Source organism: Lytechinus pictus, chromosome 3 (assembly GCF_037042905.1).
Source record: "Lytechinus pictus isolate F3 Inbred chromosome 3, Lp3.0, whole genome shotgun sequence".
Classification (NCBI taxonomy): Eukaryota; Metazoa; Echinodermata; class Echinoidea; order Temnopleuroida; family Toxopneustidae; genus Lytechinus; species Lytechinus pictus.
Genome location: NC_087247.1, coordinates 56,347,793 through 56,419,881, shown reverse-complemented (window position 1 = coordinate 56,419,881; position 72,089 = coordinate 56,347,793). Strand labels below are relative to the sequence as shown.

At 35.4% G+C, this 72,089-nt stretch overlaps 4 protein-coding genes across 6 annotated transcripts in view; 3 read left to right on the top strand and 1 right to left on the bottom strand.

Moving 5' to 3' along the window:
• LOC129256947 (uncharacterized) overlaps nucleotides 1-6,811 on the top strand; it is an 11,065-nt gene extending 4,254 nt beyond the window's left edge. The window contains exons 2-4 of one of the 2 annotated variants that reach the window (XM_064097405.1): nucleotides 1,126-1,169; nucleotides 2,904-3,072; nucleotides 4,250-6,811. In XM_064097405.1, coding sequence (XP_063953475.1) covers nucleotides 2,950-3,072; nucleotides 4,250-5,515 — 1,389 coding nt within the window. In that variant the 5' untranslated portion in view covers nucleotides 1,126-1,169; nucleotides 2,904-2,949 and the 3' untranslated portion in view covers nucleotides 5,516-6,811. The remainder of the gene's footprint in view (nucleotides 1-1,125; nucleotides 1,170-2,903; nucleotides 3,073-4,249) is intronic. The other variant, XM_064097406.1, reaches the window with a different exon arrangement.
• An 11,020-nt stretch (nucleotides 6,812-17,831) lies between these two features.
• LOC129256939 (gamma-interferon-inducible lysosomal thiol reductase-like) lies at nucleotides 17,832-37,154 on the top strand. Its single transcript, XM_064097404.1, has 5 exons — nucleotides 17,832-18,392; nucleotides 25,851-26,039; nucleotides 26,671-26,835; nucleotides 31,840-31,992; nucleotides 33,209-37,154. The coding sequence occupies exons 1-5, from the start codon at nucleotides 18,273-18,275 to the stop codon at nucleotides 33,341-33,343; spliced, it is 762 nt and encodes a 253-aa protein (XP_063953474.1). The 5' UTR covers nucleotides 17,832-18,272; the 3' UTR covers nucleotides 33,344-37,154.
• An 11,295-nt stretch (nucleotides 37,155-48,449) lies between these two features.
• Nucleotides 48,450-64,254, top strand: LOC129255474 (ribitol-5-phosphate xylosyltransferase 1-like). 2 transcript variants are annotated; one of them, XM_064097403.1, is made up of 6 exons: nucleotides 48,450-48,712; nucleotides 58,525-58,698; nucleotides 59,808-59,907; nucleotides 60,368-60,673; nucleotides 61,683-61,853; nucleotides 62,371-64,254. In XM_064097403.1, the coding sequence occupies exons 1-6, from the start codon at nucleotides 48,628-48,630 to the stop codon at nucleotides 62,768-62,770; spliced, it is 1,236 nt and encodes a 411-aa protein (XP_063953473.1). In that variant the 5' UTR covers nucleotides 48,450-48,627; the 3' UTR covers nucleotides 62,771-64,254. The 2 variants fall into 2 exon arrangements, with proteins under 2 accessions (XP_063953473.1, XP_063953472.1); XM_064097402.1 differs by having other exon boundaries at nucleotides 48,455-48,712; nucleotides 58,522-58,698.
• Nucleotides 64,255-69,750: 5,496 nt separating this feature from the next.
• The window catches only part of LOC129256949 (protein FAM72A-like), a 10,008-nt gene continuing 7,669 nt past the window's right edge, over nucleotides 69,751-72,089 (bottom strand). Inside the window, exon 4 of the mRNA XM_054895177.2 lies at nucleotides 69,751-72,089. This exon is cut by the window's right edge and continues 2,073 nt beyond it. The gene's annotated coding sequence lies outside the window, so the exon portion shown is untranslated.

Here is a 72,089-nt window from a genome sequence, read left to right as displayed (position 1 = left end):
ACCGCCAGTAATAAATCAGGATTAAGGCAAGTTACAGCAAGTTTTGATGATGATGATGATGATGATGAATGCCGCTATTATTTTCCTCGTTTGCGAACTTCGTTTTTTTTTTTCAGGGAGATAAGATACACTCTTTAAAGGTCGAGTCCACCCCAGAAAAAAAGGTGATTTAAATAAATAGAGAAAAATCAAACATGAATAACGCTGAAAACTTCATCAAAATCGGATGTAAAATAAGAAAGTTATGACATTTTTAAAGTTTCGCTTATTTTTCACAAAACAGTTCTATACGCTCAACTCAGTGATATGCAAATGAGAGAGTCGATGAGAGTCACTCACTCACTATTTCTTTTGTTTTTTATTGTTTGAATTATACAATATTTCAATTTTCACGAATTTGACAATTAGGACCCCCTTGCTCGACCCACAAAATGTAAAAATAATGGAATTCCACGTGTTCAGGGAGGAATGAAACTTTGTTCACATGACAATGACGAGAAAATCAAAATATTTCATATTTCATATAATAAAATACAAAAGAAATAGTGAATGGGTGATGTCATCGGTCCCCTCATTTGCATACCGAACAGGATGTGCATATAACTGTTTTGAGAAAATAGGCAAAACTTTAAAATGTTATAACTTTCTTATTTTACATCCGATTTTGATGAAATATTCAGTGTTATGCTTTAATTGTTTGATTTTTCTCTTTCTATTCAAATCAGCTTTTTGTTGGGGTGGACTTGTCCTTTAAAGAGGAATGGTAAAAATTTATCACTAATTGGAGTATAATCTTGTGTCTGACAAAAACAATAATTATTGATCAGTGTACTGGTTGTCTGTTTTGTTTGTTTGTGAGGTTTTGGGGGGCGGGAGGGGATGGGGTTTCGGATATTTATTCACCAAGATATTTCACCAAGATATTAGCTATTTAGACCAATAATTTTTAAGAATGTGAATATTCATGAAATATATACTGTATGGTATACATATAGGCTTTCTTACGATCACCAAGCAACTATTATCTCCTGGTCGTTTACCATATTTTCGAAAGAGTTTATTGTGATGAACTGTCGTTGCTAGAGGATTCTAAAACCTACTTCTACTGTTCTGCTCTTTCCACAGCTGTGAACATTGCTGAATCAGCACCTACTGGATAGAGACAAACGGTACAGACCCATTTAGTTGCCACTAGTTTTCATTGATTCCAAGAATGCAATCAATAAAGAATTGAAAATCGGACAGTCCGTTTCCAAGTAGTTTCTGATTAATCTATCACATGATAACAAAATGCAGACCTGTATATACATACCATACGATCTAATCTTGAATTTTGAAGTGTCCGTAATCAATTCTAAGAGGTCGCTGATCCGATACAGTAAACTAATTGATTATTGGTGTTTTCCAATCTTTTTTACGTCATCACAGAATTAAGATTGGTAGGCGAACAGCGTCCAGCCACAGGCGCGTTTTTTTTTTTTGTTTTTTTTTTGGGGGGGGGGGGTTGGGGACTGCAGCACCCCCCCCAAAAAAAAAATCGCTCAACCTCCCAAAAAAATTTAGACCACAAAGAAAGAATGACAAAAATATATCTCTAAACCTGTCCGTGTTTTGTCAAAAGCGCTCCGAATTTTCGTCATTCTTTGGGATATATATATGTATAGTTTGATGGTTTTATAGTGCTTTCAGACGTTTTTTGAAACACATTTTTGCAATGGATTCACCATTTTTTTCATTTTGGCAAAATTATTGGGCAGGGCAAATCGATATGTTTGCCGCATCCCAAATATTTTCATGGCGATCGCTCCCTGATAGAAGCAACATGTCGAATGATTTGACTCTATTCCCTTCGCTACTCTATTGTGTAGACTTTTGTGTTATGCAGGCTAGGGTAGTGATCATTGAATAGTATTCTTTGCAGCAAATATGTATGTTGAGTATCCCATAATCCCAATGTAACGATGTTGCATATTGATGTACATTTATTTGGAAGTTCATAAAGTGCCCTAATGCAAGTTTTCACTTCAAAAACCCATCAGGCCCCGATGTATATTGTAGATTAATAAATCTCAAGCATTTTGAAAATGTGATTTTTTTTCGCTAGGTCCCTACGCTCCCTCGCATGATATTATAATTTGTTATAGGGGGTAGCTGCATGGTAGGCTACCTACAATCATTTTCATTGTATTGAATAAACCATGGACCTATAATAGGTCCATGAATAAACCAACATCGAAAATTTATCAAGCCCCCAGAAGACCCCCCCCCCCCCAAAAAAAAAAAAGTCTACAACCGCGCCTGCCAGCCAGCTGGCCGGGGCTCGAATGTTTTCCTCGATTTAGTGCATGTTTGTGCCCCTGGGCATATTGACATGTTCAGATATATCGATTAAGCTATTTCCTGCAGGCAGTCGCTGAATATGTTTTTTTGTTCACATATATAGTTTCCTTTCAAAATCCAATATTCTTTTCTTTCATTTGTCCATGCAAATATACTCATTTTACATGTTTCTATTGTGTTTCTTTTTCGATAACCAACCCCCTCCCCCTTTCTCTCTCTCTCTCCCTCTCTCTCTGTCCAAGTATTGACAAGAATCAAGAGAATCGTTAGCTCAGTTAAGTCATTGTTCTTATTTTAGTATCATTTTTAAAGACCTATAGCTACTGCTTTTAGATAATTACGCCTTCTTTTGTAAAGAAATACAATATTATTTATATTCTTTTATGAAAAATAATTCTGTATGTTTTATTTTGAAAATGGAAGGAAATAAATGTTTATTTGGATGAACTGATTTTTTTGTATTCTTTTACGCAAATTGACAATAAGATATAGACCCAAAGGCTCGCATTGGTATAATTGTACAATCCCATGCTTTCTGTTATTTTTCTTACATGGAACTCTAGATTTTGTGATGGGTGAGGATGACAGTAGTGAGCCATACTAGGTCTAATGGCTACCTCATCATCATCACGGATAAGAAATAGACCTGTGAATCTAACAGAGGTCCGCCATGAACAAAGGCGTGTAGCAGCATTACTCAATGCATCAGGACAAATCAAGGTAACATATCCGGTAAGTTATAACAAGAACAAGAAGGAAGGAAGGAAAGAAAGAAAGAAAGAAGGAAGGAAGGAAGGAAGGAAGGAAGGAAGGAAGGAAGGAAGGAAGGAAGGAAGGAAGGAAGGAAGGAAGGAAGGAAGGAAGGAAGGAAGGAAGGAAGGAAGGAAGGAAGGAAGGAAGGAAGGAAGGAAGGAAGGAAGGAAGGAAGGAAGAAAGAAAGAAAGAAAGAAAGAAAGAAAGAAAGAAAGAAAGAAAGAAAGAAAGAAAGAAAGAAAGAAAGAAAGAAAGAAAGAAAGAAAGAAAGAAAGAAAGAAAGAAAGAAAGAAAAAAAAAAGAAAGAAAGAAGAACGAATTAAAGAAAAAAAAAGCAATAAAAAGAAATAATTAAAGAACGAAAGAAAAAAGAAGGGTCAGTTATGTGAATAACAGAGTATCATTTAACATTTTAGCATGTATTGATATCATAAGATATATCTTAGACATTTTTGTTTGCTGTTAATTTTTTTTCATCCGTTAATTCTTCGTGAAAATGGGAATTCGATTTTTGTATTATATCTCAGTACAGTCAGAACATTATCCAATCAAACACATTTTAATATGATATCCTCCAAATTATAACTAGGCCTATTTAGGGCACGTGTAATCGTAGATCGGAATAGTGGCAATGAATTGGGGAACTTACCAAACCTTGAAATAAGCTTTAGCCACAACTATAGAACTTGATTCTTTATCTCATCAAATATGCAAAGTGGGTGAATTATAACTGTAGACTTTGATATTTAATTTGATAAGTCTATGGTTAGGAGTCCTCTTTATGATATCGAATTATGTATACTGCATGCATACTGTTACACAAGGTATGACTGTATAGTGGTCTTGATTGATTCGGGGAATTATGTGAATAATAAATTCTCGTATTATGGTGAGTTTCGGTCATAGATTCGGTTGCAAAATGAATGAATAAATAACTTTTGATTCATGAGTTTGATTATATAGGCTTAATGGATTTTGTTGCAATGGCATATGCTGCCGTTGAAAAATAGTGGAATATAGCTTGTACTTTGTAATTCGTATGAAGCCGAAATGGTTATATTTAGAGTAGGCTTTGGTATAAACATTATCAAGACATATTGCTAATGTACCTGATCCCATTCTTGCTCATAATCTTTATTTTTTTTCAATATTACAGCCTCATGATAGTATACCTGTCCAGGACCTCTACAAAAGTCGATTTTATAGAGAGCTCCAGGCAGCCAGGTCCCTACCAAACCGGATTCCACCGCTGGGTCACCCACTTGTTCGTTTACCTGATTGGAAACAGACTGATCAAGACAATGCTCTAGTTTCAAATCAATATAGGCATTTCGGAAAGGGTGACAATTATAGCTCCGTTGCTGCATTGGCACCTTCGTTTCAAGATCCAGGTGACAATCAGAACACCTCTGGTCATGAAACCAGTCCTGGACGAGCTGTCGCCCTAAGGAGAACTTTGTCAAAGAGTGTGCCAAGTTCTTTGGGAGTAGATGCTTCAAAGAAGTCAACAAATGTTGGAAAGAAATCTCTTTCCCGATATGAATCTCTTCCTGATATAGGTCAATCCGCAAGGCAGGGGAATGACGATGGTGACGGCTCATCCAAAGTTGAATTTCGCCTTCCAAGATGGCGACGAGGACCAGGAAGATCGTTGGACATCGTTACAGAGGGTTCAACAGGACCGCCGCATCTTCAGTATAATCATGGCATTGTAGATCTTGGAAAGGTTGATTCTCGTTCTATCTCTCAGATATTCTCACCAACAGGGTGGCTAAGGGGAGATACTGATACTGACATTGAAACAATGCAAAAGCATAATCAGACTCGGCATCGTAAACGGAAACATCAAAGTTTGGCTAATCCGTTGAAACAGGGTTATGAACACGAGCGAGTACCTTTTAACAGTCCGGAATCATCGACGTCGTCAACGTGTGTTAAAACATCGTCAAGAGAAAGTGTCACTACTTCTTCATCTACCATAGATTGTGATATTGATGGTGATCATTTCATGGAGGATGACTCCAATGAACTTGACAAACCTATTGCCGATAAACAAAATATTGATATAGAACCTTCTTGCGGTCCCCAATATACTCCGGGTGATGATATACACCAACCTAAACCTAAAGGTTCTGGCTTCAATGGTAGTTTGAATCCAAATGATGATCCTTATGGAACGGCATATGTGAAGGCTCTCTCTGTATCAAGATCAAAGGCATTACAGAAGGACCCATTTTATCTGAGTCATCGTTTGACACGACCGTTTACATTCTCTTACTTTTGCCATAATGAGATATGCACCTGTGGTAAATGCCCTAAGATGAAGCGAAAGAAAGGGAAACTTGGATTCAAGTCCATACTGGGTGATGTCAACATGTATGATTATTTCAAATGGTCCAAAGATGGAACACAAGGACAATGATAGAAAATTTGAAAATAGCGAACATAGTCATTGCGGTAAGCGGACATATTAATTCGACGTATAGGTAATATTACTCTACAATATTATTTATGATAAAGACAATCAACATTTATTGACAATCAGTATATCAGTGATGATAGGTTTGCATAATGACAATCACAATAATTGTGATCTATAGTTAATACCATAATTCCTTAATTAAATCAGAGCAGTTAAATCAATTAAAAAACTATTTATTTTATAGCAAGGGTATGATTTCTTAATTATTACCCGGAAAACTGATATTATGCAATAGTAATGATAATGATATGCAAGCGCTTAATACAATGTTAAGAACACTGCAATTACCCCGTCTTTAGCACGGCTACCCCTAATTGAACGCTCGAGCCTTCAAGGAATTTCCTCCTACTGGGTAGCCATTCACTACACAGTGGAGAGTGGCAAATGTATATAGATAAACGCCATGCCAATAGACGCGAGTTCTGTGATGGGATTCGAACCCCAGACCTTGTGGTTCAAAGTCACTAGACATATTCACTGAGCAACAAGAGCTCTAGATTGTGTACTCTGCAGGAAAAATTGATTTTCACGTCCATTGTTGATTGGATCATTGGCACGACGCTATATACTATTATGTTTAAAAAGTTAGATTAATTATGGTAAACTTTATTTGGGAACCATGCATTCTTATAACAAAGTAACAATATCCCCAAACGATTTTGTAGGCAAGCAGCGCTTCTACGTGATTATATTGTTATAGATTTAGAAACAATTCCTACCGTTTGAATTATTCAAAGAATAGAAGATGATATTGGTAAGGAAAGAGAAAGAGTGGGTGGGATGGAGAGAGGCGAGTGAGTGAATTAAAGCATGGACCAATAGGTCCATGGCGAAAGGGGTAGAGAGAGAGAGAGAGAATTAGCCAGTGAGTGTGACAGAAATATATAGAGAGAAAGGGGGTAGGGGAAGAGAGAGAGGGGGGATGGAGAGGGGTGGGGAATATGTAAAATATTTTGAAAATAAATGGTTTTCTTATTACAATGGTCATCGATCAATAACTATGTTATAGTTTACATACCTAAATGTTTTAGTCGTCGTCCATGATCTTGATATGGTAATATGCACTGGAATAATATACCTACTTCAATTTTAATGCCGTTGCTATATCACTCATGGTAGTATTAAAAGGCTTTCATTTACTGTCATTATCTCCATTTCCCTGCTTATCATATCGAATGAAAATAAATGTTTTGATAAAATTGTAAGTTTGTGCAATAAAATACAATGAAAGAATAATTATGCAGTTTTGTAAGTTTGTCGTTTTCTCTTTGATTAAGACCAGAATACTTTACTCATAAGGTCTACTACACCTCACTAACTTGCCTCTCTAAAAGAAATGATCCATTTATGACGTCCACTTTTTCTGGACAAGTAGCATTTTATAACGGCAAGAACGCTATTCTTATCGAATGCTTATTGGGCTATCTTGGGCTAGATGTTTTTCTTTGAGGATTGCTACCTATTTCACAGAGACATAACATGTTTAACAGCATTAAAGCACGCGCCAAAACAGGGCCCTGCAGGGAACGATTTTTAAAGTCCCTTCTTCATCACCCAATCACCCCCCCCCCCACATTTTCTCCTATGACAAATTAAAGGGGTGTACGTGTGAGGCTACTACCAGAGGCGGTAGTAGATATGAATGCATGAGCAGTTCCAACGCAGACTCAGATCCCGCTCACCGTTGAATATTTGAATCATTGTGTCTGGGGGGGGGGGGGGGGGGGCTATTTGGGATTGAAGCCCTACCCCAAAAAATATCGTTCATATGCAACCGCTACCCCCCCCCCCCCCCCATTAGGAATTGGGAGTAGAGCTAAAGTATGTAAAAATTCAACTTAGGGGCGTCGATCCATTTTTCAGATTGGGGGGGGGGGGGCAAAATCATGAATCAACGTTCCAAAGGCGCTTGATCACACAAAACAAACAAACTCACCCTCACACACACACACACAAATAGGCCTATATATATATATATTACTCACATGAGAAAGAGACACATATCTCACCAACAAATTAATGCGAGGGCGAAGCGCGAGCTGAAATTTTTTAGTATACTGACCTGAAAACAGGAAAATGTACCTGTTTAGGACTGTTTGTAGTAACTCACGAGGAGGATATACATGCGAGTGCCGAGAGCGAGCTGAAATTTCTTAATATTCTGACATGAAAGCTTGATATTCTAAGCATTTTTGGTACCAATGATTAAGATGGGTATCTAAAAGGACAATATATGCGAGAGCGAAGCGCGAGCTGAAAATTTTGATATTCCGATTTGAAAAAAATTGACAGTTTAATGGAGGTTTTTAATAAAGAACACCAACAAAAGATTATTGCAAATCGAAGCGGGAGTTCCTTTAAGGTTTAGAACTGAAAACGGGACATTCTATTCACCTGAAAATTATGGGTTTTTGTTACAGAAATGATGCGAGCGCGAAGCGCGAGCTGAAAATTTTTATATTCCAATCTGAAAAGCGGACATTTTGAGCATGATTTTAAATAATATACGAGTTGTGTATCTCAATCTTGCTTGCTGATTTCTATGTAACATTACAATCTTATTTTATTTTTGCACATGCGGAATTATTGGGGGGGGGGCAAAACGATATGTTTGCCCCCCAATGTTTTCATTGGTGGGGCGATCGCCCCCCTGCCCCCCAGGATCGACGCCTCTGCTAACACTCATTATACTGAAGCTCCACGAATTTAGATTGTTACAACCAGGGACGGCGGAACCGGGGGGAGGAGGGGGGGGCCCTTGCCCCGTAAATTCCCCTTAGGAACAAAAATTTCCTTTTCAAAATGGAAAATGCCTTTTTTTCAAAATGAGATGTGCCCTTCTTCAAAATGGAATACCCTTTTTACGGTAAGCATAATACATTTTAGGTTAGAAAATGCCCCCTTTTTTGGCTCGCGCTTCGTACTCGTATGAATTATTGTTTAGTAAGGTACTCATCTTGTTCCTGGTTACAAAAAAAATACTTGGAATGTCCTGTTTTCAGGTTGCAATATCACAATTTTTTAGCTCGCGATTCGCGCTCGCCCCGATTGGTGCGATATGTGTCCTATTCATGAGTCACTAAATGCAGCCCTTAACATGTTCCTTTTTGTGGTCAATATATCAGAAATTTCAGCTCGCGCTCCGCGCTTGCGTTAATTATTTAGCAAGATATACATGTACCACTTTTTCATGATTGCAAAAACTGCTCGATCAGAATGTTCAATTTTCATGTCTTATAACATGAAATGTCCATAAGTTTGAGCGCTCGCAACATCTCCCAAGGATGCCCTTTCAACAGTAATTAGCACCATAATTGACCAGAAAGCGATTAAAAAAATCTATAGTTAAAAAATCTATAGCTAAATGTAATGCTGTTTGGGCAAACACTTACAAATCTAAGTTGAAGTCCCCTTTTTATTACAAAAGAAAGCTATTAGAATATGTTCTTTGAATTCATATCTGTTCAAATCACTCAAAATTCTTGACATTTATCAGTTGAATAGATATTGCATCTTGATTTTATATTTCAAACATAAAATTGGGTTTTTACCTTGTTTACTTAATAATATGCTTTCATTAAATATGTCAGTACATAACTATAATACAAGGAATAAAAATAAATGTCATTTATGGGCAGTCGAAAAATCCTATCTGTTATTTTCATTCAGTCACAAAGCACCAACAGTTTGGAATGACCTGCCAAGTAATATAACATCAATAAAGAATTATAATGCATTTAAAATAAGTATAAAGGAGCATTTAATCAATCTTCAACTTGTGTAGATTTATTTTCCACCTTTTACCTTTGTGTAGGGTTTGTTTAGTTTGTTTTTGTTTTTTGTTTGTTCCCCCTTTATTGTTTGATCTTGTGTTTTATTGTGGGCAAATAAGTTTCTTATATCTTACTTTGTTAATTATACATGTATTTTGTTTAATTCCTTTAGGGGAGATTATCTAGACAAACTCTATTTTGGGGTTTTTATAATATCCCTATTTCCTCTGTTGTTTAAAATGTTAACTTATTGTATACATATATATTTTATGTGGAAGACTTTTGTAATACATGTACATGAATATGGTTTACATTTGCTCAATTATGTATTTTTATGAATTTTTATATTGTGATTTTTAATTGGAAATAAATAGTCCGGCAGCCCGGGAGGTTTATTCAACCGAAAGCCGGACAAGCAAATGACCCCATAGCTGGATGGCATGGACCCTGAAGTTTACAAAAATGCATTGCTGCCGGGTTTTATCCGTGGTCTTCCTACCGAAATGACGTCACTACAAAATGGCCCTATTTCACAATTTTTTTGACATTCTACACATAGCATGAAGTCAAGGGAGAATATCTCAGCCAAAACATGCTTGTTTTGTATGAAACTTTCAAAATATATTGTTCAAGTAGTGCAAAAGCGACATGCAAAATTTCACGAACAGAAATTATTGTTTACATATGCAAATAACGTCATGAAATTTGCATATCATTAGTTTGGGAGATTTCTTGCTTCAAAAATTGTCGAAAATCAATTTAGAAAATTATTTTCTTTTTTAGTGTACTTTCTTTGATATATTTCCTGTCAAGCATAATATCGTTCTCTTCATCTGTATCTCTACTTTTAGAAAATATATGTCAGTAATTGAAAATAACATTATAGACTGTGAATTCAGCCCCCTTTTCAATATGGTGCGTACATAGAAATCGTGCGTTTTTTGGCCCATTTCACCATATTGCTGAGGTATGCGAACGATACGCCTACTTTATTGATGTTTCCTGCATTTTACATGATATTAAATCTTCCAAACAGCATATTTTCATCTTCATTATGTCTCTGCTAATAAATAAATGATTTCAGCAAAGATTGATTGCCCACCGGGCAGTCTATAGGCTACGTTTTCAGCCTTGTATTCAACAACGAACCTATATCATGTATGACTGCATTATTGTAGTCGAGTCGGTAATGGGGGTTCCTGTGCACCATGAAAATATATTTTTAATCAACGTTTTTGTATTTCCTGAAGTGTTTAGTTAATGAATCTTGATGTTTCCTTTCCAAAATCGTGTCCCTCGGGGTTCAAAATTGATATCTTTGGCGGCCCTCTTGGATTTTTTGCACCGAGTCTGATAATTGTTCAATCTTAAATGAATAAGCATTTCACTATGATTTAAATATTAGAAATCGGTTGAAATCGTTTTCTGGATAGTCCGGTTAATATATTTTGAAAAAATAAGAATTCATCCAAAAAATTTGGTCCAAATGACATCTATCTGTTTTATCTTGCATCGCCTTTGTTGATGTGCCTAACACGCAGAAATGCATGTAACGTGCGTAGCGATTGAAAGGCATATATTACTTGTATGAGGGTAAAATGCGTTTTCTACACAAAGCAAAGCCTCTTGAAAAAGTTAGAGGATCGAGGCATTGCTCTGCATTTTTATTTTGCATGCAATTACTTTCGGGCACCTTAAAGCATAGTCCCACAAGAGCCTGTAGAAGGTACCCCTCCCTTATCCGTAGCTTGACTATTAAGATATAGTGCTTTTCGGAGCCCCAAATGTGGCAAAAGGTTGTTTTGGGTATGTATTTTTTTCCTTTAAATCACTTAGAGACAAAAGAGTAGGCTTTTCTCTATCAGCTACATATAAATAAGTTAGGGCATAGCAAAGCATACCCCCTCAGGGGGCTGCCAAAGTCATCCAATCCCTTTTTCGTATTTTACCAATTTCTCGGAAAATTCGCCATTTTGGAAAACCATTGAGGCAAAAGGTGTTTCTGCTTTGCAGTAAAGCCACTTTTATTGTTTTGTAACCACATGGATATGACAAAATAGGATCTTCTTTCCCAGCTTCATATAAAGATGTGCTGGCATGCACACCGAAGCCTTCCCCCGTCAGGGGCTGCCGAACTCTCCCCACCTTGTTTACCTATGTTCCCTCTTTATTGAAAAAAAATGCAGTGTTTGAGCCCCCATTCAGGCAAAAGGGCATTGCTGCTATATAGTAAAGCTAGTTTTGATTTTGGAAACCACTTGCAAATGAAAGAATAGGCTTTTTTTAATATCAGCTACATGTAAAAAAAGTGCTGGCACATCGACTTCTACCCTCTTCAGAGGCTCCAAAATTGGCAGATTTTCCCATATATTGGAAAAATACGGAAAGGGGTGGGTGACTTTGGGAAGCAGGAGATAAAGGAAAGTCTACTCCTTTGTCTCCACGTAGTTTCAAACAACATTAAAACTGGCTTTACTACATAGCAGAAACACTTTTTGCCTCAATGGGGGCTCCAAAATTGCATATTTTCCCATAAATAGGTAAAATATGGAAAAGGGGTGGGTGATTTCGGCGACCCCCTAAGGGGGTATGCTTCAATATGCCACCACTTCTTTATATGTAGCAGATAGAAGAAAGTCTACTATTTCGTCTCCATGTAGTTTAAAACAATAAAAGTGGCCTTACTATATAGCAGAAACGCTGTTTTACTCAATAGGGGCTCCAAAATGGCACATTTTCCCATAAATAGCTAAAATACGTAAAAGGGGTGGGTAGCTTCGGCAGTCACCAGAGGGAGTAGGCTTTGCTGTACCATAGCGCTTCTTTATATGTAGCAGATAGAAGAAAGTCTACTCTTTTGTCTCCATGTAGTTTGAAAAGAACAAAAGTGACTTTACTATACTTAGCAGACACACTTTTTGCCTCAATGGGGCTCCAAAATGGCATATTTTCCCATAAATGGGTAAAATACTTAAAGGGGTGGGTAACTTCGGAAGTCCCCAGATGGGATAGGCTTTTCTGTATCAGCACCTCTTTATATGTAGCAGATAGAGGAAACTCTACTCTTTTGTATCCATATAGTTTCAAAAGAATAAAAGTGGCTTTACTACATAGCAAAAACGCTTTTTGCCTCGATGGGGGCTCCAAAATGGCATATTTTCCCATAAATGGGTAAAATAAGTAAAAAAGGAGGGTAACTTCGGCAGTATTCAGAGGGGTTAGGCTTTGGTGTATTAGCGTTACTTTATATGTAGCAGATAGAGGAAAATCTACTCTTTTGTCTCCATATAGTTTCAAAACAATAATAGTTGCTTGTCTACATAGCAGAAACGTTTTTTTACTCATTGGAGGCTCCAAAATGGCATACTTTCCCATAAAAAGGTAAAATACAAAAAAGGGTGAGTGACTTCGGCAGCACCCTGAGGGTTTAGGCTTCACTATGCCAGCACTTCCCTATAATATGTAGCAGATGGAGGAAAGTCTGCTCTTCTATCTCCAAGTGGTTAAAAACAATAAAAGTGATTTGACCGCAAGGCAGAAACAACTTTTCCTTTCAACGGGGCTCCAAAAATGGCGAATTTTCCCAAAATATATTAGCCGGACTGTCCAGAAAACGATTTCAACCGATTTCTACTATCCGAATCATAGTGAAATGCGTATCCATTTATGATTGTCCCATTGTCACACTCTGTGCAAAAAATATGAAATTAATGAATTTTCATTTAAAAAATCCAAGAGGGCCGCCAAAGATATCAATTTTGAACCCCGTGGGACACGATTTTGCAAAGGGAACATCAAGATCCATTAACTAGACACTTCAGGCAATACAAAAACGTTGATTAAAAATATAGTATGATGGTGCACAGGAACTCCCATTTCCGACTCGACTACAATAATGCAGGCATGCATTATATGGTACAGGTTCGTTGTTGAAAACTAGGCTGAAAACGTAGCCTATAGACTGCCCAGTGGGCAATCAATCTTTGCTGAAATCATTTATTTATCAGCAGAGACATAATGAGGATGAAAATATGTTGTTTGGAAGATTTAATATCATGCAAAATGCAGGAAACATCCATAAAGTAGGCATATCGTTCGCATACCTCAGCTGTAAGGTGAAAATAGGCCCAAAACGCACGATTTCTATGTATATACGCACCATATTGAAAAGGGGGCTGAATTCACAGTCTATAATGTCATTCCAATTACTAACATATATTTTCTAAAAGTAGAGATATAGATGAAGAGAACGATATTATGCTTGACAGGAAATATATCAAAGAAAGTACACTAAAAAAGAAATTAAATTTCTGAATCGATTTTCGACATTTTTTGAAGCAAGAAATCTCCCAAACTAATGATATGCAAATTTCATGACGTAATTTGCATATGTAAACAATAATTTCTGTTCGTGAAATTTTGCATGTCTCTTTTGCATTACTTGAACAATATATTTTGAAAGTTTCATACAAAACAAGCATGGTTTGGCTGAAATATTTTCCCTTGACTTCATGCTATGTGTAGAATGTCTAATTTTGTAGTGACGTCATATATTACGTCATTTTGGCGGGAAGACCACTGATAAAACCAGGCAGCAATGCATTTTTGTAAACTTCAGGGCACTGGCGTAAATCCCGGGGGGGGGGGGTGGGGGGATATATCCCCCCCACTTTTCGAGGAGGGGGGGATGGCCTGTACAAACATCCCCCCCACTTTTTACGAAAGAAATGAAAAAAAAATCACAAGAGATAATTGTTTTATTGGTGAAAATTCTTCCTGAAATACCGCTTAACAAATAAAACAATATTATTGAATCATAAAATGCAAATAAAGAGCCAGTTCACCATTTCCAAACGAAATACGTATGTCCTTATTATAACATTAAAGAGAAACTCCCGTTTCTTCCAATTCAACAATGTTGGGGTCTTTGGGAAGGGATTAAGATGGAATGTCAATTCTTTTTTAATGTAATCTCTAATAAAACCATTAAACCATCATGGGGTAACAAAGATAATAATATTGGAGGGATATTTGCCATATGGACATACAGTGGCGTAACTACGGGGGGCATGGGGGGCACGTGCCCCCCCCCCCCCCCCCCCCCCATCGGCTGACAAAAAAACCCGGGGAAAATGGGAAAAGGAGAAAGGAGGGAGAAAGGAAGAGAAGCGTAATAATAATAAACAGTTCTTGTATAGCGCATATCACATTATGAATAATGTCTCTATGCGCTTCCAAAGGACTTGGATATAATTACCCCAGCTGTAGCTTGGCAACCGTAATTACTAAGATTACAGTGCACACGCATTTCAAGGAATCAATTCCTGCCAGGTACCCATTCACCTCACCTGGGTTGAGTGCAGCACAATGTGGATGAATTTCTTGCTGAAGGAAATTACGCCACGGCTGGGATTCGAACCCACGACCCTCTGTGTATAGTGGGAAAGAAGACAATGTTATTCATTATAATGTTATATTACATAAGAAACATTTTTATCATAACTTCATGAAACATAATTTGCCCAGGGCCTACGGATTCATTTTTCCTGCATGGTGCTTGCATTGTCTGTTAACGAGATATATAATCCTGTTGGACTGAAACATCCCGTTTTCAAGTCAATATAAACCAATATATTTCCTAGCACTTGAGTTATCATTGTTTTATGTAGTGACATATGCTTCTTTTTTCATGACTCAAAAAGTGATTGCCCCATGTTAAGGTCTTTGTATATATGAAACATTTCCTGTCCGTGATTACGTTCGCATTAGTGGATTGGTGAGATATGTCTGCTCTTCATGAATTCCTAAAATCAGTCCTTAAAATTTCCCTTTTTCTGATCTGAATATCAAAAATTTTCAGCTCGCGCTTCGCGCTCGCATCATTTGGATATTAAAATACGTATGGTCCTAGTTAATTCCTACAAAGAAACCTTAGAATGCCCCACTTCAGGTCTGAATTATCTATGATTTTCAGCTCGCGCTTCGCGCTCGCAATATTTGATTAGTAAGATGCATATGATAATCATGATTGCAATGACTACAAAAGTGTTTCGTTTTGTGTGTTCAGATGTAATTCTTATAAACCAGCAAGCGCTTGGCACTCGCATTAGATGACTATGGTGAGATATGCATACTCTTAATGGATTCCTAAAATATATTCCTCAAAATCTCGCTGTTTGGGGTCAAAATATACGAAAACTTCAGCTCGCGCTACGCGCTCGTATTGTTTAGCGAGACAGGTACCTATCATAGTTAACACAAATTTGATTATAATGTCTGTTTTTAGGTGTGAATATAAAAAAATTCAGCTCGCGCTTCGCGCTCGCATTATTTGATCAGTGAGATGCATATCCGTTTAATGACATTGTCCAGAAAATGTCTCTATTAGGTCAGTATAACTGGCAACTGAGCGCGCTCACTCAGTGATTCAAACATTTTGCTGGTGCCCCCCTCCCCAATGCCGTGACCCACGGTACGCCACTGTGGACATATCAATGACAATTCCTTGCATATCTAAAAACATGATTGCAAAAAAAAAGCCAAAATATTTCAGTCATCCCCCCCCCCCATCAACACGGATTTACGCCAGTGCTTCAGGGTCCATGCCATCCAGCTATGGGGTCATTTGCTTGTCCGGCTTTCGGTTGAATAAACCTCCTGGGCTGCCGGACTAAAATGAATTGAACTGAACTGAACTGCATGATGTATAAATATCATTGATAGATCACTTCAAAAAGGCTTGCTCCAAAACACACAACTACTTCACGCAGATGATGATCTCATGGTGAAAATATCCGTTTGCACCATTAAAAAATGCCCATTTTGACATGTAAGTGCCCTTTTTGCCTCCCCCCTCCCCCCCCCAACGAAAATACGTTCCACCGCCCTTGGTTACAACAGTTTGGAAGTTATATTTGTCTTGAAACATATAAGTTTGTTGAGTAAAATCAATCAAACCATGGCCTGTATCAGGGGCGGCGGAGCAAAGTTGAAAGTGGGAGGGGGGCACTGGGGAAGGGGTACCTTTTCTTTCAAAAAGGGCACTCTTTTAAAAGGACTCATGAAACTTAAGGCACGTAGGATTATTCTTACAAGTTTTTTTTTATTCATAAGTAATAACATATAAATGAGAATATTGTTTTCTTGTTCCTTCCGATGATGCAGTAGCGTAATGAGCCAAAACTTTTGAGGGGGCTAAATGAGGGCTAGATAATGACTTATCGCGTAAAATTTCTATTAAAAAAATTATGAGCGAGCAGAAGTTTCCACATTTTTATTACAAACATCAAATTTTGTGATAGATTTTGACATAATATTCAGAAAACATAGCTCAGTCGGTAAAGCGGGGGTTTTGGATTCCGGTGCGGGTTCGATTCCCAAGTGGTGCGCTAGTGCCCTTTGGTAAGGCATTTATCCTCATTACCAGGTCCCTCGGAGAGGACCTTAAGCCGTTGGTCCCCTGATTGCTTGCTCACAGGCATTCGTGCTTTCTTAGCAGTCAGGTGAACCTCGGTATATAACATAACAAAACAAAACCATATTTCATCCTTCTCTCTTTCCTTTTTTTTTTGTTTTGTTGGTCGTGATTTATTTATTTATTTTTTTTTTGGGGGGGGGGGCAAGAGCCCCCAGGCCCTCATCTGTACGCCAGTGCAATGATGCTGTAATTGAACACGTTTACATTTTCCTCTGCGCAGCTGTATTTTATGGAATATCAACAGCGCCTCGTATTGCTTGAGATAATTCGTCAATTTAAAACGTGTTTTTCCAGAATCATATAATATAGGAACTTCTATTCCAAAGGAAAAGGAACGCGATCAAAACACCCGGGTCAAAACATTAACAGACTGAAAATTTTGAATAAATAGAAAAGAAAAGGGGCATTTATCAAAAATAAATAAGGGCATATTTAAATAGGGCATTTAATTAGAGGTTAAAAGGGACATTATCAAAAGAAAAAGTAGTAGCGAAAGGGGAAAGTCATATTTTGAAAGGGATGCGATTAACAGATGCACTTGCAGAAAGAAGCGAGTGGTATTAATAATGAAACCGGTCGCTCGGCTCATCGGGCACGAAAATAGTGGTTTTTAAGGACAATTATACGAAGAACAGCTAGGCATGAAAAGGCAAAGGGGCACTCGTTAACAGATAATTAAAAACCGGTTCAGGTGAGAGGGGCACAGAACAAGTTCATGAGGGCCGCTGTGTAAAAAGAAAAAGGGGCACTGATTCGAGAAAGGGCACTTACAAGGAGGCAAGGGGCCACTCGTTCACATATAAAATGGGGCTCTATAGAAGGGCACAGAGGCGTTCGTTAATTGTATAGGGGCACTTTTCTTGGAAAAGGGGGGAAAAGGGGCTTTGATACAAGATATGGCACTTGCTAACACATAAAATGGGTACTTCCCAGCTGAAAGGGGCACAGAACAGGTTTGAGAGGGGCATTTTTTTAAATACAAATTGGCACTTACACGAGAAAGGGTACAATAACACCTATATATGGGTCCTCGATCCTCGGGTGAATTCTTTGGGCACAGCTACACGTTCGATCGTGAGGGGGCATTGTTCTTGTGTAACAAGGGCACACTTTTTCAATGCTTCAAAAAGTGGGGGCACTGTGCCCCCCCCACCCTGTTTCCCCCAGGATCGCCGCCCCTGGTCTGTATTATCTGCAGAATAGTTCTCTGCGTATCAGGGTGTGGTGACTGAGACTAGCTGTAGCAAAGCCAAAGACGTTATTATAATTATAGTTACCGTATGTCACATGATTGCATTCAAGATCATGTGATCTCTCTTGTTTTGTTCCTTGGTCGCATGAGTCAAGAGTACGGTCGAGTCATTCTGCAGTTCGCATCCATCGCATCCATATACCGGTCGAGTATATAGCCTGATCAAGGAGAAAGTCGAGATAATTACGTATCAAAATGTTATTCAGAAATTGTATCTCTATTTTATTGATATTTGGAACACCTTTATTAGTCCTTGGATGCGGGTTCTCCCCAGATCTATGGTGCAGCTCACCAGAAATTTCTGAAAAGTGTGGGGTAAGTCTAGTCCTAACCTAACCCAGAGAGCTCCCGCCCGCTGCGCGGGCGGGAGCCCAGAAGCTTACCGTGTATTTGACCATTGTCACCGGACAAGGGTGATTTATGGTCTAAATATTTCACAGACTGGAACCTCAAAAAAACGAAAAGTTATCTCCTTCTACCCCCGTTTCGATCGGCCATTTTTGTTAAAAATCGTAACAAAATGGCCGATCGAGACTGGGGTAGAGGAGAGAACTTTTCGTTTTTTTGAGGTTCCAGTCTGTGCCCAGATGTCAGGAAACTGCCACTCGTTAGACCTTCATCCATATAATCGTGGTAATTGTATACTTTCTGTTTTCACAATTCATTTGGAGAAATATTTAGACCATAAATCACCCTAGTCATGCTAGTCCGGTGACAATGGTCAAATACACGGTAAGCTTCTGGGCTCCCGCCCGCTGCGCGGGCGGGAGCTCTCTGGGTTAGTCCTAACCTAACTAAGTTAGACAGGAATAACCGTCGTTTCTGGAGATTTATTCAACAATTTCTCACATTTTACTATAAATAATCCCCATTTATGTATTGGTGAGTGAGCCAACGCAGTTCAGCGGAACAACCAAAATACAGAGACTAAAGCTTTTGGTCTACCTAGTCCTAAGTTAGACCAAAATAGCTTCGGCCGACTAGTCTTGAGAGTTGAGGACTCCATGATGATGTTTTTTTTAATAGATATTTTGACATATACTTCTTCATCATGGAGTCTTGACACTCTTCCCATAGATGCATAAGAGACTGACCAAAACAAAGATGGATTTCCCTAGTAAATCCATCTTTTAAGATAAAAATCACGTTAATGGTGGTGATTTTATTTATTTTTACACCTTCCTACGCACTACCTCGAGCGAAGTTCGTGCAGGCTCCACTCCACTTCACTACCGCTACACTACGCTCCACCTACCCGAAGGTGGAGCGTAGTGTAGCGGTAGTGAAGTGGAGTGGAGCCTGCACGAACTTCGCTCGAGGTACCTACGCACCAACATGCTATGCCTAGTAAAAAGTAGTAATGCGTATGAAGCCAAGGTTTCAAAAATTCGTTAATGAAAATGTAAAAAATTGAAGGTTTCTTACCAGACCGATCTCGTGTAGATCCCTCAATCCGTTTTGTCAACACAATACAATACTAGGCTATTCAGGTCTTAGACCAAAAGCTTCAGTCTCTGTATTTTGGTTGTTCCGTTGAACTACGTTGGCTCCACTCACCAATACATATGAATTGGGTGAATGGGGATTATGATGAAATGTCAGAATTGTTAAGGAAATCCCCAGAAACGTTGGTTATTCCTGTCTATTCAGGTCTGACCCTTGAACCGCTTCGTTATGACGTAGCTACGATTAACAATGTTACAAAATGCCGTTTTGAAGAACAATTTATAGATAAAATTATTATTAACAAATACTAAAATTCAATACGTAAATAATAATTATTCATATTTCACCTTCAATTTCTTAACATTTTCATTAACCAATTTTTGAAACCTTCATACGCATTAGGTGTAGGAAGGTGTAAAAATAAATAAAATCACCATTTACGTGATTTTTATCTTAAAAGATGGATTTCCTAGGGAAATCCATCTTTGTTTTGGTCAGTCTATAGTCTTATGCGTCTATGGGAAGAGTGTCAAGACTCCATGATGAAGAAGTATATGTCAAAATATTTTTAAAAAACATCATCATGGAGTCCTCAAGACTAGCTTCGGTCTCTGTTAATGTTTTACTGACTTGGATGTTCCGCTAAACTCTGTTGGCTCCACTCACCAAATACAGAGACCGAAGTTCTAACTCGATCTGTACAGGGACTCAATGGCCATATGTTTATGTATATTAGTTCGGATAAACCAGGGAAGTGGGAGTTGCGTGACAGCCGAAGTAGATCTAGGTCACTTTTTTTTTTTCTTTAGTTTATTTTTTCCCGTTTTGGTGCATTTCACGCCAAAACAGAATAATCTTTATTTTGGTCCAGTTCTTTTAAGTTGATGTATTTTTATGAAATAAAGACAAAAATCGATTGATTGATTGATTTTATTCGTCAAGAATATCACAGGAGATTACAATGAAATTGAAGAATACCTTGACAGGATAGCCCATGACAGCCGAAAGGCTTTTTTCCAATGGGGTCCTATAGTTAGTATAAAACATTAACATATTGTAACAAAAAGTATAAACTACGGCAAGTACTGGAATATGGAGAAAAAAAATAATAAAATACATACATATCCATCAGTCAAATAATATGCAAACATCTGAAGCAAACAACAATCTTCCTAATATATGAAACAAGATTATATTTTAACTTACCCTACATTATCTACAATACTAGAAACCAACTGTACAAAATGTGTGATTTTTACTGGTAATAATGCTCTCGAGTAGCTTCCAGTTTTAGGTGCTTCTTTAATGCACATAATTGAGAAAATATTTTAACTGCTTTTACTTGGTTAGGAAGAGCATTCCAAGATTGGATGCCATTAAAATAAAAAGTATTCCCTATATGTCCTTCACGTTTTGGTAATATAAGATTAAAATTACTATTTTGAGTATCGTACCTATGGATATTTGATACACGGGTGAAATTATTTGCTATATAATGATCTAATGTATCCGAATAGAATATTTTATGCACGTAGTGTAAATAAATAGTGTAATACTAATTGTTGTGATCTGTGATCTACATGAACAGGGGCCGCGGAACCGGGGGGGGGGGGGGGGCTTCAGCCCCCCCACTTTTTTCCAAAACCGTGTACAAAAACGTAAAAATGACCATAGGATTGTGATTTTTTGCATGGTCAGCCCCCCCACTTTGAAAACCGTTCCGCGGCCCCTGATGAAGTAATCCTGCCTTTTCAAGTTCATTACATCCGACATGTGCTCTTGGTCCTAAGACATTTATGTATCTCACAATTTTATTTTGAATTATTCTTAGCTTTTTCTTATCCGTAACACCCAGACTACCGTACCAAGCCGCATTAGCATAGTCGAATAGACATTGTATTTAAGCAAAGCATAAAATACGTCTAGACTTCATATTCAAACAGGTTTGATATCTATACACAAATTTTAAGCGTGAATTTGCCTTTTTGACGATTGAGTCTACCAAACCCGTCCATGATAGGTTACATGTTAAATTAATTCCCAAATATTTCACAGAATCTTTTCTGTCAATTACCTGATTATTATATGAAACCTTGAAATCGTGTGTATATCTTAACTTTCGTTTTGAACAAAATAAAATGCTTTCTGTTTTCCCAACGTGTAAACTAAGCTTGTTGTCAGACATCCATTCAATGCAATTTGCCAAATCTGCACTAAGTGTTTTATCAATTATCTTGGGATTTGTATCTGAATATAGCAAGACACTATCATCAGCATATAAAATTAATTTAGATTCGTTAATACAAGTACACATATCATTGATGTAAGACATAAAAAGAATGGGGCCTAAAATGCTTCCTTGAGGGACTCCGCATTTAATAGGCAGTGAATCAGAAAGAACCGTCTGCATGGTAACTACTTGATGACGGTTAGATAAATATGATCTAAACCATGTCACACATGCAGAGTCTAAACCCATCACTTCTAATTTCTTTAAAAGTATGTTATGATTTACAGTATCAAAGGCTTTTTGTAAGTCTAGGAGAACCATTCCAACCATGCGCCCATGTGAAATTTTGTTCCTGATAAAATCTGTTAAATGTATTAAACAAGTTTCAGTGGAATATCCGTTACGAAAGCCGGACTGAAATTTATATATTAGCTTGGTTTCTTGAAAGTATTTCTCCACTTGAGCATGAACAGATTTTTCCAAGATTTTCGACACTACACTTAATACACTTATAGGCCTATAATTACTAACGTCAGTTTTGTCTTTCTTTTTATGTAGCGGGGTAACTTTTGCAAATTTCATATCATCAGGAAAGGTAGAAGACATAAGAGATAAATTAATAACATAATTCAAAGGTTTGTACAAATTTCTTGCCCCATCTTTAAAAAATCTTGCAGGTATCATATCTAGACCAGTACTTTTTGATATTTTCAACCTATTTAGTTCATCTAAAACAAATTTTTCTGTAACAGGGGAAAAATGAAAACTACCTTTTGAAATACCCTTTTCTTCATAAAACTTTTGAAATTGGTCACTTTCTGCATGAAATTTGTTTGTATTTACTGGTAATTTACAAACTAGCTTGTCGGCCACAGTCGTAAAATAACAATTAAACTCATTTGCAATTTTAGCCTTATCATGACTTAATTCACCTTGCACATTAATAACCGTTTTTTGATCAGATTTCCCTTTACTTTTTATACCTAAACCTTTCAAATTCTTCCACAATCTTCTAGAGTCATGTTTGTTTTCTTCGATTTTTTCTTGAAAATATTCGTTTTTGGCACTTCTTACCTTCCTTTGAACTAAATTCCTTAAAACTTTGTATTTTCTTTCAATGTCTAAATTGCCAATGTTCCTTTTCATATTTTTGTAAGCTACATTTCTCTCTTTAATTAAAACAATAATTTCATGGTTCATCCATTTTTCAGTTGATTGCTTAATTCTTACTTCTTTCAGAGGTGCGCTCATATCTATAATTGATAAGAATATAGATTTAAAATTTGCCCAAGCCATATTTACATTGTTACATTCAGTTACCTTTGACCAGTCTGATCGGGATAACTTTAAGTTGAAATTATCTACATTATAACCTTTTAATCTCCTGATGGATACAGTTCTGTGGTGCCCAAATATGGGCCTAACAATCTTTCTTGAACAATAAATTGATAAATGATCAATTATACCTAGGTCAATAACACCACTTTGACTAATATGCTCTACTTTACTACATACTATGTGATCTATCAGGGAGGAAGATGTCTGAGTTGTACGTGTGGGCAGCTTTACAAGTTGGCTTAAACCACTTAGATTAAGTGTATTCTCATATTTCTGGGATAAAGGAGACTTTTTCGAAAGGCAAATATTCATGTCCCCTAAGACTATAATCTCATCATCTTTTTTAAATTTTTCTAAAGTGTCAGAGAGTGATTCAATGAAATTATTATCTTTAGGGGGTCTGTAAAGAGCACCCAGTGTAATGGGCTTTGTCCGAGGCAATAGAATATCGATCCACAATGATTCAATATTTCTTGAAGTCAAGTCTTCTCTTATATTAAATGCAATGTCGTTTCTTATGTAGAGACAAACACCACCACCTAGCCCACATTCACGATCGTTACGTAATATACAGTATCCATCTATACATACTTCTTCATCATTTATAGATGAGTTTAACCATGTTTCAGTGATGGCAATAATAGCTATTTTACGTTTAGAAAAAAGAAGCCGAAGCCGATGAGCCCCGTCGGGGGATTTTGTAATTAGGATTTTGCATTGTTAACCTCCTAATTGCGGCTGCACGATCGCGAACCATCATTGTATGAGGAGACATTTTAAAAAATGTTCAAAAACTCCTCGAAAACAGACGGCTGCCAGCTGTCTAGGTAAGTCCGAGCTATCAGCTAGGGGCGCTGGCCGGGGCGGGGGTAAGTTGAACCCATAGAGATATGGTTGGACCAGAATTTTCTTTACACTCGGTCAGACTGAAGTCAACCAATTACCACAAGTACCACTCAACTGAAAGCGAGTGGGACATTATTGCTTTTAGTATGCCTAATGTCGCATGTCTTTATTTGAAAAATTTTGATTTACAAATTTGTTTGAGTGCAGCAAAATTGTTTTTAAACATGTTTAATTTTTCACTATTTTCATTGATATACAATATTAGCATTCATTTCATCAAGGGAATTTTAATATTAATGAAAATGTAGAATATCCAAACCTGGCTGACCTTGGAGATTTTATCACCTTTTAATTTAAATCAAAACGCAGAATAGATCGCACTCGACGAGTCGAGTTGCACAAAGGGTGATAGGAATAGTCTATAGAGCTGTCCCCAGTCCAGGCACTTTACAAAGAACGCCTACTAACCAAAGTCTGGACCATAATAATGGCAGATAGTTCTCACCCCTTCAATGAATGTTACAGGTTTAACCGTTCTGAGCTGTGTCCACCCCACACTTGTCTGTCATGTTTAAGGCTTTAATATTCTGAATTTACAATTCACATGTAACATGATAATAATCTTCTTTTCAACACGATGTTATATTCTTCTTATTCTTCGCCCTTCTTTGATCTCCTTCTTTTTCTTCTTATTTCTCTTCCTCTGTTTTCCTCTCCTCTCTAACTTACTTTCACCATTGTCTTGGACAAGTACTATACTATTTCTTCGACATTTGAAATTTAATGATGGATAAATTCTGCATATATAGCTAGGATGGGGGATATTATAGTAGCACACAGACCTTTTATCGCCATCCACATGCATTATGAATTTTAGGAGTATTAAAATAATTGCAAACAGTTATTGATGTTTCATTTTGATTGTTAATGTAAAGTATTTCAATATAAATATTGTCATGATATATTGTACTTTTCATCTTTGTGTATACTTATTGTTAAGCCATTGAAATCCACATTTCTTTGTATACTATGCATTGAGCAATAAAAGAATCTTGATCTGAATCTTGAATCTTGAAATCTTGAATTAAATTTCTAATAAATTATAACAGGATTCTATGATGTATATAGAGGTGTAAACTTTATATGGAGCTGTAAAATGACACTAATTTCCTGACATTGTCTCTCTGTTCACCAGAGATATCAGACCGAATCAAATTTGAAAAAGTGCAATAACAAGCCACCATTTTGGGGTTCATAATGCATGGCCAGTCATGACATAAGCCTTGAATTGGATCTTTTTTTTTTTTTTTAAAGATAGATACCAGTTGGTGCCCGGAGTTGGTGTAATGATCTCAAAATGAGTTCAAACAGAATCCAATAAAATGACCAACCAAGAGTTTGTATGCATAGATAATACTGTATGTGCCAATTTACAGTGAAAGAAAATGCATAATTGCTGAGAAATAAGCAAAATAAGCACGGAATTCCATAAAATATTAATACACTGTCCCACATATAAATGCGTTTTTGTGTTATCAGAATTATCGGTTTTCAGCTAATATTTCATGATTTCACAAAGATAAGTCAAAATAAATGTACCAGATCTAGATCTATGATATTATGGTGGTAATTAACCTTTATTTTAAAAGCATTCTCATTAAATAATTGTTTGCTGCAGCTGCAATTACTTTCTTTTACCTTTTAAGTTGTGTGACTAAGTGCAAAATATTTCCTTACTTCTTTAACTTAGAATAAATTGAAAATGAAATTATTATTTTGTTCCCCTTACTCCTTTTAAAAATATGAATTTCATTTTTTCAGTTCCAATTTATGTTTAAATATTTATAAGTCCAATGGAAAAATGTAATTTTGCTCACATGAAAATTTTTCTGCCAACTCTTGTATACATGCAGGTAGAGAAGCAGTGTTCATTGTGGCATTCTAAACAGGCTCTTACTGATGTTCCACTTGTGCATTATGAGCTTTATTATGAGTCTCTGTGTCCTGGTTGTAAACAGCTCATCCTCACACAACTTTACCCAGCTTGGCTGAAAGTTCAGAGCATTGTCAATGTCACTTTGGTACCCTATGGTAATGCCCAGGTATGATAAAACTTTTTTTTCTTCAATTTTTCTATATCTCTTTTGGTCTTTGCAATATACAGAGACACACAAGGGTAGATTTGATAGTTGAATAATAAATAAAGATAAATATTATAATGCAGTATACAATATTAGACAAGTAATACCTTCGAATACAACTGTCCCCTTCGGACACTACATATACCCCAAAACATCTATGATATATCAGTCCTCTCACAAAAAAGAAGGCCTGATCTTGCGATAGACTAGATGAAAGAGAAAATTTATGTGAAATAACATACTATGTGGAAGTTGTACGTCTGTGACGTATGACATCACAGATCTCAATTGCATTGCCATGTGGAGGATTTATAAAGCATCATTGATCTCAATATTCAAACGCTCATAACTTTTTCATTAAATTCATTCAATCTTACAATTTAATTGATCTGTTTCTATGATTTTTTCTCTTTAGTATGAATTCATCTGGTTTCATTCTTCTTTAATTGAGTGAAAATTTGATTCCTATGTATTATTTTACTCCACAAGGTGATTTCCATTCAAATTTTCACTTCTGCAAAATTTCTTTTTCTATTCTTGCATTTAATTATCACCCCCTACTGATGGTTATGAATATTTTTTATTCTTTCAGGAGCGCGAATATGGAAGTAAATGGTACTTCACGTGCCAGCATGGACCTGCAGAATGTGTTGGGAACCTAGTTGAGACATGTATCTTGTCGATCCTGCCCTTTGATAAAGCATTTCCATTCATCCACTGTCTCGAAATGTACAACCCTTCAACTGATGGAAAATATGTGCGTTCATTTTATAATACTAGGGTTGTCTTATAGTTAGGGGGGAAACAAGAGAAATGTTTCATTTAGAAGAATAGTGGCATACCTGGCAAACCTTGTCATGATGTACTGAGCCAAAAAAAAGGATGTCAAATGATGCTACCAATTCTGGAAGCATGTTCCCTTCTCCTATTTCTGACAAGGTACTCTCCCCCCCCCCCTCCTTGGTATGCTAGTGAAGCAGATAATCTGACCATTTTCTGGTGATAAAAATAGAGACAAAGAGAATAAATACAGGTCACATTTTCTTTAACTTGACAATATTATGATATATTATAGGGGTTAACCACTTGTTGGTGCTTTGATATTGTCTCAAAGATTAAGACCTATGGATAATGTACACATGGGAATGAATACAGAGAATGGTATCTTTATTCTAATTATATTTCAATATTTTATTATATGCTTTAAATTATTCTCTTCTGATTGCAATCATTGCATAGATATTGAAGAAAATGCCTCTTTTCATGTTCAAAGGTTTTTGTCTCACCTGCATAGCAGAGTGAGACTATAGGCGCCGCTTTTCCAACGGCGGCGGCGGCGTCAACACCAAATCTTAACCTGAGGTTAAGTTTTTGAAATGACAGCATAACTTAGAAAGTATATGGACCTAGTTCATGAAACTTGGCCATAAGGTTAATCAAGTATTACTGAACATCCTGCCTGAGTTTCATGTCACATGACCAAGGTCAAAGGTCATTTAGGGTCAATGAACTTAGACCATGTTGGGGGGAATCAACATCAAAATCTTAACCTAAGGTTAAGTTTTTGAAATGTCATCATAACTTAGAAAATATATGGACCTAGTTCATGAAACTTATACATAAGGTTAATCAAGTATCACTGAACATCCTGCATGAGTTTCACGTCACATGACCAAGGTCAAAGGTCATTTAGGGTCAATGAACTTTGGCCGAATTGGGGGTATCTGTTGAATTACCATCATAACTTTGAAAGTTTATGGATCTGACTCATGAAACTTGGACATAATAGTAATCAAGTATTACTGAACATCCTGTGCAAGTTTCAGGTCACATGATCAAGGTCAAAGGTCATTTAGGGTCAATGAACTTTGGCCAAATTGGGGTATTTGTTGAATTACAGCCATAAATTTGAAAGTGTGTTGGTCTAGTTCATAAAACTTGGACATAAGAGTAATCAAGTATCACTGAACATCCTGTGCACATTTTAGGTCACATGACTAAGGTCAAAGGTCAATGAACTTTGGCCATAATGGGTGTATCTGTTGAATTACCATCATAACTTTGAAAGTTGATGGATCTGACTCTTGAAACTTGGACATAAGACTAATCAAGTATCACTGAACATCCTGTGCGAGTTTCAGGTCACATGATCAAGGTCAAAGGTCATGTAAGGTCAAAGAACTTTGGCCACGTTGGGGGTATTTGTTGAATTGCCGTCATATCTCTATAAGTGTATTTGTCTAGTTCATAACACGTGGAAATAAGAGTAACCAAGTATCACTGAACATCTTGTGCAAGTTATAGTAGTTTTCAAAATCAGCACTGCTGCTATATTGAATCGCTTGATGCAGGTGAGACGGCCAGAGGCATTCCACTTGTTTTTCCATAAAACGCTTTGCAAGTTATTCACAACTTTATGTATAACTGGTGAACTGTTCTTAGTTGCCAAATCTGATTTTCAATCACTACGACTCCATTTACATTTAGCTGAACCCTAAATCTTGTTGATTAAAATTCTTACATTGTGAGCATGCATCTAAATGCAAGCCTTTTTTTATTATTTTCACAAATATTATTACTAGGGTTATTTGAAATTCACTACCACAATGTTTAAGCAGGATAAAAAGGGTATTTCAATTTTCATCTAGCACAAGAACAGGTTAGTCTGCAAGCACAGACTCATATTTGACACTTCAACCAATAACAGGTCTAGAGCGAAGACTAGACTCCAAAGACTCTGTGAGCCAGGCACGGTGCATAATGAATCTAGTCTCACTAATTCAGACTCTGCATTATGCGAATTGCGAAAACCAATGGTCTGTAGCGGCAGACTAAGAACAGATCACAAGTCATGCTTTAAACTTATAGTCCAGGATAGGCCCCATAGACAAGGGGTCGAACCTTGTTTTTTTAGATATACAATGTTTTTTTATGGTTTCTTGTCAATTCGAGGGTGCTGATTCCGAATCTGAATGATGCCACTCTTGTAACCTTGAGCATTTTCCGCAAATTGGCAAAATCCAATATGGCCGCCAAAATATGCAAATTACCCATGAAAATCATAAAATTGCCCACACATTAGCTATAAAATGCATGTAGTTGTTGTGCAGAAGTGAAATACCAATTGGAAAAGCGATATTTGACAAAATATTTATTTTATTGATATTCAAAATGGCCGCCATAACCCCTGTATACTTTATTATGTAGAATATGAATGGGGAAAAATATTTTTTCAAACAAGAGCACTATTATTGCATGTGATTGTGACCTGCGAGTGGACTACTGTCTGAAAACATGACTATTAACAAAACTATGTCATTTGTATACTATCTAATGTGATAAATGCTGTATTATGATATTCAAAATGGCTGTCATAGACCCCTTATACTGTGTACAATATATAAAAGGGGACAAATAATTTTCACAACCTTTGAATTTGTTTGACTTTAAAATGCCAATAACTGCGAAATATTGGTGTAACACTGTCTGACAACAAGGATTTCTAACGAAACATATCATTTCCCTTGCAATTTCGGTAATTATGCTGCATGTTGACATTCAAAATGGCTGCCATAGGCCCTATCTGTATTATGAACAAAGCGAATGAAGAAACTAATTTTCACAAGAGTAAAAACAATAAAATGAATGTAATTGTAATCTACGAGTGAAATATTGTCTAAAAACATGTTTTCTGGCGAAACATATCATTTCCTTTTTCATGCATGAGATAAATGATGTATTGTAAAATTCAAAATGGCCCCTATGGGCCCTTACAGTATTATTTACAATGTAAATGGGGACAAATACTTTTGAATGAATTAGGATTTGCCTCATGAAATCCATATAATTCTGTTGTATAAGGAAAATATTGTTTGAAAACGTGATTTTTTAAATGAAATATAACATTTCCTCTCCCATGTAGATGATAAATACTGTATTTTGACTTTCAAAACGGCCGCACAAGCCCCTACAAATTCTGTAACATGCGTATAGGGAAACTAATCATCACCAGAATGAGAACCAAAAACGCACGTAACTATGTAATGTATATATGTAAAATTTGGTCTTGAACATGATTTCTGACTAAATACATCACATGATGGCTGATAAGGTAATAAAGGCCTTACTTTGAAATTCAAAATTGCTGCCATAGCCCAAAGTAGTATGTACATTGTAAATGGGGACAGATAATTTTGACAAAATTTTTACTATGAAAATGGCTTAATTTTTATGTAAGTGTTAAGTATTGTCTAAACCCAATGATTTCTAACGAAATATATCATAGCTTGTGTCATAAAGGTGATGAATGCAGCCTTTTAAAAATGAAAAATGGCCGCCATAGTCCCTTATCTTAATATGTAAAATTTGAATGGGGAAAGATAATTTCCACAAAGAAACATATTGCAGCCATTTTTAAATTTAAATATAGCATTTATCACCTAAATAACATAAGAAATGATCTATTTGGTTAGAAATCATATTTTCAGACGCTATTTCACTCATACATGCAACACCATTTAGTCAAGCAAAGCCAAATTCTGTTAAAATTATATGTTCCCCGTTCACAAAGTACATAATAGGCCTACCGTTAGGGCCTGTAGCGGCCATTTTGACTTTCAAAATACATTATTTATCACCTACCTGGCAGAATGAATGATATATCTTGTTAGAAATTATGTTTTCAGACAATATTTTACTCTTAAATCACAATTATATGCATGTTATGGTGCTGACTCCTGTGAAAATTGGTTTCCCAGATCGATTGTACATAAATACAGTCAATGTCTTTTGGCGGCCATTTTGAAAGTCAAAATGCAATATTTAACACAAATATGAAACCCGAATAATATATTTCGTTGCAAATTATATTTGAAGACAGTATTCCACTAATTTACCACACACAAAAAAAATGTTTTAGTGCTCACCTTGTGATTGTTTTGTCCTCTCTCACATCGTAGATCATCAGATAATTTTAGGGCCTTTGGCGGCCATATTAAATATCAAAATACAGGGTTTATCACATACATGGCATGTTGAATAATAAATTTCGTTAACAATAATGTTTTTAGTCAGTATTCCACTCGTTTATCTTAACAAAATGCATTTTAGTGCTCACTCTTATGATTTTTTTGTGTCACCATTCACATTGTACATAATAGTGTTAGGGCTTTTGGAGGCCATTTTGAATATCAAAATACAGGATTTATCACATAACTGACATAACAAATGATATATATCGTTAGCAATCATGTTTTCAGACATTGCTTCACTCATAGATCATAATTACTTGCATTTCAGTGCTCAATTTTGTAAAAATTAATTTTCCCCATTCATATTGTACAGGGGTCTATGATGGCGGCCATTTTGATATCAAGAAAATAAATATTTTGACAAAAATCATTTTTTCAGATATTATTTCACTCCGGCAGCACAATTGCATGTACTTTATAACCAATGTGTGGACAATTTTATGATTTTCATGGGTAATTTGAATATTTTGGCGGCCATATTGGATTTTGCCAATTTGCAGAAAATGCTCAAGGTTACACGAGTGGCATCATTCAGATTCGGAATCAGCACCCTCGAATTGACAAGAAACCATCAAAAAACATTGTATATATAAAAAAACAAGGTTCGACCCCTTCTATCCTGGACTATTAGTTGAAGTCTTGCAAAGCTAACAAACATCCACTTTAACCCCTCATGTCATCTTCCCTTATGTATTTAGAGCTCAAATCTCTTATTCATCTTTGTCTCACAGTGTGCAAGTATGTTTAATCTCTCATCTGAATGGCCATCCATTGAAGAATGCAGCACTGGACCTATGGGAAATTACCTTGAGCATAATATGGCTGTTAAGACAAATGCATTGAACCCACCTCATCAGTATGTACCATGGGTTGTACTCAACGGAGTAAGTATAACTATGAAAACTATTTGTTGGCTTACATGTACGAATACATAGGCTAATGTTCTGATTGCATAGGGTTGTAGCCTACCCGTTATGGGCTTATGGATACATGGTGTAAGTACTGGAACCCATTTTATAAATTGTTATAATAATAAGAATTTTGCAATAACAGTCTAAAGCTACTGAAAACCTTCATTCTGATTGGCTGATAGTAAATTTGTTATAGAAATTGTACATTTGTTTTTACAAGTCTTTTTGAAACAGGGCTCAGGACTGAAACTACAGTAATTGATTTTAATTAATTTCTTTTATTTCTATTTATTTATGAATTGAATTCAGATTTTGAAAAAAAATATCTATGTGAGTAATGTTTATGAAATGTCAGTCACAAATACTCATCTCATAATTAAAAGTATTGGCTAGCTTTGCAAACATTCATTAAAAAAAATCTCAAACCAAGATGAAATATGTGCATGAGTAAATATACTAGAACTAAAAACCCTGACAACAACCATTATTAAGAATGAAAAGCTATAAGTACAACACAAACCACAAATTTTTGATTTTGTGTCTTTGAGTTGTTAATACATAACACATAGTGTATGTGATGAAATAAAGATGGTGATTCTGGTCATTAATAACTTTTTTGAAGCACTAAATAATTAATTTCAGACCCTTTTTTTTTCTGGGCTTCATTTTTGTAATATATCACAGATATATGTGAAAAGTGGTAGCCTATCTTGCAGCTCAGATTTGTAAATGTCAAATCGATCAAATCAACCACTCCACTTTAAACTCCTAGGATTTTGGAGATAAAAATTCCGTTTTATCTGTTCAGTAATATAAAATATTAAGTTTGTATGAGCCTTGTTGGTATTTAGATTTATACGTCATTACCGTACCCGAGATACACATTACCATTTTTTATCTATTCTATGTTGACCCTCGAGACAATTTAGCAAAAGAAATCAAACTTCTTTCTAAATATACCTGTCATACTTTAAAATTTAGTATTTTGGTCCATAGGCAGATAATTATGTTACTCCTGTTATGCCAGGCAATTTTCCATTGTACAAGAAATGTATCATAAAAGATGCATGTAAGAAATAAAAATAGTGATAAAAAAGATATTTAGCAGTCTCCATGCAATTGTATGTTCATTTGTTGTGTATATACGTTCATACCAGTTGACTCAATGTTTTTTTCTCATATCCTATAGGTTCACAACGAAGAAATTCAAAATAAAGCAGCATCAGATTCACTTGCACTCATCTGCAATGCATATCAGGGTGTGAAACCAGCTGGATGCACTAAAACATGTTTTAAAAGAAGTCCAGTTAAAAGAATTCTCTGAAATTAGACTTTTCTTTCATTTACACTTTTTCCTCCAACCTCTTACTTCATAATGAAGAATTTTCAGATGATTTTTGAAGGTTTGCATTGTGGTATGAACAATTGCTAGAGTCCTTTACGGTGCCCCATGGTGTACTGTAAACCACTTCCGCAAAGAATTTTCAAATTTTGATTCTCTAGTTAAAAAAAAAATGATATTGCAGAGCTTGGGACTATTTCACGAAGCATCCTGTCAATAATTTGCAGTGACAAATTTGCTCTCAGCTAATCAAGATCTAGGGGGATTTTACTAGCTTGTAATGGTTGTAAGTGAATACCAATACAAAGCTTGCTTCATGAAACATATAAGGACTTCAAGTTAGCCTGAAAAATGATATATGAGATGATCTGAGTATTAGACCATCTGTTAGTAGACCAAGTGGCTTTAGCTATAAAGCACATCCCAGAAAAAGAAGAAAGCAAGAATTATTGATACTTTAGCATAACTTAATCACAAATGAAATGACCTATCACTGTAAAGCATAGAATCTCCTTGTTCATCTGATATATGTAGATGATTATTCATTCTCGCATGAGTGAGCAAAAATAATATGAAAGAAAGATCCCAAAATGGTACCTCAATCAAAGAAAATCACACAGGAATAGCAAATTTCTGTTCCTTTGAAATAATGCTTGCATTTTCATCATTTCATCAAATAAATTGTATTTTCACTGTCTGCTTACTTAAGCTATTGTATCATTAACAAAAGACTTTATGGCTGATCCTCAACAAACCAGAGTAATGGGTTAGTGTGACAGATATCCTTCAAATGTCCTCATTTACTAATATTATTGAAATTCATTCATTATTAAAGCAAACAACTTTTTTGGAGTCCATATTCTTTCATATTGTTTATGCTCACACATGCGTGAATGAATAATCGTCTAAATGATATCAGATGGAAGAAGAGACCATAACGGGTGATTCCTATCTCATTTGTGATTAAGTTCTGCTAAAGCATCAAAACTTGGTTTCATTTTTTCTGGGATGCACTGTATGATGGTGTCAGACGATATAAGAGTTACAACAACTGCCAGTTGACCAAGTGGGTTAAGCTATGATAAATAAATGGTTTTTAATGAGTAAAAAATATGAGTAGTTGAGAAATGAATATCCCTATGAAACCAATTATTTCATTACAGCTGAAAAAATGGGTGACTCACTGTGGAAATTTTGAAGAACATGTCTTTTGATTAGTGTGTGAACATTTTGTAAACCTATTAAATTTTGTCTTTTCTACTGTAAGAATGGTGTATTAATGTATGTAGTCCAAATAATGTTTTTTTTTACAGTTCTTGTTAGTATTTGTAATCTATTAAAAAAAGTGATCCATTGATATTTGAAATCATATCTGTCACTGCATTACGGAAATAAAAGTCTTATCTTAGTTATAAAAGCAAATCTTGACTCTGTTGTGTGACTAAGCATCTTTTAAGCAGTTAGTGACATTAGCTCAGTGAATATCCTGCCTCTGTTTAATGCAGTCACTGAGGTGAGTTGTAAACTTGGAATAATAGTGAAAATCCTTGCAGCTATGATCATGTGATGAATGATGTATTGATCTATCACTGATTCAAATCTACATTATCATTCAGTCAATATATATGTAAAAGAAAATAATTGTTTACGACGTGTAAAAGCTTATTCATATTTGTTTTTAAAGGGGTGCTCCAGGCTGAAAATAATATGATTTGAACAGATAAGGAAAAATCAAGCAACCAAACCACTGAAAATTTGATCAAAATCGGACAAGGAATATCAAAGTTATGGCATTTAAAGATTTGCATTATTCCAGTGAAACAGTTCTAGACATGTCTTCATGAATATTTAATGAGCTAACTAATGATGACATATTTCCACTTGTTTTGTTTTTTATTATATGAAATTAGGTTTATTAAACTTTTTTCATCCAAGAACAAAAAAAATGGATTGACAACTGATTCAGTGCATTAGATGTAATTTATGCAACTTACTTCATTATTAGGGAGATATGTCATTCTCACGTTTTTGAAAAAAATGAAACAATTATGGTTTCATGTAATAACATAAGGAAAAATCTCATTACCGATATTCCTATACCCTTCAGTTCTTTCCGGATAGTATTTGCAATCCAAAGATTTTGTCTATAATAACCCTTACTTATATTTCATTTATAGTTACATACAATTCCCTTATTCCTTCTTTAACATTGATGTCATGTTGCTATTATTTGTAATATGATCTTAACCCTTTGATATTTTATAGTTTAGACATACATTTATAACTTATTGTCATTGTTTCACTCGTTTTCTATAATGCCATAATTAATTCATTGCTATCATTTCAGTGTTTTTTATCAGTGAATAAATTATACAATTAGTAGTTTTATAATTAGTAACTGTTCCCTTTTGAAAGCTTAAATATTTCAGTTTGATTCATATTATAATTTAAAAATATTTTTTTATTTATGTTACCAAGCTTTGTTATCTTTAACTTAGATTTTGACTTTATTTTCATGTATGATATGATGATTTATGTTTTCATCAGGTCATTGATGAAAAACAGTCTTGTGATCTTTTGTACCTGAATAAATATGTTCTAATAAATAAATAAAAAAGGAAAAGGAGGATGTGACATCATCAGCCCACCTAATGAATATTCATGACGATGTGCATATAACCGTTTTCACAATATATTGCTAAACTTCAAAATTGAATAACTTTGTTATTTTTGATCAGATTTTGATGAAATTTTCAGCATTTTGCTGAATTTTAGTCTATTTAGATATAAATGATTTCAGTCCAGAGTATGCCTACCCCTTTATTTGATATTCAATAGTAATCTTACTTTTACTGTTTCTAGGCCTCTTGAGATTTTCCAACTTAACTGCATTATATTTGTATTCTTTTCCTTTAAAGTAGGGTTAGGGATTGATCGGATTAAGGGTTTGGTGAAGGGGATAGGGTACATAAATGTTAGATTTGGGTTAGGGTTCCATAGGCCGAGAGTTGGGTAAAGGTTAGGGTCCCATAGATTTAGGGTTTTATCCATAACAGGTAGGGAGGGGGCACAAAAGATTTTGTAAGTTGGGGGCTGACCTTGCAAAAAAAATCAGTCAGATGGTAATATTTTTTTTTAATTTCACATGGTTTGGGAAAATATGTGGGGAGGGGCTGAAGCCCCCCCCCCCCCCCAGCTCCACGGCCCCTGATAGGATTGGGTTAGGGTTCCATATGATTAGAGATACATAAGGATATAATTTTAGGGTTACCTTAGATAAGGGTGAGGGTTGGCCGGGTTAGGATTAAGTGGTAGTGTTAGGCCAGGTTAGGGTGGGTAAGGGTATATATATGGGCAGCTATATGGTTATGGTACAGCCAACGATCACGGAATTCAAAACGATTCCACTAACACACACCCTGTACACTCGGTATTGTACACACACCTCTGATAAGAATATTCATCTGAGCGAGTCTGACGTTGAGCTGCACGTGAATATTCATATATACCTTCTTTCTTCTTTGTTTAGTTTGCAACCAGTCAAGAATTAAATTACTACTTTTGCCACTGCTTTTTTGAGTTTTTTTTTCTTTGAAGATTTATAGGACGTTCCACAGTTATGTTTGTGCACATAATGATCTGCGCATATTTTACACTCTGCTTGCTGACGTCACAATACAGGTCAATTAATCAGCTGTAGACCCGAGTTGATTTTTCTCCTCTGCACTAACTGCAGATCCGATGTGTTATTTTATGAAGCTAATAAATTGGAATTATTCCATGGGCCATTTAATTCCTCTACAATTTCAAGAAACTTTAATTTGTAGTACTGCAAAGTATGACGAATATGACCCCGAGTTTGAATAAATGGTAGAGTGCATGAGTGGTTTGGAACTTTCCTCAAATAGATACAAAGCTTTTGGCGCGTTTCGGGGTGTTTTAAAAAGCACATTGGCTCTTATAAAAGTGCTGATAGTTTGAAAACAAGCTCATGAAACCATATTTTTTCATGTTTGCACCTTTTATTTACACTTTCTCTACAACTTTGCAAAGTTTGGTGAAAATTACCTGGGCTTTGAATAAAGTGCAGTATTTCTTGTACCTCTCAAGTTTGTTACTGAAATTTCACATTTTTGAGGTTGAGTTTTTGTCATCTTTCGCGCAAATGGTAAGAACTGAGAGTGGTGTTAGACTTAAAAGAGCAAACAATAATTAGATTATCCAACTTAAGGGTACAATGATTAGTTATATTGCGAAACTTGATGAAATTTTCATGGATTTTGACTAAGTAATAGAGGTTTAAACTCATTGTTGTGATCTCGTGGGGTCTAAAAATGCCAAATTCTTTTGAATGCACAATTCTTAAGAACATCCATTTTGTGAACTTCAAGCTCTATAGCAAAATAATAGCACATGGATCGCGATCCATGTTAATTTTTGCATATTTTAAATATTCAGGAGCTAAAATATCTATGTGCAAAGAATGATGAAAATGACATGGATTTCCAATGTTTGGGAGCAAGACTACGGAACCATTCGCAGTTTAGACGTATATTATCAGACTTTTGCTTGTTTTCGGTGCATTTTGGACTGTTTCAAGCAAACTCGCAACAATTTAGACACTATAGTTTAAAACGAGCACATATAGACCCCATATTTTCAATGTTTTAACGTCTTCATGCTGTATTCTAAATCTGGGGAGTACGAGGAAAATGACATGGATTTTGAATGTTTGGGAGCAGATCTACGGAACCATTCGTATTTTAGAAATTTTGGACGGTATTATCAGACTTTTGCACATTTGGGCTGTTTATTCAAGCCAACCAGGCCCAGTGGGAACGATTTTTTGGCTGGGGGTGCTGAAGTAGGCCTAAATTCAGGGGCGGATCCAGTAGCTTGAGGTATACATATACTCGCCAATCAAAATGCGAGCGCGCAGCGTTGGCTGATAGGTTTTGACAATCAAACCTGAAAAGGGATATTTTGAGAACTTCATGGAATACACGAAGAGAATAGGTACCTGACAGATCAAATAACGCGAGCTCGCAGCGCGAGCTGAAAATGTTGATACTCAGACAATAAAACGGACATTTTACACAACACTTTTTGAAAATCATCAATGAGCTCGATGTAGGCCTATATCTCATCAAACATGCATGCAATGCGAAGCGCGAGCGAAAACTTTATATAGTGACATAAGTCCCCTCACCTTATTTTATTCACTCATCTTCATCCTTATTTTCTCCTCTCTTTTCCCTTGCATGCTATAAAGTTTGCATACTATGAAATACAAAAACGCACAAAATGGTGGAGGTAATATAATCTTAATTATATTGCACCTCGCTATATGACAGGTCAGACTATAGTCTAACGCCGAGGACATTGAAACGGGAAGCAACTAACTCGGAAACGACCTGGCGCAGATAATCTACCAGATTGAAGAGCGCCAACTCCAACACCAACCAACCTTCTTTTTCTTTTTTTAAAAATGCCTTCCCCACCCCCTTTTTTCGCTCCGCCAATAGGGATTCCCGGGCCCCTTGGATCCGCCTATGTGAATTCGACAAGCAAAAAAAGGTTTCACTACAAAATGAAGGTCGTTTTGGTGCCAAGAAATTTGATAAGCCAAAAAAAGGGTTTCAACACAAGATGTTGGTCATATTTTCCATACATTTCTCCTATGTGACACACCAACCAGGATTCCAGGGGGTGCTGCCTATGTAAAATAATACACGCAGCACCCCCTGGCAAAATCTTGGGGGTGCTTCAGCACCCCCGCTTCCCAGGTCCATGAAACCAACTCGCAACAATTATTTAGACACTGATATAGTTTAAAACGAGCACATGGACCCCATATTTCCAATGTTTTAACGTCTTCAGAATATATTCTACAAATCTGGAGAGTATGAGGAGACATGCATCGATTTTGAATGTTTGGGAGCAGAACTACGGAACCATTCGTATTAGAATTTTGGACAGTATTATCAGACTTTTGCACGTTTTCGGCGGATTTTGGGCTGTTTCAAGCCAACTCGCAACAGGACCCCATATTTCTAATGTTTTAACGTCTTCAGAATAAAGTCCTCTATAAATCTAGAGAGTAGGATGAAAATGACATGGATTTTGAGTGTGTGGGAGCATGCAGAACTACGGAACCGGCATTCGTATTTTAGACGGTATCGTTATGTTTTCGGCGCATTTTCGGCGATTTTCAAGCCAACTCGCAACACAAATTTGTACACTGATACTTTAAAAAAGAGCACATGGACCCCATAAGTTCCCTACACCTTTGCTATATGCATTTCTCTACAATTTTGTCGAATTTGATGAAATCACATGGATTTTGAATAAAGTGCACCTTAAAGGTATTGTTTAACTTTGTGAGCAGCCGATTTAAAAAAATTCTCAAACCAAGATGAAACATGTGTACAAGTGCATGTATTAGAACTAATAAACCCTGAAAACAACCATTATTGAGAATGAAAAGCTAAAACTACAAGGCAAACCCCGATTTTGTAAATAGGCGTCTTATAGACGCCTAAATAGTACACATAAGTGTATGGGATGAAATTAAGATGGTGTTTTCGGTCACTTTATATTTCAATTTTTTAAGCACTAAATAATAATTTTCGAACGCAATTTTTTCTGGGCTTCATTTTTGTAACATATCACAGACACAGGTGACAAGTGTGACCTTCTAGCTCAGATTTTAAAAAAGTCAAACCAATGTTAACCAATCACTTTAACTATACTTTTACGTCTTAAGATTTGTTTTTTGGAATTTATGCAACATTCTTGTCAAATGAGGGCGCTGCTGACTCCAAATAGATATAGTTTTGCCAATTACAAGATATTCTCCTTCTTTTTATTGTATCCATATATCCTGAAAGTTTGATGCGATATCGACAGAGTAAAGATGATTTAAACTCATTTGGTGAATTCGTGAGGTCTAAGAGAGGCATAATTCTCTTGATTGCGCAACATTTCATGTCATTCAAATGCGGCGACTTTGAAGTCCCGTCGGAGTCCCGTAGAAAAAAATAAGCACATTTACCTACATGTATATAGGCCTATATATTTTTGCATTTTCATAATGCACAGATACCAAAGCAACTCTATGCAAAAGTTGCTGACATGGACTTCATTTTAACTGTGGAACGTCCTTAATAGCTTCTTTCATATTTGATATTTTTTTCTTTCTTTCTCCATTTTCCCCCTGTTCTATTAATTTTTTTTTCTTTTAATTTTTCTTTTTTTCTTTTTCTTTCTTTCTTTTCTCTTTTCCCCCTTTTTAATTATTTTTTCTTCTCTTTACTTTTGTCTTTTTTCTCTCCTTTTTTTTCTTTTTTCTTTTTTTTTTTGGTTTTCTTTTCTTTACGTCTTTTGTTGTCTCAATTTTCCTTTTCTTATATTCTCTTCTTTGTATTTTTTCCTGCTTTTGTTTTCTGACTTTAAGATTTTTTTAAATTTAACTTTACAGCATATGGCCCTGGAAATGGGAGTGCTGGGGATGCTGATCAAAACCGTGACCCCCAAGTTTTCCCAGGGGTACGTGCTGCGTGTATTATTCTCCATGGGCAGCACCCCCTCGAATTCTGGTAGGTGTGGCAAATTGGAGACGAAAATGTAAGGAAATTTAGCTACATTTTGTAATGAAACCCTTTTTTTCTTTTCGAATTTCTTGGGACCAAAACGACTGATCCCCCTTTTTTGTTCTTTGTTAAATTTAATTGATCAGCACTCCAGCAAAAAAAATCATTTCCACGGCCCTGCTTTACAGCCTAGAAAACAAAAGTGAAATGGATTTGGGGACCGCGCGCGAGTGAAAAGGAATTAAAGAGTGAAGAAAAAAAAATAGATCATCAATAAATAAATAGATAAAAACATGAAAAAGAATTAAAGTGTAAAGAAAAAAATAGATTATCAATGAATAAATAGATAAAAACAGAGAATAAACAAAATTATTATCAGGCTTCAAACTGGCTTTATTTTGAATTAAGATGAGAAATCGTTTTTCAGAAAGCACTCAGGCATGTCCAAAGACCGCCCCCCCCCCTCTCTCTCTCAAACTGTCAATTTAAACCAAATTATGATTTTTGTCCGTGTTTTAGGGTTGACTGTGCGTTTCATATTTTATAGGTTTTTAATGAAGAATATTTCAATATTAATTGATGATCAGTAAACAACAAAGATCATTTCTGAAGCAAACTAAAATACACTAGTGGTGAAATAATTGAGCATTTTCATATTTTCACAACTTACTGGTAAAAGGTTTTTTTTTTCTTCTTACTTTTTATCTTTAATAATTCAATTATACCATTTAAAATGTTCCTGAAGTTAAGCATATATTTTTGGTGAATACAAATTGATAAAAGATCGAGAAAACAACTGTGATGATTGAAACTGAGATGAGACCAAACAGAGTACAAGCACACTTCCTTGTAAACAAAAAATGCCATTTCTGTATCTGCGATATATATATATATATATATATATATATATATATATATATATATGCATATACATTTATTCATATGCCCAATTGTTTGTAAAACGCGATAGTTAGTCTACAACGCGCGTCAACAGACTCCAAGCAACTGTGAGAGATTTTAAAATTTTCTGTTTATCATGAATCAAATTCAAACCCGTAGAACACAATTAGGGGCTTTCAGTTTTTGTAACTATTTGATGACAATCGAGATAAAACAAGATTTATAATGAGGAATTAACCCCAGGAGAGAATTAACTCGTCAGACGCACGTATAAATTGCTATAACTAAGTCTTAAGCGCTTTTGCCATTTGTGTTTTCTTTCATCAAATTCAAAATACAGTATCGAAACAAGAACGCTCGAGAGCGGGATGCGCGTTTCCGTTTTACACCCTGGCGAAGGCAATCTTCACAAAAATAGCTACAATACAAAGCGACTAAGTTTGTTTACATTATCAGCTGGGCGCGCGATGCAAAAGTCAGCACTGAAGGTATCTACAGAACATGTGCAAATAATGCAGCTGAGCTTAGTACTATTGTAAAGATGGAAAGGGATAACGATGGTAGATATATTATATTCGACTGTGAATTAGATGGAGTTAGAATGATAATAAGAAATGTTTATTTTCCAACTAGGAACAAGGCAAATGAGTAAATAGATTTCCTGAAAAAATCAATATCATTATAAATAAAATGTTTTCTCTCAGTCATGTTATTATACAGTGCGTCCCACAAAAAACGAAACCGAGATTTAGCGATGATTTATCTTAACTTAATCATAAATGCAATAGACAAATGACCCACCAACGTAAAGCTTAATTAGAATCTCCTCTTTCACCTGATACTACTTAGATTATTCCTCATTCACGCATGAGTGAGCAAAAACAATTCGAAGAAAGGATGCCAAAAACTCATTTGGCGGGGGGTATCTGAATTTCAAAAAGAAAGTCACATGACTAAAAAGTTCAATATCTGCTCTTTTATTTGATACCTTAATCACAGAAAATGGTCAAGAAATAAAAAAGTTACGTTCCCTCGAAACAATGCTTGTATTTCCATAATTTCATGAAATAAACGTGTTTTCACCGTTTACCCACAGAAGCTATCGCATGGTTAACAAAAGACTTAATGCATGGCTGATCGTCAACAAAACGGAGTGTCGAGTGAGTTTGAACGCTAGCCTGTAAAACCTCTTCATTTCATGAAATTATTGAAAATCAAGCCTTGTTTCAAATAACCAGAACTTTATTATTTCTTGACCATTTTCTTTAATTGAGGTATCAAATTAAAGAGCAGATATTGAACTTTCTAAAAATGTGGTTTTCTTTTTGAAACCCAGATACAGCGCGCCAAGTGACTTTTTGGTATCCCCTTTTCAAATTGTTTTTGCTCACTCATGCGTGAATGAGAAATAATCTAAGTAATTTTAGATGAAAGAGGAGATTCTAAGCTTTACAATGGTAGGTCATTTGTCTATTGTATTTGTGATTAAGTTATGATAAATCATCGATAAATCTCGGTTTCGTTTTTTGTGGGACGCACTGTATTAGGTGGTGATTTTTATATGATATTAGTAGATAAATTAGATCATATGGGGTCAACCATACAAGTCAAATCTAGATTTAATACAGAATTTTTTGGAGTTCATGGACAAATTTCAATTAATAGATATTTGGAGGAAAAGATATCCAGGAAAACGAACAGTTTACTTTCAGACTGAAGACACCATCAAAGTAGGCTAGATTATTGGATAATATCAAAAGAAGTTGAAACATTGGTGTTCTGTGACATTTTACCGTCTATAACTCCAGACCATTCTGGAATTTTGCTTACCTGTAGTAGTGGAAAACAAGAAGTGAAGCGAGGTCCTTCATACTGGAAATTCAATAACAGTCTATGTTATGATAAAGAATATGTTTTTGCTCTGAAAAATGAGATTCTTAGTTGGAAAAAGCAATACAGAAATGTCTTTTCAAATTACTCATTGCTTTGAAGCTTTATTAAATAAAAGATTAGAGAGTATACTCGAAAATATTCTAAAGAAAATGCAGGAGAAAGAAATAAGCAAAAGCTGATTTTAGAGTCCGAAGTGAAAGACTTAGAACAGCAAATTGCTGTGAATAACTTTGTATTTTGCGGAAAATTTTGGAGGCAGAAGTTATTTGACTTTGGCCTTGATGGTTTCAAAGTAAGGTCACGCGCGGCCTGGAGTGAAAAAGGGGAAAAGAATTCTGCATTTTTTTTTAACAACTTGTGTTATCAAACAAACGTAAATCTGAGATTCATAAATTAATAGGTGAAGATAATCAGATACATAGCGACCGTGAAGGTGAAATTCTAAAAATCATCAAATTATTCTACAGTTCCTTATATTCGTGTAAGGGAGTTTGCAATGATGTTGAAAATTTAACTGAAAAATTCCCTTTCCTCCAAGGTATTACTAAATTATCAGAAGACAATAAAAATAGCTGTGAAGGTAAATTAAGCAAAAGTGAATGTTTTGAGGCTTTGAAAACATGCATGCAACTTAATAAAGCCCCAGGTAATTATGGTTTAACCACAGAATTCTACTCCAATTTTTGGTGTGTAATTGTGACCTATTGGTTGATTGTTTAAATGAAGCTTTTGAAAAAGATGAATTGTCTGCATCACAGAAACAAGGAGTAATCACTCTAATTGAAAAAGTAGGTAAAAACCCTCTATACATTAAAAATATAGCCCTATTTAAGATTCTCACTAAAGTTCTTGCCAAAAGAATTAAAGAAGAATGAAACTCTTGGAGCAAGTTAGCTTTTGTGAAAGCAGAAAAATCAAAGAATAAGATCAACAAAAGTTTGAGTAAAATAGGACTAACAATAGAAGAGTTATGAGCATTTGAATGTCGAGATCACTAATGCTATGGAGATCCTCCCATTGGCAATGCGACCAAGATCTATGATGTCACAGATGAATAACTCTCCCCTTTTGGACACTGAAAATATACCCCAAAACATCTCTTTTTGCTCATTCTAATCATATGATTAACGATTCATCAATGATATAATGTTGTGAAACCTCTGTACTTGTCCTCTCATAAAGAGAACACCTCACCTTGTGATAGACTCTATAAAAGTGAGAATATAAGTGAAATAAGAACTAAAGTAATGAGGGAGTTGTACGTGTGTGACATCACAGATCTTGGTCGCATTGCCAATTGGAGGATCTACATGGCATTAGTGATCTCAATATTCAAATGCTCATAACTTTCTTATTATTCATTCAATCTTCCTCAAACTTTCAACAATATGTTTCTTTGATTTTTCTCTTTGATATGGATTCAGCTGGTTTCAAGGGTTTCATTTTCCTTTAAAGAGATTCACCCCGAAATTATACAGGTTGACCAGGTTTATGGATACATTGATAATAGAAATATAGGCGAAGCAGTTCGTCTTATTGATGATATTTTGTTTCAGGCTTTGAATAACAATGTAAAAGGCTTTTTATTAGCGGTGGAATTTGAAAAACATTTGACTCTGTATCGCATGAGTTTATACAAAATGTATTAGAAATGTTTGGATTTGGTGTATCTTTTAGACAGTGGATCAAAACTTTGTATAGTGGAGCATGTAGTGTTATGAATGGTGGCTTCACAACTGTTATTTTGATATACAGAGGTAAGACAGGGAGATCCCCTCTCGCCTTACATTTTTATATATTGAATTATACTTGCAAATGTTATAAGAAATGATACAGGGGTTAGAGGTATTTTATTGGCTCAGAATGAAGTTAAACAAGTGCTGTATGCTGATGATGTATCGATTATTGTACGAGATGAACGGTCCTTAGAAAGACTTGAATTACTTTTTGATGTTTTTGGTAAATTAAGTGGTCTCATATTAAACAAGGATAAAATAAATTTAATGAGATTAGGAACCAGTACAAGCCAGGACTCTGTCCCAAAAGGATGGAATATGGTTAAAGAAGTGAAAATTTTGGGAATATATTTTACCATGGATGTGGAGGTCAAAGAAGAAATGAACTACAAAGAAATATTAAGCAAAATAAAAAAGTTATTGAGTTTGTGGAAGCAAAGAGATTTGACCATATTAGGGAAAATTCATCTTCTAAAAACTTATGCACTTTCAAAACTGATTTATGTCTCATCTTTGATTGTGGTCCCGAAGTGGGTTTATGTGGAAATAGAAAGAATCACATTCGAATTTATTTAGAATGTACAAGATAAAATAAAAAGAAACACAATGTATCAAAACTATGAAAATTGAGGTTTACGAGTAACAAATTTTGAAGTTTTTATTAAAGTATACAACGTGTAATGTGGAGGAATAGATTAATATATTGTAACAATCAGATGAATGGAAAACGCTGTTCAATAGTTTATGTAAATCAATTGGTGGTGTGTTCATTTTTCAATGTAATTATAATACCGCCAAGATCAAAGCAAAGTTACCAACATTCTATGTTGAAATGTTAAAAGTTTGGCAAGGAATGGAAGAATGTAGGACAAAGGAGAATGATTGTGTTTCAAACACTATAATATTTAATAACAAACATGTATGTATTGATAGCAAAATGGTATTTGATATAAAACTCTATACTCATAACATATTTAAACTTATTCAGTATCTTACTTTTCAAACCGCGGTTTGGACTCTAATGATATTTTAAAAATATATGGTATTATGATGCTCTGCCAATTGGGTGGAAATGTTCATTCAGGCTTAATCCATTAATCAGTAATCAGCCCCATGACGACCATATCTCTTTAGAACTATTGGGAAGAAATGTAACTCTAGACAAGATCTGTTCAAAGCAATTATATAGATATTTTTATTAACGGTTTAAAAAAGAAGGAAAGCATACATAAAATCAATCGCATTTTTTCAGGTTTAACGGTAAAACAAATTCGGCATATTTTAATGAGACCGCGTTTTTCTACAGTGCATTGTAAACTTAGGGAATTTCAGTTTAAACAGCTGCACGGGGTTACACAAAATTAATGATAAACTTCATACAATAGGTTATATTTCATCTAACATAAAATGTTCGTTTTGTTACCAAGAATTTGAAACTCTTGATCACTTATTTAAAAGTTGCCCGAATGTTAGGCTTTGGAAAAATATGACATAAATTAAGGTTAAAAGAATTGGAGAATCTCTCCATGGAAGACACTTTGTTAGGGACTGATGGAAGTTCAAATAGGATAAAATGTTTAAATACAGTAATTTTAAAAGTTAAAAAAGAGATTTATTCTGCAAAGCAGGAAGCTGTTTTGCCACCTGTTGGAATCATAATAAAACATTGTAGAAAATATAGGGAAGAGGAATATAAGATTATATAAGATTGCACGAGAGAGGAATACCTTGGCAATACATATCCAGAAATGGGAACAGGTTGATTTAGAGTAACGAATGGATGCGTATATTTCATTTTTATTATTACTTTTTTTCTTCTCCAAGTATGTAAATGTATTAAACAATGTTTTGTAATATTAGTCTTATGTTATTATGTAATTTTCAGTAAGTGTGATCAAATGTTACCTTTAATGATTATTTGCAATATTTATTTCGTCTTGTAATGTTTTGTGATACATGTAGGATATGTTTGTTCTTCTCCGGCCTTCTTCTTATCATCGACTAGTATCATTATTACATATGTATTATTATTACTAGTATAGTAGTAGTAGTAATAGTAGTAGTAGTAGTAGTAGTATATATTAGTAGTTGTAGCAGTAGTAGTAGCTATATATAGTAGCAGTAGTAGTATCGGTGGTAGTAGGACTTACTAGAACTAGTATTATTTCATCGTTTAGAATCATTTTGAAACAATTATAAGCAGGGGCCGCGGAACCGGGGGGCTGGGGGGCTTCAGCCCCCCACTTTTTTCCAAAACCGTGTACAAAAACGTAAAAATGACCATATGATTGTGATTTTTAGCATGGTCAGCCCCCCACTTTTGGCTTAGCCCCCGGGCCCACTATTTGAAAACCGTTCCGCGGCCCCTGATAAGTGGGAAACAACTGGACTTCTACATGATGTAGATTCTCCTTCGTTTTGTACTATTGTCTTGTCTTATCATTATTATTACCGCTTACTGAATTAATTTTGGCTATTGCCCAAATTCTAGGTTTTTCACGTCCTTGTGTATCCAAACGCTACTGCAAAACATGTTCGGATTTAATTCATATGACTGGTCTCTGTACATATGAAGGGCCGTGTAGCCACTGAACAGTGGCTGAAGATTGCATGCGGTGCAGGTGGTGGGTGTGGGAAGACTCGCCAGTGTCTGACGCTCATAATGCTGTAGTGTGTGTGTGTGTGTAGACTCTTCACTAGTCGCTTTGTAGCTATTGTAGGGATTGATTTTGTACTTATATTTCTTTCCACTCTTATTCAGGAATCATCCCCTTTTTCTAATAGAACATCCCTCATTTATATTCACCCTTTTCATCCTAACTTCCTATTCTTCATGTACAACTCTCTCTTACACATTAACTGCTGTACATCCTTACACAAGGTTCTTTTGTAATTCACTCCACCATCCTTCATACAGCTTTCTTCACTCCTCTCTCTCTCTCTCTCTCTCACTCTCTCTCTCCTTCCACCTCTCTCCTTCTGATTGGTTATAATGTGAAGTTGATGCACGTACTCAAGCTTAGATAATAATTTGCATATAGTTTGAATATCTTGTACAAAATCAATCCCTACACTATTTTTGCAGAGATTGCCTTCGCCAGGGCCTTCGCCAGGGTGTATAATTAAACGGAAACGCGCGAGCGGGATGAACACGATGATCAAACGTATCTTGCAGATCACCCTTATCTTTTATCTGATTGTGACTGCCTACACCTTGTATGTACTCTTGTGTAAGTTTGTTGTGTTTATTCAAACTTAAGTATTGACTATTGTATTTCTAAGTAACGTTATATCTGAAGCTAGTAACACCAGCTAGACCTCTAACCTAAGCCTGGCTAAGTAAATTTAGGCATGTAGCTAACATGAAAACGGGTGCGTGGGGCAAGAGTGAAATGTTGAGGGTAAAAAACCTAACGTTAACGTTACTGGGCTAAGGACAGATTAGATAATCATAATGGGAATGATAATGCTGATTCTAAATCTAATGTTAGATTATTGACATTAGCAAAATTATTTTGGAAGGAGTTCTGTAAATAAATAGGGCCTAGATCTAGACTATATAGTATAGGCCCTAAATCCTAATTATATCTAGTAGGCCCTAGTAGTATTCTAGACCAAAAGCTTCGGTCTCTGTTAGTGTTATGACTTATGTTGGTTGTTCAGCTGAACTCCGTTGGCTTCACTCACCAAATACAGATGAGGAGAAATAAAAAATAAAAAATGTTAAAAAACTCCTCGAAACAGACGGCTGCCAGCTGTCTATACTATATCATGCTCATGCACCCTCAAGAAAAAGGAGACCAAACCAAAGTTACGATTGATCCATTGGCAATCAATGCATGGTAACTCTATCTGGAAATCCATCAGTGTCATATTTTTTTCTACCGGAAATTTGCAGTGTTTTTTGTAAACAAAGAGAAGCACAGCAAATTTTCAAGAAAACAATAAATGCATGAATTTAATAGTTAGAAAATGTTGCTGGCTTTCCATCGTTGCGAATCAATCGCAGTCTCTTAGACAGGGACCTGGTTTTCTTCACAATTTCCAGGGGGGGGGGAGAGGGCACTTCCATTGACAGGTGGATACCTTGCGTGACCATGGGGTTTCGAAAAGCACCCTAAACAAGTATTTTCCGTGTTCTGAAAATGCACCCCTTACATGACGAAAAACCTCCATTTGAGAACACTATACCCCAGTTTCCCTTGCAATAAATTCTCTTCTCCAAGTACGACAAACCCTACTGCCCAAAGCCAAGGCTCGACATTAGCGGTGGCCCGGGGCCACCAAAAATTCACCTCGGGCAACCATTATTGATAAAATGTTAAGTTTTGGTGGCCCGAATCGGGCAACCAATAATTTCCAAAGTAGCGCAATTTTTCTCCCAATTTTGCACGCATTTATCAACTTTCTACAGCTCAAATTGCAAGCCAGTTCGTCATGCGCCCTTTTTGTTGATCTACACACAAATACACACACACAAAGTTTGCATATTAGGCCTACAGCTATAGCATACAGTAGCTATTATCCAGCCAGACGCGCCGGCCGGCTGGCGTGAGCTTTGCATGAAGCCACTGCATACAGCTGTGCTCTAGATCTAGCTCAGCCTATTCAGACTCGGGGAGCTGCGATAAAAAATGTTGCTGCTGAGAAATCTTCCACAGAACTTTGAAAATCTCAGTCAAAGTCACATTTTACACCAATGAAATGCAATTCTACAGTCTATATTACGAAAATCTGGTGTACCCTGATTATTTGCAAGTATTAAGAAGAGGAATTATGACCTCTCTTTTGACTCAAAAAGACCGATTTCCACATAAATTAATACACATAAAAACACATAGGCAAGTACATCACAGTCCCACGTGTGCATTTGTATGTATGTTGATACTTGGTTTCTTTCGAAGCTGTGTATTTTCTAGCCAAAAACAAACAGACAGTTTCTTTCTTTCTTGTTTATAAATGACTTCTTAAACCACTCTTGAGAAAGTAAATACTTTGGGAAGGCATTTCATTGATATGAAATGTGATTTTTTTCTAACATTTTGGCAAATATAGGTAAGGACTTTTCTCACACTTTTTTTCCAGATATAATTTTTGCCGTTTTCTTATTTTTTTTTCCTTTCATTTTTTTTTGACAGTGGTTAAACCATTTATACCCCTTCCCATTGAATATGCCTGATTAAAAAATATGTTTCTACTGAAAATAAAATAATACAAACTAAAGGATATAAAAATAAAAATGTGCCATTCCCAAAAAGTAAGTGAAAATTATTTGCTTGGCTTTTAATTATATTCCAGTCAGAATAGACTGTTGCCACAGCTGTTAAAAAATATATGTAATGGCTTCTTAATTTTCCCTTTTCCCCATTTTTTTATTAACTTTGTTTTATTAATTTTTCTTTCATTTTCTTTTCTTTTTTCTCTCTAATTTTTTTCTTTTCTTTTTTTCCCTGTTCTTTGTTTTTTTCTTTCTTCATTTTCTTTCTTTTGTTTTATTTCACTAATTTCTTTTATTATTTTTGTTTTCTTTTTGTAATATACTTTTTGAAAATTATTTTCGTTTGTTTCCCCCTTTTCTGCATTGTTCTAATTTTGCAGCATATTTTTTTGTGATTTTCTCCTTCTATAATATGCTGCAAAAGAGAAAACAGAAATAAACTGGATTTGGGGCATGCATAATCTAGGTTTTAGGATTCAAAGAGGAAGGAAGGAAAAACCATTGTTTTGTACATCTATCTGAATTTGCTATGCACTATTTATTTACTTTACCATTATCTCTATACAGAGATTTAAAAAAAAGTCCACACAACCTGCGAACAATACAATTCATTTATTCTCTTTCAATCATTTCATTTTTACAACGATAGAAACATTTATCAATTAGCAAAGTAAAATTACAGCAAACAAGGTTTACTTACAAGATGTATAAAGTAAAAGTAACATAGTGGTAGTGGCTGCAGAATTAATATTTCAGAAGTTTGTTTTATTCATTTTTAATGTTTTTCTTTATATTTTTTGGGCCACCAAACTTTAATATCGGGCCACCAAAAAAAATTATTTGATGGTTTTGGTGGCCCGAATGGGCCACCACCAAAAAAAGTTAATGTGGAGCCTTGCCAAAGCATGCAATGTAAGTATCAAAACACCTGTTTCTTGACCTAGGTCCGAAGATAACACAACAGCCCGGCATATACAGTCACAGCAGGGGGCCACACACGCAAGATGGGATGCATGCGCAGCGCTGAGTGCGGACCCGGTATATGCCGTCATTTCTATTCGCTTACTTTCCTTATTTCGAGGTCGATTTTCTTCGTTCGAAATTAAAAATGGACTAACATTGAATTTCTGAATACAGTATGCCTTTGAAAACGTGATTAAATATCAAATACAATAATTTCATTCAGAAGGTCCTACTACAGGCAGAGAAGTCTTACGTAATAGCAGAGCTGTTGTTTATCATTTCGTCCTTAGTTCAACGCTGATAATCTGGCCTGTGGAGGTGAAATTGAGAAAGCGGGGATTACCTGGCCAAGCGGGGTTGATCAGGCGGGTGTTTCATAAAGCTGTTCGTAAGTTAAGAGCGACTGGTGATCCTGTCTTGCGTAGCCTGGAGGCGTCTGGGGAGTGAAAATCATAGTACTAACGTACGCTCACTCCCCACTGACGCCTGGCTTCCTTAAGCATTGGTCTACACACACACTAGATTTTCCCACGGTGAGAGTAGACCTAAATTATAAGTTAGGGTTAGGATTTTTACCCCAAACTACTGTACATGGGCCAAAACTAAGTTTTCCCCCCAAATTTAATATATTTTTATATATACCGGTATTCCTTCATTATAAAAATGAAAAATAATTAAGAGCACGAGCGTTGACTTACCAAGTCTGTTTTGGTCGCCATCTTGATCTCTTTGTTATCGATACCTAGATACCACACGTGTGTATAGCTGCCAATTTAAATTTAGAAAATACTTGCATCGGCCGAAAAATATTTTTGATCGCAAAATACTTACCTTGCTTGATAAATATCATGAAGCAATTTTAAAATATTTATCAACCGAAACAAGTATTTTACAATCAAAAATATTTATCGGCCGATGCAAGTATTTTTTAAATTCAAATTGGCAGCTATACACACGTGTAGTATCTAGGTATCGATAACAAAGAGATCAAGATGGCGACCAAAACAGACTTGGTAAGTCAACGCTCGTGCTCTTAATTATTTTTCATTTTTATAATGAAGGAATACCAGTATATATAAAAATATATTAAATTTGGGGGGAAAACTTAGTTTTGGCCCATGTACAGTAGTTTGGGGTAAAAATCCTAACCCTAACTTATAATTTAAGTCTACTCTCACCGTGGGAAAATCTAGTGTGTGTGTAGACCAATGCTTAAGGAAGCCAGGCGTCAGTGGGGAGTGAGCGTACGTTAGTACTATGATTTTCACTCCCCAGACTCCTCCAGGCTAGTCTTGCGGTAAATGGTACACATTGGCGATAATCACCAGTCGCTCTTAACTTACGAACAGCTTTATGAAACGGCCCCCTGGGCTTGGAAATGATGTTTTAGATTTTCAAATGCAAAATGGGGTGAAATACCGCAGTTTGCAATCTGAACTGCGGTACGTTCTCAAACGGGGGTTTGATGTAATGGTATTGGCGTGTGCATGTGAAACCCTACCCTTAACAAGTATTGGAAACAAAACGGTACCCTTGACAAGTATTCCCTGAAATTAATTGACCCCCTAAACAAGTACCATACCTTAATTGTTATGTCACGGACGTCGGCTTAACCTTTACTTTATTTAGGTTTAGTACCACCCCACACACCTCGCTCAAATCGGACCCTAAACACATAGTATTGGGGCAAAAAGTACTATAAGTATTTCAGTCTTTTTATACCTTCGCAAATTGGACCGTAAACAGTAAACACATAGTTTTCCTAGCGAAATATATACCCTTATAGTGTTTTTGACACCCTTATTATGTTTCGTACGTAACATGCCTTATCTTGAAAAAGACTTAAAAGAGACCCTTTTTATGTGTTTTTTTTTTGGTTACGCATGGTATCCACTTGTCAATGGAAGTTGCCCCTCGCCCCCCCTTGAGATTTTGAAGAAAACCAGGGCCCCGTCAAAGAGTTGCGATTGATTCGCAACAATGGAAAGCCAGCAACATTAACATCTATTATACATGTTTATTCAAAATGTTTTCTAACTATTATGTATATTCATGCATTTATTGTTTTCTTTGATGGCCCCCTTTTTCAGACCTAATTAAATTTTCAGTTCTCTAGATGACAAAAGTTGTATTCAGAAGCCGCCCCGCTCGTGAGACCCTCGTTACGAAACATCTCAGTTCCCTCAGACCCTAGCCCTACCAAAGTTGTCCAGCGCGAGCACAGCATGTATGCGAGAGCTGCACGCACAGCTTCACAACTCCCTCCGGCTCCGCTATCAGCTCCATGCACTGCACCACGAATACATGCACAGTAGTGCGCTAGCATGCACCGTACCTACTGTACCACGATCCCATTTTGTAGACCGTTTTTCACACCGCCCTGGTATATATTTAGTTCCCAAGGGCCAAGGCTCCATATTCTACCCTTGTAGTCAGTTCCTTAAACCCCCATTTCAGGGTTTCGTGAGGCACACCCCCATCAAAATATAATTTGAGTGTGCCCCCCCCCCCCCGGCCCCTGTGTTTTCACACTTTTACTTTTCTCTCTTTTCTTTTCTTCTCTCTTCCCTCAACTTATACATTGTATAAGCTTAGGTGAGAGGAAAGGGTTGTGTTGAATTGGATTTCTGCAGATTCTAATGTTTTTTTTTTTCTTCTGTAGATTCTAAGTTCCTTATACTTTGCGGGGGCTTGCCTGGGCCTGGTCATGTTGGTAGGGAGGGGAGGCGGCTTATGGTGGGGCCGGGAGAGGGTGGAGTGGGGAAGGAGCCAAGGAGGGCCGGGAGGGGACCTTGTACCTGAAGAACAAGAATCGATTGAGGCAAGAGTTCCATATGCATTATGCACCCCCCACTAACATTGAAAATAAAAACATGGAGAAGGTTCAGAATAACATATCTAGCCCTAATATAGAACATATATGATGGGGTGATGGAAATACATACCAAAATATGACTTTATTTCGAGCAGGATTTAGTCAGTAAAGGGTCTGTGAGCCTAGACTAGTCAAACTATCAGCTGATAATCGTTAAAATACCCCCTTCCCGTATCAGCGCTTCTCGCTAGCATAGCGGGAAGAGGTCTTGACTGCAGATAAAGATAAAACGAGGTGAGGTGAGGTGAGGTAAGGTAAGCAACAATAAAAAAATCATAGAAAAATCTGAAGTGAATGAACCAGAAGTCTCAACAATCTTTTGTTATTTTTGGTAGGGGTTGCATATGGAACTCTTTCCAGGATTGATTATTTTTTTATTAAAAAAAAAACAATTCAGTTGATAATTTTCCTTATAGTCAGGCAGCATATTTCATTATTTACCAGCTACTTCGACAAATTGGCTAAGTCTGATTTTTCACTTTAATGTGATTGGTGACATCGCAAGGAACAAGTTTCAACTTGGTTGCAAATTTGTTAGGGGTCAATTTTCGAAATTGCCCCAATTATATGGCGTGACACATCAAATTGTTTGTCTTGTTATACTGAACAAGAAAGTGTACACAACCATATATTCTTGACCTCCCGTAAATGGCAAATTACACTGAAGGTGTTAAGACAGCTCATTTTTCCGTGTTTTTATGCATGTGTTTACTTTTTTATTTTTGATTTTGATCAGAAGTCCTTATCCAGAAGATATAAAGGGTCAAGACAATTAAAGGTCAGAGTAAGGTCTCAAAAGGTCAACAAACTTTCATTGGAAGCCAAAATACACTAGAAGCGGTTAGAATTTGAGAAGTCTTATTTTTCTTGGGTTCTTTATTTTGAAAAGTCTCTATCTAATAAGACATTATATATAAAGGGGTCAAATGTGTTTATTTAGGAACAAAATAGATAAACAGAGATAGACGTCGAATACATTCATTGTGGTATCATGATATTGCAGGAATACCTTGAAACGACTTGACAAACCCTTATGCCCTTAAAATCTTATCACCTTCATGATGTGATAAGTGCAACCAGCTCTTTCCGAGTTTTTTATTTTATTTAAGAATTCAATTCAAGTTCAATTCAGTTTCAATTTACTAGTCTTGATATGTTAATATGTATTTCCTTCATTTGCTTTGTACAGAATATTTCAATTAACAGAAATTATTGTAATGTATTGGGGTATATTTGCATAATACTATGTTAACAGAATAAACACATCGATTGATTAGTGCTCCCGGCTCCTAAGAAAGATGCCTAACATTTCATTTGGATTTACTTGTGAATAAGATAATGAGGTTAGGATTGAGGATGATAAGTTGGGCTCCAATTGCTCCTCAATTAATTCTAATGTGTGACGGTTACATTATTTCTGACAAAGATCTCTTTCCACTATGCCAGCAGTTAGGTATTCTGCTCTTCTGATGAAATTCAGGAATGTCTAAATTTCTTGAATGATTTAAATGGAATAAAAGCAGAATATGATAAAAATGGCTGATCACCCTCCAACTTTTCCCACAGAAAACACAGTAAAATACACTACGATTTTAAGAGATCAAAATATTTTACATGCAAAGAAGGGCGTGAGAGGAAGCTGATATCAGAAAAAGAAAAGTGATCTCGGCAAAAATTTATATATAAAGTGTTCTGTAATATGATCCACTCTCATAAGTGATGTAAATCACTTGCATGATGTAGCAACCAATATGCCCAACAAGGCACTGTAGCCCAGAGGCTTCCTTCAGGGGAGCGCTAAAAATCATTTCAATTATGCAAACTCTCCATGGCAAGTGAACTCGCAATGATCTTTACTATCCAAAAGCATCCAGGCTGGAGTTTCTCAACATTACAAGCAGTGGCGTAACAGGCAGGGGGGCAGGGGGGGCAAGTTGCCCCCCCTGGCGGATTTCACCGGGAAAATAAAAGAAAAACGGGAAAAAGAAAAAAAGGAGGGAGAAAGAAAGGGAAAGGGGAAGGAAAGGGGAAAGGAAAGGAGGAAAAGGAAAAGAAAACTTTTTTTTTAATGGAAAAGGAAGGAAAGCGGGAAAATTTACGAAAGAGGAACTGACATTTGAGAAAGAACAAATCATTCCGAAATAGGCCTATGTAATGCAATAGCACGGTGGGAAATGAATTAAAAGATGACAAAATGGCAACCAATAGCGGGAAACGAAGGTAGAGAGTAATTAGTCAAAAGCTAAATTGGAAAAGAAAAGGGACAAGGAAAAAAAATAATAACACGACCGGGCTGCCGATGATTGAAATTAAAGAGCGGGAAAAAAGATGGACTGCATACAACATTGTGCTATAAGCTTGCTAAATTTCATGCAAATAAGCTACCGGGGCTTTGCCCCAGACCCCACGCAGTAGGGGCTCTTCATTCATAACCTTCAAGTGGCTCTATAACGCCCCCCGTTCAATCACAATCAATCACTGGCATACAGTACGTTTTAGCCGTATTTAGTACGTTTTTGCAACCAAAATACGGCAGTACGTTTTTTATTTGAAAAATACGTTTTTTGTATAAAAAAAAATATATATCTTTTTTTATTTTTTTATTTTTTTTAAAAACTAAATCGTAATTTATTGAGAAAAATAATCTCTATATGTCTCTATTTCATAAAACGTGCGCAAATATGGTTATTAGATCAATGTAATTTCAGGTAACTTGTTTTCTTTTTCAATCATTTTGAATTCAAACCAGGGTGAAGATATACACATGTTTTAATGTTTTTTTTTCATCTGCAAGAGCAGTGCGCATTTTAGCTTGCATGCAGCTTGAGCGCCGCGATGAGCAAGTGCGCCAAGCATTTTATTATGAAATACACTTTTTGGGGGAAAAATACAGTTTTTTTTATCACAGAATACAGTTTTTCATTCCCAGAGGTTGGCAGGTCTGGTCTTGGTTCCACAACCAAGAGAAAATAAAAGAAATTGTAGGAGACAACGTATATCATGAAATGAATGGAAACAATGAAATGCGTTATTTGCTGAATATAATGGAAAAAGCTATCACATAATTAGAAATTAATTTCAATTGGCAATTTTTTTTCCAGTTCGCTTTGCATGCTGGCGACTTTTTTAAAACAAATTTTCCCACATTGCTATGTTTTGCCCCTTAAAAATATTCGGTTCATTATGCAACCGGGTTAAATAAATGTGTTGTGTAAAAGCTATATTCTGTATATGACCGCGATTTGATTAAAATAGCGGCAATCTGCGAGGTTTAAATGGCTTTGATATCAAGAAGTTCTACAAACAATAATTAAAAAAAAAGGAGGAAAGAAAAGCAAAGGAAAAGTGTAGGATATGATTTTATTTACTGAATATAATGTCAAAAAATAGCTCAAAGTTAGATTCTCATGAAAAGGTGATTTTTTTTCTCTCGCTCGCTTCGCTCGCTCGGGACTTATATAAAGCAGCTTTTTAGCACATGTGCTATACCGCTCCCCTGTTTTTTTTTTTCTTCTTTTTTTACTCTTCACGCTAATGCCACAAAGAATCATGTTCACAGTGGCGTATCGTACAGACCACAAAAAAGGAATCTAAAGAGAGAAGAGTGAAATATATTGTTTTCTGGATATCATGTCAAAATCTATCACAAAATTGGATTATTGTATTAAAAAGGTCCAAATTTTGCTCGCTCGCTTCGCTCGCTCGCAACTGTTTTTAAAGATAAATTCTGCCCGATACGCAATATCTGGCCTTCTCAAAATAGTCGCCTCATTACACCATTACGCCTGTTCATACCATGATATGACCGGGAAATTTTTGGCTCTTGCCCCCCCTGGCCACCGACCCCTGTTACGCCGCTGATTACAAGATTAACAAAATTACTCGTTTTTATATTGATCCATACTCAATCTATTGGATTTATGTCATCACTTTAATTAATTAATTGTTACTGTGTCTGACAATTTTTCTTCTATTTTTTGCAGTAGCTCCAGATGGGAAGAAGAGTGTCCATCAAGACCAGGGGATTCTTGGTAACACTGAGGTCAAGAAGCCCAAACCAAAGCCTGTGATACCAGATCACCAAGACATACTTGCAAAAGTACCCATTCAAGCCAAGAATAGTACCTATTCAATTGAAATCTGGAGCAAAGTAGGCCTAGGTAAGTCAAACAGATAAAGACCTTTTTGCATTCATACAGTCTGGCAAAACTGGTAAAACTAACTCATACCAAATCCTATTTCCAATGAAATACAGTACTATAAAAAAAAGTTTGGAGTCGGTGTTGTTGATGTGTCTGTATCATCATGCAAAAAAAAAAGAGTCGGAATGAAGATACCTGTGGTGAAAAAGATAAAGAGTTTAAAGGACAAGTCCACCCCAACAAAAAGTTGATTTGAATAAAAAGATAAAAATCCAATAAGCATAACACTGAAAATTTCATCAAAATCTGATGTAAAATAAGAATGTTATGACATTTTAAATTTTTGCTCAATGTCACAAAACAGTTAAATGCACATCCTGGCTGGTATGCAAATGAGGAGACTGATGACATCATCCACTCACTATTTCTCTTGTATTTTATTATATGAAATATGAAATATTCTAATTTTCTCTTCATTGTCAAGTGAAACAATGATTAATTCCTCCTTGAACATGTGGAATTAGCATTGTTAGATACTATATGGTTCAGTCAAGTTGGTCCTTACTTTCAAATTTGTAAAAAATGAAATATTGTATAATTCAAACAATAAAAAACAAAAGAAATAGTGAGTGGTGGACATCATCGACTGACTCATTTGCATGTCACTGAGTTGTGCATAACACTGTTTTGTGAAAAATAAGCAAACTTTAAATGCCATAACTTTCTTATTTTATATCCGATTTTGATGAAATTTTCAGCACTAAGCTGAAAGCTGATTTTTCTCTATTTATTCAAATCAACATTTTCTTGGGGTGGACTTGACCTTTAAGGGAAACACAACCCATGCAATAGATTAACTGGTATTGAAGAATAAACATACATGTAAGAGAAAGTTGCTTAAACCTGTCTTTAAAAAAAATATTAACATTTTGAATACTCAGTCATTTGTCTGTTCTTCACTCAAAATGATTTTTTAAGCTGTTTTGTAGCCAAATTAATTAATGTTCTTTTCATTTGATCAAATAAAGGGTTTACATGGGAATATCATTGCAATATACTATTGGAAAAGAAATAAAACATTGCTTTTACTCCTGATATATTTTTGTGTGTGCATTTCCATTTCTCAGGCTCATATACTTGGGAGCATATATTAAATGGAAAGCTTGAATCAAGACTTGATGGTATTTGGTTCTATGGTGAACTTCAAATGCACAACTTTAAGTTCAGGTAATTTCCTTCTTTTTCATGTATACTTCTCACTTAAGGTTTGATTCATGTGAAAAAAAAGAAAAATCATGTAATTTTGATATCTTGCATTCCAAGTATTCTCTCTAAGAATTGTTGTACTTTTTTCAATTATGCTATTTATGTTTACAGATATATATAATAATTCCATATTTTGATATGAGAATTAGAATTAGGAACACATTTCAAGTAAATTTTTTGAATGATGAAATATATTTTTGGAACAAAATACATATTAAGCTCATGTTGATAATTGTAAACATATTGGTTGTAGTTAGAAAATGAAAATCTTGAAGTTAATGCTCATAACAAATATATATTTAAAATGGTCACTCTGTTCTCTGTTTCAAGATTCAATTCTTGTAATGGTAGTTTACATGTCATTGCATTTCATACAGGAAGAGGCAACTTTAAAATTGTGATTTTTATTTTCTTCTTTCAGAATGCGTGATGGAGATGGGGTTCAACCAGACAAAGTCCCTAAGGACATAGAGAATGTTATGCTTATTTTAAATGGGAGAGCTCCAGACAAAGTGGAATACACACGATACTGGCTTGACTATCTTGGATCATATTCACACCTTAGACGGGTAGTTTTGATGCTGATTGGTAATGAGCAATGCCAGAATGATTGGGTACTTCCTTACATGAAGAGCAGGGGTGGACCTATTGATAGACTCTTCATCGTTTACGATACTCTCATTGTCAATGGTGATGATATTATGCAGTGGCCCCTTGGTGTAGCAACGTAAGTATTTTGTGAATACAATATTGTTAATGTTGAAGGTCAAGTCCACCCCAGAAAAATGATCTGAATCAATAGAGAAAAATCCAACAAGTATGCTGAAAATTTCATCAGAATTAAATGTAAAACAAGAAAGTTATGACATTTTAAAGTTTTGCTTATTTTTCAAGAAATAAGTTAAATGAACAAATCAGTGACATGCAAATAAGAAAGTTGTTGATGTCCTTCACTCACTATTTCTTTTGGTTTTTATTGTTTGAAATATACAATATTTCAATTTTTACAAATTTGACAATAGGGACTAACTTGACTGAACCATAAAATGTTTTGAAAATGGTAATTCTGTATATTCAGAAAGGAATATAACATTCTTTCACATGAAAATGAGGGGAAAATTAGAATATTTCATATTTCATGTAATGAAATTAAAATAATAGTGAGTGGATGACATCATCAGTCCCCTCATTTGCATACAGACCAGGATGTGCATATAACTGTTTTGTGAAATTTAAAAATGTCCAAACTTTCAATTTTGATATTTTTCTAGTGTTATGCTTGTTGGATTTTTCTCTTTTTATTCAAAAGAACTTTTTGTTGGGGTGGACTAGTCCTTTACCTTTTGCTATCAATACAATAGGCCTATCAAGCTGACAATTTGCACAGATAGTATTTTCATGGTTCATTGAAGTGATATAAAGATACCAGTTAAAATATTCTGGGTGTGACTTATTTGTTTCCAAAAAAGAAAAATCAATTTTGATCCAATGTTTTTCAGAATGCGAATAAAGACGGGAAGTTCTTGATTAGATTTGAGGACTGTTTATTTGTTACTATTACAGGACAGTCGAAAGAATCTTATTCTAACTTTAGTATACTGCTCTTGAATGGTAGCATGGAGAAGGTCTGTGTCATTCTCAAAGTGTATCAATACACTAGTTTCTTAATGTATCTTGTAAGATTACATAATTGCACTGATTGCTTACTTACATTGTATTTTTTTTTTCACTAATAGGTACAGGGGTTTTCCAATGATCGAAATCAATCAGCTTAATCTACGTTCTCCAAGAAAATATAGATGTAATTTCATTGGTACCATGTACCCTAACTCATCAAGGGAAGCACTGTTGAAAGTCATCAATGAAAATAATCTCCAGGATTACTGCTACTTTAAGACAAGACAACAGTAGGTCTCCTTTTGTTTCACTTTGTAGTTAACATTGCGCATGCCATTCCATAAGTCAAATATGTGTAGTTCTTTTTTAGCCAGAATGTATTTTATTTACCTTTTATTATTAGTCAAATTTTTATATAAGTCTTTGAGCGTGATGTTTGTAAAAAGTAAATTATACTTATCATAGTCTTAAGAATAATATATATGATGGATGACGTCTTACATTAGTTTCATGAATGCGAGTTTAAACCAGTTTGTTAAAAATTATGTCCTAAATTTATAAATTATAGTAAAGAAATGAAATTGGACCTGATGCTTAGTAGCATTTTATGATTTTTTAAATGGATAATTTTTGTGTACATCATGATATCTGGTGAATCAATATATCTTGTTCCTGATTAATAGTTCAAAAGTGGCATTATGAGTTTTAAAGATGACTTTGCAAATGTTTAAGTAATTGGCAATATACTGGAATGTCCCCTAAGCAAATACAGGCAGTTATACAGAATGTGTTTCTCTGATCTTTCAGATGGGAGCCTGATGAATCAGAAGCTAGTCTCCAAGCATACATCAATGTAATCCTTCAGAGTGATCTCACCCTAAGTCCTGTTGGAATGAATGTTGAGTGCTACCGTATCTATGAGGCATGTGCTCTAGGATCCGTTCCTGTCGTAGAGGATATAACCACCAAGGGAGATTGCAGCCCTAGTCCATTAAGACTCTTGAAAAAACTTGGAGCACCTTTTATTTTCATCAAGGACTGGAAGGAGTTGCCAAGGATCATGGAGGCAGAGATGAAGATGTCAGTTGATGAGATCGTCGATAGGAGAAGAAGACTTGTTGCTTGGTATGAAACGTTTAAATACAAGGTGAAAGATATCTTGCTCAGGAAAATAGGAGAGGTATTTGAAGAAGATGCATTGAGGTGATGTCATCTGTCTTTTATGCCTTGTCACAGTGGTGATTCTCTTGCAGAAGTAAGGGAAGTAGAAATCAACTCCTTAACATTTTTGTAAGCAGAAATGTACAAAAAACACCAAATCAATAAAACCAGGTTAATACTTATAGTTTTAAGCTTTAAGGGAGAATGAAACAGAAAGATCAAAGAACAAGAACAATGAAAGTTTGAGTAAAACTGGACAAGCAATAAGAAAGTTGTAAGCATTTGAATGTCAAGATTATCCTCCCATTTGCAATGTGAGCAAGAACTAAGATGTCACACATGTGCAACTTTCCTCTTTTGACAATTCTCTAAAATATCTTTTTTTTTTGTCATTCTAATGATATGACGAACAACTCATCCATGATACAATGTTTTGAAACCTCTATTACTTTATTGTCCTCTCATAAAAAAGAGCACTTGATCGTGTGAGAGACCAGATGAAAGAAATAATTTAAATGAAATATTTATCAAAGTATTGGGGAAGTTGTACATTGTGACATCACAGATATTGGTTGCATTGCAAATGGTAGTGATGATAGTGATTTTTTTTATACCTGATTGCTAATAAAGCATGAATGCTTGTAAGCAAGCAACCAGAGGACCGACGGTTTAAGGTCCTCTCCGAAGGAGGATCTAGGTTACAGAGCATAAGTGATCAAAACTTTCATTGATCTGATTTCATTGATCTGATTCTTTGATTTTTCTCTTCTATGTGAATTCATCTGGTTTGAAGGGTTTATTCTCCTTTAAAACGAGATCTTGAAATCCAAGCAAATTTTTGATTGGCGATGTTTTCAATACTCTTCCCCAATTGTTGTGTAATTCTTTTTTTTAATTTCTTATTCCTAAAGTTCTCACATTTGGGCATGACTCTGAATATATCATGTAACATGTAGCCCAGTCATTTTAGCACAAAATTTGGTCAAACTTGGAACAAATTGCAACAGACTTTTTTTTCACCACAATGCATTTCTGTGAGGTCCCTAGTACAACATACTAAAAGTCCCAAACTATCCGAATAGGGGAAATGCATCTAATTTGCATAATTCCAAGATGGCTGCCAAAATTAATTGATATGCCTTATTCTTGATATTTTTTCATATTTTTTTGCACAGGCAATGGGTAAATCTTAAATGAATACGCATTTCACTATGATTAAGATATTAGAAATCGATTGCTGGATTGTCCGGTTGATATTTTTTGAAAAAATGTGAGAATTTATGCAAAAATTTCCATATTTTTGGTCAAAAATTTGCATGTGCATTGATATCTTTCTGTTGTATCATTAACATCAACAACTAATGCAAAATATCAGCATTCGACACGAAAGGGGATATATTAACAAAAATATTGATATGCTTCATGACAGTATTAACCAAAGTGTTAATGTCTTAACTTTCTTAGATAAAAGGCAAATGCCTCCGAATGTACTATTAATCGATATTGCGATAAAATAATACCAAAAACCAACCTCCGTGTCTTAGTCACATTATTGATATCGACTTCAATGCTGGCATGCCTTTAAAGAGAGTACAATATATTAAATCGGTCTTGCCTCGCCTTCGTTACATGGGTATGTGGGCGAAACGTGTTTTCGACATAATAAAGCAACTTTTATGTTAATGAAATTGCTCGGGAAAATTTAGAGGAAGCATTGCTCTACATGCTCCATGCAATTACGTGTGGGCACCTTAAGCATAGTCCTGCAAGAGCCTGTCGAAGGTACCCCTTATCCGTAGCTTAACTATTAAAATATTGTGCTTTTTGGAGCCCCCAATGTGACAATATTGTTATTTTGCTACAGAAAAAACAACTTTTATTTGGAGGCAAAAGAATAGGCTTCGCTATCAGTTACATATAAAGAACTGATGGCACAGCTAATCCTACCGCTTCAAGGGGCTGCCGGAGTCACCAGCCCCTTTTTTGTATTTTGCCCATTTCTTGAAAAATTCATACTTTTTTAGCCCCATTGAGGCTAGAGGTGTTCCCCCTTTGCAGTAAACCACTTTTATTTTATTATGTTTATACAAATTAAAACACTTTCCCCTATTCAGATTTTTAGGGACTTTTAGTATGGTCTTCTATGGACCTCAAAGAAATGTTCTGCACTGGAATAAATGCTGTTGCAATTTGTTCCAAGTGAAAAGTTAAAATGACTGGACTAATGTATAGCATATGATCACAGGTGTATTTTTTTCAAATCATACATCCTGAATGAGTATAGTTGTGATCATTTTGTGTGTTGAAATACATGGAACAGGCTTACAGGCTTATTTTTTTTACAGCAAAACCCATTCATCCAACTTGAAATGTCAAAAGTAAAAAAAATACAACTTATATATTTTCTTCTTTTTTTTACCAATATAATTGAAACATTTAGATGTTTGTCTCTGAGAATGTTCTGAGGGAAGATTTCCCACTGAGTTTTCTTACAAAATGTTAAGGGTACCGCACATCTCACAACTGGTCTATGATCTGTTTTGCAACAAATAATTTTTGGTTTATTTTCTGAAAATATAAATGATTAGAATCTATTCATTTGAGGTTCAAATTAAGCGTAAGAATACTAATGTCGAAATTTTTGATAATTGCAATCTTTTATCATGGACTAAAAAGCAAAATTTCTTTCAATTCGTAACCATTTGTATTTTTGTTGTGACGTCATTACGATTAGATTTTGAATCTGAAGGGTAATATTGTCACAGATTTGAACAAAAAGTTCCCATTTGATGATTTAGAACTTGGTACAGTAATATGTTCTGGGTCTCAATGTTCGGATAAAAAGTTTTGATTTTTTATTTTAAAAATCTGGTGGCAGACTAATGGCAAGACCTTACATTTCCTTAGCAATTTAGGCCTAAATTTCAAAGTTCAGAACTTTAAAGTGACCAATCCTTGACCATGGTTTTAATTTCATGGCAGACTTTTGTATAATGAGTTGCAGTGGAGAGTTATATAAAGGACAAGTCCACTCCGACAAAAAGTTGATTTGAATTAAAAGAGAAAAATCCAACAAACATAACACTGAAAATTTCATCAAAATCGGATGTAAAATAAGAAAGTTATGACATTTTAAAGTTTCGCTTAATTTCACAAAACAGTTATATGCACATCGTGGTCGGTATGCAAATGAGGAGACTGATGACGTCACCCACTCACTATTTCTTTTGTATTTTATTATATGAAATATTCAAATTTTCCAATCATTGTCAAGTGAAACAACAATTAATTCCTCCCTAAATATGTGGAATTAGCATTATTTAATCATATATGGTTCAGTCAAGTTGGTCCTTATTGTCAAATCTGTAAAAAATGAAATACTGTATAATTCAAACAATAAAAAACAAAAGAAATAGTGAGTGATGGACATCATCGGCCAACTCATCTGCATGTCACAGAGTTGTGCATATCACTGTTTTGTGAAAAATAAGGGAAACTTTAAAATGCCATAACTTTCTTATTCTAGATCTGATTTTGAAGAAATTTTCAGCATTCTGCTAGTTTGATTTTTCTCTATTTATTCAAATCAACATTTTTCTGGGGTAGACTTGACCTTTAAATAATGCTCTTTTTCAAAAATCTGCCATCATTAGATCAAAAAGAAATATTTCAAAGTTTAGAGTATAGATTCAGACTGTAAATATCAGTTTTGAAGTGCATAGCATTTTTTTTTCATGCTGGGCACTAGCTGTTTCATGCAGTTTAAAAGTGTAATAATAATTGAAAGTTGGACAATTAAACCAGCAATCTGAATAAGTCATTCCATTCAAACAAAATGATATTTTGCATATATTTATGGTGATGCATATGATAGGCCATGAATTTTGTCAAATATGTTTCCATCATAGATTAGTTTTAATAGTACATTGCTTCCCCTTTATCATCTGTGCAGGTCTCTGGATAACTACATGTACCTGTGTGAATGAAATTAAGTTTCATTTTAATAGACAGTACTCTTGGACATCCAAAGTGTGAAAAATCACATTATTTTTATACAGAATTGTATGTTATTAAGTGCTTCAAGAATTTAAAAATATTATGTACTGAAAAATAGAAGCTATTGTGAACTGTTTATGTAGTTTTAGGAGTTGCATTGATTTAGGGCTTGGAGGACCTAGTTAAGAATCTCTCATGAATTTGATCCTATGTGTCTGTGAAAGAAGCATATGTGTGGGTGACTTGCCAACCTAAAACCATCAATAAGTCACCAAAATCTATTTTTCTGTTTTTTATAGCTCTAACAATAATATACATGTATGACTCATCCCAATTGCTCCACAATGACCCTCTCAAATACTCTTTAGATAAATAGGTATCAATAGGCCTCATTCACATAACATTGCCTCTCAAGTTTGGAACAAAAGAGTGCTCAGCTGTAACTGTCTTAGTCAGCCCAATGCACTGAAGTTGATTAAAAACTTCATAGTAACTGATATGAAGGGATTATCAGAATACGCTCTAAGTTTGTGCCTTAGTCAGGATTCCCAGCCCATCAGGGAAAATTATTTTACTTTATTCCAGTCAGGAAAATCTCATGGAATTTGATTTTAAAAACTACCTGAAATCAAGGAAAAATGCCTCAAATGAGGGGAAATCAAGGAATTTTGATCAGCCCAAAAGTCAAAAGCATGGTAGTCAGTCAGACTCTGTTATATTTTGTTGCTTATCAAAACAACATCCATTGAATTATGGTGGTACTAATTAGTTTTACATTATTGTTTTTATAATGAAAATACATGTAACATTGCAACAACTTAGAAAACGTGCAAAACTGGGAATGGGTTTAAATAATTATCAGAGAATGTTTAAACTTCATCAGGGAAAAATCAGGGAATTTTGGTTTCTTGAAAAGTTGGTCACCCTGTTAGTTTTGGTCCGTTTTTATTGTCTCTAAAATCAGTTCAATGCCTTCGAGAATTCTTGATAGCGAAGGTATAACAAAAGCAATTGGCTGAGAGTAGCTGGTGAAATTGAGGATTCAATTTTGTTTTTAATGACTAAAAAAATATCTCCCCAAATTTGATATATAAATATCCTTACATGTGTAGATGCCAATGATTGTGCAAAGTGCTCAATGCTATATAGCAGAGCATATAATCATACCTGTTGAAACGTCTGCTACCGGCAGTTTCACGCCCGAACTTGTGGCGAACTTCAGTCTGCCTGAAGATCGCCTCAAGTTTGGGCGTGAAACCGCCGGTAGCAGAGGTTTCAACTGGTATGATGTGTATATATATATATATATATATATCTGACCCAAATAACCATATTTTGTGGGTCACATGTGTAATTAATCTCTTCATCCTGAAATCCATATCAAGTATATCTTTATGTAACAGTACTTCATTAGGATCATTAATATTTACTGACAGAATTGATAGTACACATTGTTTGTGTTTCAGCTGGGGTTTCTTATGACAAAATGGATGGCTTGGACATTGTTTTTTCATGGGGATACTAATGTTTTATCACTCTGATAAACCCCATTTCTTGAATTTTAAACTTCAATGGAAGTACATGTAACAACAGAATTTAGATTGCTGCCTTGAGATGTTAAAGAACATTTTTTTTATCGATTCTGTGATCTTGCCTGATAGCATTACCATCAAACAATAATTTTGTGCCAACTCTTGTATATATATTTAAGAATATTTAGTCCCTGAAACTTTTTTTTTTCAAGAATCATGTGCAATTCATTAATTTCATTTAAAGATTAAGATTATGTAAAACTATGAAATTTCTTTTAGCAAAAGATCTGAGAGTTTATTGTAGATAAAATGATGGGAATGGTCTAGTCACTAGATAGGTTTACCCAAAATGACTTTCATTTCATTCAGATCAAAATCCTGTTGAATGTCAGCATAATTGAGTTCAATAGTTTTTTTAGTGTCTGTGTTCATCCAACAAGATTACTTCTCCCTTCTCCATTTTTGCCTAGCTCTTTATGTTCATTTGCTTTTCAATAATGGGCGTGTTTCATAAACGTAACTGCTCATGAAGCTGTGTGAATCTATGAATGAACTAGAATAGAAAATGCCAAAGTCTTTACATTAGTTTATTTTTATTTCTACACAAAAATGCTTTGACTCATAAATTGTTTTTGTATTTAACCTCTTATCTACGTAGCACTTATTATTACGTGCGGGGCATGTAATATTATGTGCTTGACCTATCTTATGTTTAAGGCGTCAGCACCGCGCTGTTAATACCCCTACGATGAAAACAGCACATGTATATACTATGTTTGTATTCACTTTCCCATAGTGAAGGTGAACGGCGTCGCAGTTCAAAATGGCGACTCGCAGTGGAGAAGCGAATCGGAAGGATATTTGATGAAACTTTTGACGATAGGAGTGATAATTTTATTGAAGGATCTGTGTCAGAAGGGGAGGATTTTTTTTTAATGGATATTGGAAATAGTGATGGGAAAAGTGATGTGATTATTTACATTTTCCCTCAAGTTGCTGTTGGTTGTAGTCCCAATGGATCTAACTTGTTAGTCCCATTCAGTAGCACCAGGGGGGTCAGTGTGCATTATAGTCTATAGCAGTCAAGTGGTTAACCTTAGCCAGGCTTAGGTAATGTGACTTGTTTGTTATTGTTTGAATATCTAAATTGGGTTGTAAAATTTACACTTATTGTTAAAGCTTTACTAACAGCATTATAGAACACCCCCTGATGTAACAAATAGTCAAAGCATATGAAATTTTCATAGCATTTTTTACCTGATACCAAATTTCCACTGAATTATATCATTGGTGGCATACTGTCTTCTGTTCAGGGTTGAAGTAATTGTTTAACCCCTGTACAATTTATCCCACAACACATTGTACAAAATTGATTTTCAAGTGAAATGAGTCATCATGAGGTAATGATTAATGCAGCTGTATTCTTAAATACTATTTCATTCTTGTTCTACATGATTATTTAATGCAACCACAAAAATAGCAACCATAAAATGTCACATGTTTTATTAATAGATTATTTATCAATTTATTATATGAGCTGTTAGGCCTTTCACAAGTATTCAATTTAGACTGTTATGAGAATATTTACACATGTACAAATGCTATATAAATATAATTAAGTTAAAAGATTGTAAAAATAATCTTTTCTACACAATGCAGTTTGTAATAAAAGAGAAGTGAACTTCTCACAGAAATATCTAAATTACCACTAGACTTTGGTAGTCTTTACTCTAAGTAGCCCAATTTTTTAGCAGTAAAAAAAAACATATCAGGACTTGGCATGAATATAAAGATGCACAGGTTTCATCAACATTATCACTGCACAAATTGTTACATATTATGTCAATGGGGCATGAAACACTTCATGAACAGATGAAAATATATCATCAGAAATAAAGTTTACTTTACTCTCAAGACCATATCAGAAACCAAAACAAAGGAAAGCTATGAAGTACCAGAATATGGCATTGTAAGTTGCGTGAATTTTCAGTTTCATTACTTACCCAAATTTGCAAGCCTAAAAATCGACTTTATTGCACTTCTCAAAAAGCAATTCTATGACTACATGTAAAATAGTTTTGATGTATTTAGTGATTATTTAGTTGGATACCAAAGTTGTGAGTTTGCATTTTTGAAAACAAGTTCTACAAAAATAACATTTTCAGGTCAATTGCTTAATTCTTCAGCTTTAGCACTTCTTGACTAATTCAAATTTGCTGCCATTTTGCACATTGGTTTGACAGATTTGCCTGACATAGCAGCCATGGCAGAATAAGAGAAAAGTCAAATCATGAAACTACTGTATAAAGTTTTGAGTTTATCTATTTAAGCACTAAATACTTCCCCTTATATTTTCTTTGCAAATAATGTTACAATTTTGGGAATTTGTAACATAGAAATCAAGAAATTTGTCAATTTATCTACAAACAATTGCATACTAATCACGTCTGTTCACATAGGTATGACAAGGCTATATGGCATAAAACCCTGGACGGTGAGTCGTTCAATGAAGCCTTTATTTTATTTCATTTTTTTTTGCAAAATCGACTGTATCTGAAGCAAATACATAATAATTCATAAGACTTGTCTAATAATAGCCAATTTTTATAAAGCGCTTTTCCCAGAATGGCTCAAAGCGCGTTACAGCATATTATTACCCCGGTCATTGGATTCATTTCAATCCCGCACGAAAAGTGCACAATTTCCACTCCCTGGGGAGCATTCCTTGCATTCATCCCAGCCTCATTATGGCGCTGGCAAAATCAAACATACAATATCTTTCGCATCCTACCGGGTACCCATTTAGCACCAGGGTAGAGAGTGGCAAAGTGCGGATTAACGCCAAAGGACGCTAGACCACGGTATAGCGCACTTTCCATCTTGATTAGATGCTCAAGGTGCTTCAGAGCAACAAAAAATTACATATAATACATGTTTGAACAATAAGTCAATGTCTGTCAAAAATCACTCTTATACAGGGATGTTTTCAGGTTGCCCTTGAAGATGGTCACTGAAGACTGGGTTTTTAAACTCTGTGGAAGAGAATTCCACAGGTCTGGCACTGCCTGAGCGAAGGCCCATCCCCCATGAATTCTTAGAAGCTGGAATTTGTAAAAGATTAGATGAGGATCGTAAGGTTCTCGGGGGGTTGGAAGCTACATGTATCAAAGACTTATTGTAAGTGGGGGACGTTCCATTGCGAAAGATCAAAAGAAGGATTTTAAAGACTGCATTCCTTCCTGGGCTACCAGTGAAGAGTTTTAAATATCGGGGTGATGTGTCTGTGCTTGCATGAAACTGGTACAGTTGTAATATCAGCTTTCCTTTGGTGCACATTATCAGTTATCAATTTAAATTTTTGCTTCTGATAAGCCAGGTCTCTATTCCTACAATATTACAATAGTAATAAAAGCTCTTAAATCCATTGTGAAGGATCTCACAGCTCCTACATTATCCTGACCAATTGATCATATTCATTTTGCAATGAAGTGGCCTTAAAAAAATCATAAAATTAATAATGCATTAACACATACAACCTAGTTAAAACTTAACCTCAATCATACAATTAATATGATATCTTGGACAAATCAAGAAAAACTTGTTAACAAGTGAACATTCAATTAAATTGCAGAACAGAGGTTGAGAAAAGAAGTTAACTACAATTACTGTACTAGACTAACCCAACTTCACTTTACACCATGACCTGAATAAATTTATGTAAATAAATCACACAAAAATTTGATATTCTCCTTATATTGCTGTTCAAAGATTAGAAGGCTCTGCTAGAATTACACATTTTACAAAAATAAATTCACACATTGCTTTTAAATTGAAGTC

Bases quoted from the DNA above. Each gene is read 5' to 3' on its own strand.
- LOC129256939 (XM_064097404.1), top strand. From the start codon at position 18,273: ATGTTATTCAGAAATTGTATCTCTATTTTATTGATATTTGGAACACCT. The intron at 18,393-25,850 runs GTAAGTCTAGTC...GTATACATGCAG, and splicing joins AAATTTCTGAAAAGTGTGGG to GTAGAGAAGCAGTGTTCATT. The intron at 31,993-33,208 runs GTAAGTATAACT...CATATCCTATAG, and splicing joins CATGGGTTGTACTCAACGGA to GTTCACAACGAAGAAATTCA.
- LOC129255474 (XM_064097402.1), top strand. From the start codon at position 48,628: ATGAACACGATGATCAAACGTATCTTGCAGATCACCCTTATCTTTTAT. The intron at 59,908-60,367 runs GTAATTTCCTTC...TTCTTCTTTCAG, and splicing joins ATGCACAACTTTAAGTTCAG to AATGCGTGATGGAGATGGGG. The intron at 61,854-62,370 runs GTAGGTCTCCTT...CTGATCTTTCAG, and splicing joins TACTTTAAGACAAGACAACA to ATGGGAGCCTGATGAATCAG.